General features: G+C 50.8%; 1 protein-coding gene across 3 annotated transcripts; it reads left to right on the top strand.

Annotated features, from left to right (window-relative positions):
* Positions 1-10,716: 10,716 nt before the first annotated feature.
* On the top strand, positions 10,717-56,670 carry LMO1 (LIM domain only 1). Of its 3 annotated transcripts, none has more exons than XM_012456393.3 (4): positions 10,717-10,804; positions 50,802-51,015; positions 54,201-54,326; positions 56,251-56,543. In XM_012456393.3, exons 1-4 carry the CDS (start codon positions 10,783-10,785, stop codon positions 56,354-56,356), a joined length of 468 nt encoding a protein of 155 aa, XP_012311816.1. In that variant the 5' UTR covers positions 10,717-10,782; the 3' UTR covers positions 56,357-56,543. The 3 variants fall into 3 exon arrangements, with proteins under 3 accessions (XP_012311816.1, XP_012311814.1, XP_012311815.1); XM_012456391.2 differs by lacking the exon at positions 10,717-10,804 and adding an exon at positions 15,288-15,834 and having other exon boundaries at positions 56,251-56,670; XM_012456392.2 differs by lacking the exon at positions 10,717-10,804 and adding an exon at positions 15,478-15,494.
* The last annotated feature ends 11,582 nt before the right edge of the window (positions 56,671-68,252 follow it).

The following is a 68,252-nucleotide window of genomic DNA, read 5'->3' on the forward strand; positions in this document are numbered from 1 at the left end:
TCTCTCCCAGGATCAGGCCCTTCCGTGAGCATCAGGGAACTTCTTGAAACAAGGAGAAAGCAGCGAGCACATCAAGGCTCAGCCTTGGCTCCAGGCGAAGGAACAGAGATTTCCATCCTGGGAAGCTCTTTGGAAATGAGGGGCCTGGCAAAGCAGAGTCTAGAATTGGAAACTGGGACTTGGAGAACACATTCAGACTATTTTACTGATGAGGAATCAGAGGATCAGTGTATTTGTTAGGAAAAGGGCAAAGCTGCTGTAACAAAGAGGTCCTAAGCTACAATGGCCTAAAGAAGATGGGATATTATCATTTATCTGTCATACCAGGAGATAAAATCTAGGTTGGTAGGGCTACTCCACAAGGTCATTTAGAAACCCAGCTTCCTTCTATCTTATTTCTCTGCATACCTTACGGTATTGCTCTCATCTGACTAATCAAATCTGGGTGCTATTCCAGCTTATGGAAATGGGGGAAGATAGCAAGCTGTGGATGAGCAACTTGTTTCTTCACGTCGGTGTAGTCTCCACAGAACAGATTTATCTACGTGGCAGACAATATGAGTTTTAACTTTTACACCTGATAGCTTCAGCCGCCAAAGAGAAACCAACCCAGCTCTCTTGGTTCCAATGTCAAAACTCCCACTGGGGACACCCATTGGCCTAGCTTGGGTCTCTCCCCTTGTAAGCAGGAGAGGTGAAAATAGCTTATATCTCTCTTCTGCCTACAAATGAGAACGAGTAACTTGTCTACACCCATTGCAATGGAAGCTGGAAATACAGTTTCAGTGCCATGTGCCTCAGAGGAAGGGAAAGACAGATGTTGGATCTGCCACCAGCAGTCTGCCACACTTGGGAAGGGGAAGTTACATGGCATGAGAACTGCAGGAAGTGGAGAGAGAATCACAGGCCTAGCGTCACCAGCAAGTCTGCAGCTCCAGTTCTACCTGCAGGCTCTGAGGGTTTTAATTAGCATCCTGTCCCCAGGTGTGGTCCCCCAGGCTTTAGAGGGCTCAAGCTGCCTGGGTTGAGCACATCTAGTACAAGCCCCAGGTGGTAGCTGTGACCTCCAGCCCTGATAGGACTCAAATATTTCTGACTCACCACAAAAGGTGGTTGAGCACACGGGCTTGGAGAAGCCCAGGCAAGTCCTGGGTAGCAGCAGCTATGGAGGAATATGTGCTTCCAGGGTTTCATTTTGTTTTGTTTTTACCTCCAAACATGTATCATTTGGGAGTTGGCAGGGCCTCTCAGACAGGTTGAATGCTGGGTGAGAAGGAATCCCTTTGGCTTCTTCCATCATGGGGTAGGGGTGGGGCAGGAAGACCCCACTAGAGACTGAGGGAGAAGAACCAGGAGGGGAACTAGGAGTACCTTCCCATCAGTTCCAAATCCCTGGGCCCCTGCCTGCAGCATAGAAAAGGACCGTTTCTGAGATGCATGTGCTGTTGGGACATGCGGTTGTAGCTCCAAGGGGACCACCTGCATGTGGGTGTGTTCACTCTGGTGAGCTTGTTGGGAAACAGTCTGTTCTCTGGGAGTGAGTCACGGTGCTCAGCCCCATGGCCCAGTCGGTTGGCGTCCACGAAGCTCACGGACCAGCACCAGCCTCCAGAGCACGTGGCACAGCTGGCCCCTTAGACCCAGCCCAGGATCGCTCCAGGTCTCCAGTCATCAGTGGACAGGTGATTAGGAGGGTGGGAGAGGGAGCAGATGACCCCTAGTCATGTAAAATCAGGGTTCAGATTGAGATTCTGACATTGTAGGTCAGGCCTGGTAGGGTTTGGTTGCTGGGGGTATTTGTAGCCTCAGACGGGCTGTAGGCATCCAGGAGCCCCCTTGGTAAGGGTCTCTGAAATGTGGGAGGGGCAGAAATGAAGCCATTTGGAGGTGGGGGGAGGTCCCTGCAACAGCTGGCTGGAGAAGCCTGAAAGCTCATCAGCACCTTGGAGGGTTTTGCCATAATCAAGTCTCAGAGCAAGCTAGTTGGCTACATAAATGAAAGAGTGGAGAGAAATATTTGTGCCAGGCAAATTCTCCCAACTGGGGCTGGAGTGGCAGGTGCATGGAGCAAGTTCAGAATCTCTGAGTTGGGTTGAATCCCTGAAACCTTCTTCTCTGACCTGTTTTTCTCCCAAGGTAGGAGGCTGGAAAAGAAGATGCAAACACTCATAGCTTAATAGTTTTTCTTTTATCGCTGTCACACAAATAATTACACAAATAACTATGTAATTAACTAGATCATTGTGATAAGCACTGCAGAGGAAAAGCATGGAGGGCCCATGCCAGACTATAACAGGGAGATCTAAGCTAGTCTTGAAGGGAGAGGCCACACTGACATTTAATCCTGGACCCAAGGGGTGAACACGAGGTAGTACAAATAAAGGGGGGCAGGAATATTCCAGGCAGAAAAAACGGTGCATCTGCAGGCCTGGATGCAGGCGGCAGTTCAGGCAATGACAGGGGCAATATGCTGCATCGTAGGAGCAACGGTGGGTGTCAGTGATGGGAGATGCTTCAGGAGAGCCTGCTTATGCAGAGCCTAGTGGGACATGCAGAGAGAGGACGAGGGGCTTGCTATGGAGAGCAATAGAAAGCCATTACAGCTTTGAGGATTGGTTGGCAAGATCTGATTTGCATTTTTTTAAGTATCTCCTAGTTGCACATGGAGAACAGGGGCTGTATCATTGAGGCTGAGGGTGGACTTTGGGTGGGGGCCAGTAAGGAGCTCTTGCAGCAGTGTGTAAGAGATCACGGTGACTTGACTAGGGCAATAGCAGTGACTGATTGGAGGGGTGTCAAAAACAACTCCCACTTAATTTCTAAATTCTAAAAATTATAAATTACCTATACATTATAAATAATGAAAAGATAAGTGTACACTTTGTTTGAGTCAGAGTCTTACTCTGTTGCCCAGGCTGGGGTGCAGTGGTATGATCATGGGATAATGGCTTACTACAGCCTCGAACTCCTGGGCTTAAGTGATCCTCCCTCCTCAGCCTCTTGAGTCACCAGGATTACAGGTGTGAGCCACCATGCCTGGCTCCGTGTATACTTTCTCCTACTCTCTTACCTTCCATTCTTACCGGCTAAGGTCACCAATGTTGACAGCCTGAACAAGTGCTGCCTTTTACATCTTTTCTTCATGTGCATCTTAATAGAAAGAGGTTTTCTTTTGAATGGGATAACGTTACTTGATACTCTGCAATCTATTTTTCCCACTAAACAGAACATCACAGATGTCTTTTGCAAGTCAGTAGCTCTAACTTATTTTTTAACAGTTGCATAATATTCTACAGCAGAGTCGTAGGACAATTAATTCAATCACTGATTGAATTCAATCATTGATATTCATACAGTTTCCAGTTTTCTGCCACCACAAACAATGCTGAAATTAGAATTATCTTTATATATAGGTGATTTTCCCTTATAGGGTGAAGACTCAGAAGGAGGATTTATAGCTCAAAAGGCACATACATGTTTAATAGATAGTACCAGGTTATCTGCCCCAAAAGTAATAGATCCTGCCAGATTACTTGCTCAGTAGCAAAGGAGTACACATTTTCTCAAAATTTTAGTAGACCTGGACATTTTACTCTTCTAAAATTGCTTGCCAATCTGATGAAGTTAAATAATGAAAACTTATTTTGTTTTAATTTGCATTTTGCCAGTGAATAATGAGGGCAATCATTTTGTCGACCATTTAGATTTCCTCTCTGAATGGCCTGTTCATTCTCTTTTTCCAGCTTTCTTTTAGGCTTTGTCTTTTCTTTACAATTTATAGAAACTCTTCTTATATACAGCATATTTTGCAAATATTTTCTTAATAAATCATTTGTATTTTTTTGTTTATGCTATTTTTTACGATAGAAATTTTGAAAATCAAATTTAGTATGTTTACCTTTTCCTTTGTTAGTCCCAACAAATTTATTCATGTTGTTAGTATCCAAATTTATTAAATGTTTCTTTTAAAATATCTTCTAATACTTTCAATGTTTTATTCTTATTTTAAAAGATTGAAACCACTTGGAACATAATTTTTATATTTTGGGGAGGTAAGATCTCATTTGTTTCTTCCAGGTGAATAACGAGTTATGGCAGCACCATTTATTGAAACAACTTTATTGAGATGTAATTCACATACCATACAATTCACCATTTAAAGTGTATAAGTCAATGCATTTTAATATATTCATAGATATGCCAATCCCCACAATTTTAGAACATTTTTATCACCTCAAAAGGAAACTCTGCACCCTTTAGCTATCACACCCCTACTATCCCCAGTTCCTAGCAATGACTCATCTACTTTCTCTCTACAGACTTGCCCATTCTGACATTCAATACAAGTGAAATCATTTAATACACGGTCTTTTGTGACTGGCTTCTTTCACTTAGCATTATGTTTTCAAGGTTTATCCATCTTGTGACACGTATCAGTACTTTATTCCTTCTTATAGCTGAATAATATCCATTTGTCAGTTCACGAACGTTTGGGTTTTTTCCCGTCGTTTGGCTGTGATGACTAATGCTGATATAAACATCACTGTACAAATTTTTGCGTGGACCTATGTTTTCAATTCTCTTGGGTGTACACCTAGGAGTGGAATTGCTGGTTATACAGTGACTCTGTGTTCAACTTTTTGAGGAGGTGCCAGGCTGTTTTCCAAAGTGGCGGCACCATTTTACATTTCCATCATCAGTGTATGAGGGTTCCAATTTCTTCACGTTCTTGCCAACAGTCATTATCTAAAGTCTTTAATTCCAGCTTCCTAGTGGGGGTGAATTGGTATTGCACTGTGGTTTTGACGTGTGTTTTCCAGATGACCAACGATGTTGAGCATCTTTTCAGGTTCTACTTATTTATTTGTATATCTCCTGTGGAGAAAGGTCTATTCAGATGGCAGTATCATTTATTAATTTTTTTCTGATGAATTAAAATGCAACTTTTATCATATATTAAATTCCGTTCTGTGCTTGAACCTATTTATTGTCTCTTTGTTCCTGTGATCTATTTCTTTCTTCCTGACTTACACCACACTATTTAATTATAGTAGCTTTGTAGTATGTTTTATTATCTATAATGCAAGTTGTCTCCAACTAGTCTTTTTTTACGTTTTCTTTACTAGCTACATACATTTAATTTTTAATTGTACTTCAAATTAAATTTTTTCAGTTCTAAACATTTTTAATGTGGGATTCTAATAGAAATTGCACTAAATTGATATATTAATTTTGAAAGGATTTGCTTTTTTGATAATGTCTTCTCTTTTAGAAATATGGTTGTCTTTCTATATATCCATATCTTGTAATATGTCCTTCAATATGCTTTCATGAGTTCCTTTAAAGAAGACCTTTATCTTTGTGATGATTTTTGTTTTAAAATTATTCCTAAATATTTTATAGCTTTGTCATTATTGCAAATGCTCTATTTCATTGCCATTTCTAATACATCCTTGCATTTAGAAAAAAACTACAGCTTTCTATCTATTTATCTTGTATTTAGCTATCTTCTCAATTATCTAATAATTCTAGTAACTTTCAAACTAAATTTTATTGGATTTCAGGTTACATATCACATAATTTGTAAATAAACATATTTTTATCCCTTTTAAAAACAGCTGTTTATTTTAAGCAGTTCCTTTTCTTGCCTTATTGAGTTAAAGTCTCAAAAAATATTGAATAATAATGATGATAATGGACATTCTTATTTCCCATTTATGGAAATAGTTTCAGAATGTCACATTTATTTATTTTCTATTGGGTTTTGGTAAATAGTCTTAACAAATCGAAGTAGTTTTCTTCTACTTCTATTTTTCTTAACATTTTTTAGTAATATGTGCTAAATTTTATCAAATAATTTTGGACATATATTACTATAATCATATTTTGTTCCTTTATTTGTTGATGTATACTAATAGAGTTCCTGATGCTGAATCATGTTTGTGGTGTTAAAATAAATCCTCCTTTGTCATGGTGTATTATTCTTTTGATACTTTTTTTCATGTCAAGATAACTAATATCTTATTTCAGAGTTTGCACTCATATGCAAGCTGTTCTGTGAATTTTTTTTTTCTTTTCTTTCTTCTAAAATTCAATCTTTATAAGGTTTGGGAATAAGAAAATACTGGCTCATAAAACAAACTAGGAAGCTTTCCAAATTTTTCTCTTGTCTGGAATAGTTTAAAAAACGTTAAAATCATCTGGTTTTCAGGTTATATAAAACTCATTTTAATGTAATCTGTGCCTTGTGGGGTTTTATTTTAATTGTGATAAAATACACATAACATAAAATGCACCATTCTAACCGTTTTTAAGTGTACAGTTTAGCAGTGTTAAGCACATTCACATTGTTGGGTAACCAATCTCCAGAACGCTTCATCTTGTGAATCTGAAAATGCTATACCCGTTATATTCCCCTGAACCTCTGCCAACCACCATTCTACTTTTTGTCTCTACAAATTTGACTACTCTAGGCACCTCATGTAAATGAAGTCAAACAATATTTGTCTTTTTGTGACTGGCTTATTTCACTTGGTATAATGTCCTCAAGGTTCATTCATGTTGTAGCATGTGTAGAAGTTCCTTCCTTTGAAAGGCCGAATACTATTCTTCTGTATGTATATATCACATTTTGTTTATCTGTCTATTGGTGGACGTGGGTTGCTTCCATCTTTTGGTTACTGTGAATAACGCTGCTATGGACATGGATGTATGAATATCTCTTTGAGAACCTGCTTTCAACTCTTTTGGGTGTATTTCCAGAAGTAGAATTGTTGGAGCATATGGTGCCTTGTGATATTTTAATGGCATAGTTTTAATAGCTTTTTAAATGTCTTCTGTTTATTGGCCTATTCGGGATTTCAATGCCTTCTATGCTCAGTTTTGATAATTTTCTACTTTGCTTGAAGTCATCCATTTCCTCCAGGTTTTCACATTTATTTTCATAGGCTTACTCATATTATTATTATTATAATTCTTTAACCTTTTCTGTACATGTGATATATCTCTTTTTTATATGTAATATATATTTGTGCTTCCTTTATTTTCTTAACTAGGTCTTTCTGGAAGTTTTTCTCCCTCCATTTTGTTGGTCTTTTCAAAAAAAAAATGTTGGTTCTAATTTTTCCTTTTATTTACCTTTTCTATTACTTGTTTATTTTCCATTTCATTATTTTCTGACTTCGTTAATTTTCTTCTACTTTTTTGGTTCAGTATGTTCTTTTCTAATTTCTTAGATTGAATACCTAGTTCATTTGCTTCCAGTCTTTTTTTTTTTTTTTTTAATATTTCCAGCATCTAAGGCTATATTTTGAGGACAGCATGTTCCATAAGTTCTGTATGATATGCTATGTTCTCCATTTTCATTACCAGATTGGTAATTTCAGTTTTGATCTTATTTTGATCCAGCGCTAATTTAATAGGGTGTTTCTTGATTTTCAAGCAGTTTATGCTTTTAGCTTCGAAGTTGGCTTTGCTTGACATTAATATTGCTGTTTCTACTCCCTCTCTGCTTGCATTTTCTTGGTATATCTTTGCCCATTGCTTTATTTTCAGTCTCTTTGTCACCTTGTTTTGGGAGTATTTCTTGTAAACAGCATTTGGCTGTATTTTATTTTTAACTTACTCAGACAATCTGTTTTTTGATAGGGAAATTCATTCTCTTCATGTTTAGTGTAACATACTGATATACTGACCTCCACTGCCATTAGGAAAAGCTGGTGGTTGCACCAGAGACTGCTCCCCTATTATTGTTCTGGTCCATTCTTGCTCACACAGCCTTTCCCTTTACGCCAGCCATGCAGCTAAGACAGGTTGGAACATAAAGGCATAAAAATGCCAAATACTAGATCCCATAATTTTACAATAAACGAGCCCCAAATTCTGTTGCTCCAATTCTCCTCTCCAAGATCCTCCTCTCCAAATAGTTGTGAGACCTTCTAGGAATGCTTACCCCTGTGACCCATGTGCCCTCTGGACACCACTAGATTTGGAGTTCTAGATAGTCATTTTCCCCCTAGCAATCCCAGAGTTGGGAGATGGGGGTTGATGGATTATGAGAAGGGACACTGTCTGTATAATTAGAGCTGCTGCCTGATGCTCTTGCCATCTTGCCCGAGCTGCTGTTAATGCCACCAAGTTGCTGTCCCAGCTGCTCTTTTCCTCTTGGCCCAGCAAGGTGACACCTCAGCTTCTAATGACCAGCTGTTTCAGAGGGGGCTCCCAGAGCCAAGCTGCAGGGCTCCTGGTGACCCTGTTCCTCACTTGTACCACTGCCCTCTTCTTCTCAGAGTGCTGGTCAGAGGCGGGTGAGGCCTCACCTTGCACCATACTTGAAATTGTTGTTTCTCTAAACTCCTGGCCTTGCTGCTCAGTCTAGTCCACCCATGAGGATCTCTTCTCATTGTCTCTCCCCCAAATGGCCCCCACTGAAGACATCAGTCCTCATGATAGATCTGTCCCTGTCTCAATCCCAGCTGTGGACTGAGTTCAGTGTCTTTCACCAGGAGTTGGGGCCCCATATAAATGCAGAGATATGGCAGGGCAACTGCTTCATTATCCCTGATTACCCCATGATGTTTACACTCTCTGAACTTTCTCTCTATGAAAACCAGGAGGCTGATCTTTTAAGAGCTCACACAGGCCCTTTAAGAGTTCCCACACAGGTGGGAACAGGGAATCTGGGTGCCTACACCTCAGGCTGACTTCTCTGAGTGTGAACTCTGGCCAAGCAGAGATACCCAATTGCAAGGCCCTGCTAGTCTGTATGGCGCCTTTGTGTGAAGTAGCAAAAGGTGCCCTCTCTGGGTGGGTGCAGTCTGTGCTGGCTACATGGCTTGGAGGGTGGAGGGGGACAGAATTTCAGGCCCTACTTGCCCTTTGACCTTAGTACATGGAATAGCCAGCACCCATCTAGGCAGTCACTCCTGGGGAATTGAGAGCAGCTGATTTGGGAGATCATTCTCAAGAGTGTCTCTGAGCACTCCTCCTTTTCTTCACCAAATTGAATATAATTCATGCAATCATCTCAGAAACTTTCCCAGACACTATGTGGATCTGTTTGGGAGGATGAAAGAGGGTGGGAGGAATCAGGATGAGCCCCCTCCCTTCTCTCCACCCCTCAATCAGAATATGTTTTGATAAGTGGGGGCCTGGGGACAGTATAAGGGTGACTAACTGCGCCTCCCTTACCAATTAAATTTTTTAAAAAGCTGCTATGGAAGGAGCGAATATTAGTTTCCTGATTTATAAAGCCAAATGGATTAAGCTCATTCATTGCCGGAGGAAACAAAAAGGAAATCTTCAATACCTCTGTGCACATTGAGAATAGGAACAATGCCGGTCTTTAGAAAGCAGAAACCTAATTTGGGGGAATCAATTACCCTCTGTGTCCCTGCCTCTGTGGGCTCTCTCACCAGCTCTCTCAATAGAGATTTCCTGGGAGGTAAAATGTGGAGAAATTGGTCAACCATAGGCACACCCTCGGTACAGCCTTGAGACGGGAGGTGAAGAACTAGGTCTATGGGGAGTGGAGTTGGGGGTTCGTGGACTGTCAGGCGAATGTGAAGGGTGGGGTGGGGGAGGGCTGTGGGATAAAAGTTGAGAGTGGGGGCGGTATTGAGAGGGGCAGAAAGAGGGCAAAGTGCGGGGGTGGGGGCCGGGGGAGGGGAAGATGGGAACCTGGGGTTTATAACTGGGGGCGGAGCTGAGGGAGAGCAAAGCCCAGCCAAGGCCCAAACAGGTGACGGGGATGAGGACAATGTGGCCCGGCCTGGCTCCAGAGTCCCCCACCGCCTCTTGATCCTTTCGGATTCTTCCTCTGTGATCTGCCCTTTCCCCCGGGGGATGAACATGCCGCGGGCAATAGCTGGGCAATAATGAAAAAAGAAAGGAGATGGGGCGCCTGCCACGGTAGCCACAGAGTCACATTCACACAGTCACACACAGAAGCACTCTCGCGATCTCATACACATTCCTGTGCCGGGTCCCAGTCCCGGCCCACAGTCCCCAGACCCAGAGTCACGCCTAGCCCGACGCACTCATTCAGAATCACAGGCACGGAGCCCACCGCCCCCCCACCCGCACACACCCACCCGCAATCGCACGCGTCCCACCCCCACCCCAGTCTGGTCTTTAGCTCACACAGTGGCTCACCACCCCACACAGCCCTCACTCTGGCATGCGGACACACACACACACACACACAGCCCCTCACACGCACACAGCCCCTCACACGCACACACTCTGGCTGTGCTTTTGTGTTTAGTCAGAATTAATGAGAAAAGTTCCCGTGCCCTGCGGGTAATTAGTGTCCTTGGAGTTAAATAAGCTAATGGCGGGCACCTCTGGCCCAAGCAATTATGTTTGTGTATTGAATAATTGATTCAAAGGGGGGGAAGGGCCGCTAATCAGATCTGAGCATAATGAATTGATTTAATTAACAGGGGAATCTGAGGGGCCCTGGGAAATGCAGCCTTCACTCTGCTGAGGCGAGCGCGGCAGGCACGGAGGGAGGAAAAGCGCACGGCTCCGGCTCCGGCTCCGGCCCGGCCCGGCCCGGGCAGCGGCTGCTCGCGCTGCTCCCGCGACCCTGGCCCGACCGTCTCGCCCCGGCGCCCGCCCCCAGTCCCTCCTTCTTCCTGCGCTCCCTGCCCGCGGGGCTGCGCTCTGGACGCCGTTCTGTCTGCCCCGGTTGGCAGCCGCGGCTCTGCGGCCGGCGGCGGGAGTCCGAGCCGCGCGCCGCTCCGTGTCCTAGACGCGTGTCCGGCAGGAGCCGCAAGGACCATGGTGTTGGACCAGGAGGACGGTAGGTGACCGGGGGCGCGCAGGGCGCGGGGCGGGGACGGCGGCGTGGGCCCTGCGGAGGCCACCCCGCTAGCGGCGGCAGCGCCCCCAGCACCCGCGGGCAGCCTCGGGCTGGTTGGCGGCTTCCCGGAAGAGCCGCGGCTGGGTGTGCGCGCCGGTGCCGGGGTCTGCGGTGCCAGGCTCAGCGCCCGGGCTTCGTCGGCGGGATTAGGAAGTCTCCCGGCCTCCCACGAGCCCGCCAGCCCCGCGCGCTCCAGCCGGGAACTTTCTCACAGACTCCTGCCGCCTGGCGGGCTTCGGGAGCGCCTCTGAGACCCCCCGCCGCGGGCTTCCCGACAGTGCCCACTGCCAGCCAGTCTCCCGGGCCCTCTGGGTGTCCGCACGTTCCCCTTCCGCACCCTACTGCGGAATGGATCCCCGCCCGGGGGCGTGGGTGCCCACAGGTCCTGCAGGTGCAGGGGTGAGCGTGAGGCCAAACCAGCACGGTCCTGGGTCCCTGAGGTCTGGCACTCCGTAACTGCAGGATGGGTGACATTGCCTCCGCCCCTGGCAGGGCTGGGGAGGGAGTTGCCATCAGTTCACCCAGCCTGGCATGTTGGGAGGTTCCACGCTGGCTGGGGTAGATGGGTGGGCCATCTAGTCCAAAACATCAGGTCCAACTAGAGGCGGTTTTACCTTGAAGCTAATGAAGTTTGGGGTCCTTCAGGTTCCTTCAGCTGCCAGGTCTTTGGTGGTAATTTGGTATTAGTCCTTTTCTTGAGGAGCCCCACCTCCAAATTGCAGTAAGCTTTGGACCTCACAGAATTTCCATCCATTCCAACTCCTACTCTTTCCACTGCCAGTCTCTTGGAAGAACTCACAGCCCTGGCTGACCCGGAGACCATCCATGGAGGCTGGGACAATCCCTTAGTGCCTGAAGGATGAAGTGTTGGGGCAGGAGGCTGGGAAGTTTGGGGTTGAGAGGCAACTGCTGGGCTGCAGGGAAAGGGTGTGGCTGCCTGGCCTTTCTTTCTGGCCCCAGATAGCCCCTTGATCCACCCTACCACCACTCGCTATAGTGTTCAACTGTCCTGGTTTGCCCAGAACTATCTCGATTTTAGTACTGAACATCCTGCATCCTGGGATGCATTCAGTCACAGGGCAAACTTGGACAGTTGGTCAGCGCACACCCACAACCTTCTCAGGGCTGTGGTGCAGGGGTGGTTGGTCTTCATCACGGGGTAGGGGAGATTTCTTTGCTAGGGTGTAGATTTGGTTTAGGCCTCCACAAGGCCTAAGAATATAGAACTGCAGCTTACAAGAAGGCCTGTCCAGGCTCTCCAGAAACCAAAAGGGGAAAAGTTTGCCGACTGTGCACTTCTTCACTCCAGCTGGTTGCAAATTCCTGTGCACTGGCTGCTTTTGTATAAGTAGGGGGAAGGGCAGGGCATCTGCACTTGGCCAGCAGGCATCCTGATTGCACTGCAAAGTCTGCAGGTTTACTCTGTCCTGTCAACTGTGGTGGCCACAGAGAAGGGGCCCTCATCACCGAAGTACCTCTCTGAGCATCACCTGTGTGGCTAGCTTGTAACTCCATCTTGGAGGCAGCTGCACTGTGTTGGAAACAGGCCCTCAGGCTGAGGCACATCTGACAGTCTCCACCGAAGAGTTCTGGAATATCTAGTCTGCCTGGGCCCTGAGGCCCTGAGTCCCACTATCTCCCACCCCCACTCCTAATGCAGGAACTCTTCCTCAGGACTTTCCTGCCAGGTGCAGGGGCAAGTTGCTGGGACCTGCCCAGATATTTGTAAGACAGCCAGTAGCACCCGCTTTCTCCTCAAAGTAACCTTGGGGGTTGATAGCTGTCCTCTCCCTGCTGTCCCCAGAGGCGTTTCAAGGGCATTTTGGAGCAGTCTTGGCCCGTGGAAGTGAGAGCACATGCTCCTCACCTGTGGAATGTGTTGGATGAAAACTACCTCCCCCAGCCCCAGGGGATCTGAGAATTCCACTCTGGTGCTGTGGGCCTGGACCTAGAAGCAGCTTGGTTGGGGGTGAGCATGAGCGTGGGTGTGGGGTGAGTATGGGGGTGAGAGTTGCTTGCCCAGTGATTACCTGTGAGGGGAGAGAGGCCACAGGATGGGATGAGTGAGGTTCCTATCTGCCTCTGTCAACCCAGCAGGGCCCTTCCTGGCTGGAAGCTCAAGCCACCCAAACCCTCCAGGACTTGCTGCGAAGGTTCCTCTCTAGGTCAGTTTGGGAGCACCATGCTCACAGCCAGGGGTGCAGAAAGAAAGAGTCACCTGCTGGCATGCCCTCCCTGCCTCTGCAGCCCATTGCTCAGCACCCCAGGCCTGCCTCAGTCCCTGGGCTTGGGGCACAGGGCCCTGACTCCTCAAAGGGATGCCAGCCATGTGGCTGCCAATTGGGTATCTTGGAGGCTGGGGCGAGTTGGTATTCAGACAAACTTATGGACAAGAGAGTGGAAGAGTGGCCACAGCTAGCCCAGTCCTGGTTTGTGGGTCAGGGCCAGCCCCTGAAAGTGAGGAGAAGCTGCCCCTGGAGGTCAGGAGTAAGGCTGCATGCAGCCCTGATGGAGTGAATGCCCCCAGTAGCACAGAGGTTTCTACAGCAAGAAGCTGTCCCTTGCCAGCCTGTCAGGCCCTGTGCTTGCTATACTTTCTAGCCCCCAATTCTGGCGGGTGTGAGGGGCTGGCACCAAATATGCCAGTGGCAGTGGTACCAAAGCCTCCCTCAGACCCTGAGGGCATGGGTCTGGCAGCAGTGTCGGGTAGAGATCAAGCTCACAGTCCTGAGGCATGGTGAGTCTGAGCAAAATGATATATTTAACATCAAATATACTCAAGGACTATTAGGATTAAGTATTCAAGATGAAGGGGAAAGTGAAACCCTCTGAGCTGCAGATGAGGCATCTCATTAGAAGCAGTGCTTTTCTGTTTTCTCAAAGCCTGACTTCCCTGCCTAGCAGAGAGGAAGATGGCTGCAGCCCCCTACTCTCCACCCCTGTTAAGCACTGGGGCCTCCTAGGGTTTAAGGGGTAAGACCTAGCCTCCAGGTCTCCTTTGAACAAGATAATCTCCCCACCCCCACCCCCCTGCATTATCTGGAGTGCCACAGTTTACAAAGCACATTAACATGTGTTAGTTCATCTGATCCCCCAGCAACCACAGATCCAGGAAGAACAGGTCTCCCACTTCACAACCAGGGAAACTGAGGCCCAAATAGAGAAAGGGACTTGCTAAGGTCCACTGTTGGTTGTTGGCAGAGATGAGATAGAATCCCAACTGGTGGCCCTTCAGCCCCTTTCTCTTTGCCTAGGTCTAGTCCTCAGAAGTGACGGCAGGACCAAGCCTCCAACACATCTGTCTGGAACCCTCCTTGGGCTGCAGAAAGATCATTATTTCTATTTTATTTTATTTTTTGAGACGGAGTCTTGCTCTGTCGCCCAAGCTGGAGTGTAGTGGCAGGATCTCAGCTCACTGCAGCCCCCACTTCCCAGGTTCCATCGATTCTCCTGCCTAAGCCTCCCCAGTAGCTGGGATTACAGGCGCAAGCCACCACACCTGGCTAATTTTTGTATTTTCAGTAGAGATGGGGTTTCACCATGTTGGCCAGGCTGATCTCGAACTCCTGACCTCAGGTGATCCGCCTCGGCCTCCCAAAGTGCTGGGATTACAGGTGTGAGCCACCGCACCCGGCTGAAAGATCATTATTTCTATCCCACCCTGGAACTCTGTACTTGTCTAGGGAAAGAAAAAAGGCTTAGGATTGAAAAGTAGGTGGCCTTCCTAGGGTAGGCATCCAGGGCATCAGCCCCAGGGTTCTAGAGAGAAGCACGGTCCAGGAGAAGAGATGGATACTGTCTCTTTTCCTGCCTCATGAGTTACAGAGCAAGAATGGCCAACTCCATAAGTGCAGCAGAAATCTTTGTTTTGTTCAGTGTTGTATTCCCAGTGTCTTAGAACTGTGCTTGGCACATAATATATGCTCAGTAAATATTTGTAGAATGAGAAAAGCTTTGAAGGCCATGCCTGGGCCTGCTTAGAGAGAAACTGAGATAACTCCCACTCCATGGAGTCAGGATGCTCTTAAAGGGGCGGCTGGGGTCAGGAGAAGTGCTGCAAGACTCAGGGTAGGAGCGTTTGTGCCCTGAAGAGGGTTAATTTTGCCCAACAATTCGGGAAGTAGCCAGAAACCCCAGACAGAGCTGGTAGGAAGGGAAAGGATGCGATCAGAGAAATATTGCTCTGAAGAGGAGACAGAAATCAAGGCTGAGGGCCTGGGAGTAACAGACGGGGTTCGTCCTCCAGACACGTTGAAGACCACAACCCTGGGATCGGATTAGAGGCCCTCTCCGAGCTGGGACCCAGAGGCCTCCAGGTGGCGCTGCGGAGCCGGCATCCTTGCGTCTCCACTCCCCATTAACCCGGGAGGGAGGGGGCCTCGGGAAATGTGTGCATTTATTCAGTAGCAGGAGTGCAAACCTCATACATTGAGGGAGAAAGGCAGCGGGAGACGGCCGCGAGATTCCCCCATCTCTTTGAATATAATTTTAGATTGAGATTCAGATTAAATTCGAGAGGAAAACACTTTATGAGGCTGAAAGCTGTGTCGTTGCCAGAGCCAGGGTTATGAGCTATCAAATGCAATTACATTAAGACAGATTATACTGGGCAAATTGAGCCATTTAGAAGGTGAGAATCAAAGAAACGGCTCTGATCCTCTTTTCCCCCTTCTCTCTCCCTCGCCTCTCCTCTCTCTCTCTAAATTGCAGTTCGTAGTTCCTTGCAATTCTGAGGCACAAAAGTAGGTGAGACTGCTTTTGTATCTGCGAAGTGCTTCACTCCTGAATGTAATTCTAGCTGAGTGCAATCTAGGTTAAGAGCCGGACAAGCGGGTAATTAGAGCCCGCTCGCTGCCCGAGGACCGGCCGCCCCGCGGAAGCGCGCCCGGAATCGGCGCCCTTCTCCCAGCCGAGCCGAGCTGCGGCTGGACACGGAGTGCCCGAGATGATGGTGCTGGACAAGGAGGACGGTAGGTGGCGGGCCGGGGTCTCGTCGCCCCCCAACCCTAGCCCCCCGCCGCGGCGCGCAGGCACACACACGCGGGGACACGGGCGCACACATGCCGGGCTATGCGGGGATTGCGGGGCGGGCGGAGCGTGTGGGGCCGGGGCTGAGGCAGGGGGAAGCACCGGGGACGACCAGGCAGGACTTGCGGGGGGAGGCGATGGGCGAGCCCAGGGCTGCACGCGCCCCGGGCCTCCACTCACCCCCCGGCCCGGACCCCGGCCGCGAGCCGAGGAGCTGTACGCGGGCCGTGTGCTGCGCCGCGGGGCCGCGTGGAGGCTCCGGCTCCCCTGTGATCTCCGCGCCGCGGAGATTTGCTGTGAACCTTTCGTCTCTGCGGCTGCTGCTCTCACCGCAGCCATCACCCTTGCTCCTGCCGCCGCGTAACCCGAGAGGCGCTAAGCTCCCAGCAAATCAGCGGCTTCGAGGAGAACTGGACTCCAGAGCTCGGGGCAAGCGGGAGCGCGGGAGGACGGCGCGAGCGCCGGGGTGCCCGGCAGGCGAGGGGAAGGCGGGTTGGACCCTCCGGAGGACAGCTGCCCAGGAGCGTGACTCGGTGAGAAAGAGAGCCGCCTCTTGTGCTGGCCCGCTATCTCCGCCTCTGTGAGCGCGGAGGCTGGAGTTTGGCCCAGAGGAAGAAAGTGTCCCGCCGCCGGCCAGTAGTATTCGTGCGGGAGCGGCCTGCGAGAGTGGCATGGACCTTCCATGGTCGAATCTCAACGCGCACTAGCAAACTTCAGGGCACGGGAAAGGTCAGAACAGAGGGGCCCATGGCTGCTGGAAGCCACTAGCAGGTGTCCCCATAGACCTCAAAACCTTCCCGGCAGGGAGTGCCCTGCAGTTAAGTGTCCTAGAAGGTTGGGGATCCAAGCCCCCTTGGGGGAAAAGCCACGAGGGTGCCCTAAGATGAGTCCCCAGGGTCAGGAGAGAGGCAGTTCCCTGGCTGTCCCAAGAGGACCTCCTGCCCTGTAGGTGAGGCCTGTGTATTGGTGGTGTAGGGGCATTTGTATGGGATTGTTGGCACCCACGCTGCCGCCTGCGTTCTGCCATTGGTGGGGTACTGAAAGGGTAGGTTTGCTTTGAGTCGGGAATCCTCTTAAAGTGACTGTAGTGGCCATCCTCTGACCTTCCACTCAGGAGTCTCTGCTGGGCCCGTGCCCTCTGCCCCCGGGGGCAGCGTTGTTATTGACGTGGCCAGTTGGTGAAAATGCAAAGTTAAGTGACTTGCTCAGGGTCACACAGGATGTTCACATTGCTGCTGCCTTGTGCTGATGTCTCCAGCCTGCCTACCGCCTTCTGAGACATCCAGCAGTGAGGGGGAATTTGAAGTATTTGGCCTGGGGATGGCATCTAGGAGGCCCTGTGGCTCACAGTATGCATAGGAAGAGAGAGGATGGGGAAACCTCTTTGCTTCTGGTCTAGCTGCAGTGGGACATCCATCTTCAGTATGTCTTCTCTATTCACGGACCCCTCCCCTGGAGCCCCATGTCGGCCATCAGAGAACTTCATATACAATGAAAAGGAGAAGAAGGAGTCTGGGGTCAGGCCAGACAGGGAGGGAGGAGGCCTTGATTTAGTGCCTTTCATCACTAACTCCTCATGTTACTTTGGAACAGTCATGCTTCACTTTCCTTCTTAGTAAAAATGAAGGGCTTGGAGAAGCCAGTGGAGAGGGTCCTTCCTTGGTACCTGGGGATACTATCACTATGGGGAGCATGCAGGGTTCATCTTTAGCAGAGGTTATTTGGCATGCTTTAGCAGGAATCCAGAAGACTTGGCTCTGTACATGGGATGCCTCAGGCCAGGGAGATTAGTATCATCCCAACAAGATGACACCCCCCACCTGCACCCAGGATCTTGCTCTGTCCAGGCACCTCATAATGCCTCTGGCTCTGAGATAATACAAAGGGTTTCAGATGAGCCTTGAGTGGGAGGTCATTTTAGCCAGCTCCCTGCCTCCAAATTGCAATGCACCTCAAGCACCCTGGGCATATGTTTCTTCTGTTTCTGCTAGAGCTGTGGAAGAGAGCTCCAGATGCCCCTCCGTCCCCACCCTGTCCAGTCTAAACAATATGGTGCCCACTACCATGGAGCTTCTGGGTTCTGGGGTCCATTACAGCACAAGCACAGCCACTGGCATCCCGAGCAGCCACCTATTCTTGTCCTGCCCAGCCTATAGCTGTTCTTCAAAAGTAACCTTTCTGCTCATGCATCTACACTCCACTTCCCATTAAGAGGAGTCTGGCCTCCACTAGTTCCAGGAAACCTTGAAGATGGCACCTTCAATTGGGGGAGGGAGAAAGGTTCTGGATCCACTCATCTGCTTCTCCAAACCAAGCACCCAACTTCTTCCTGAACACTTCTGCCCTCACAGCGGGTGGTTATCTGAACTGGGTGGCAGCATTCCCCCCACCCCCAGGTCCCCAAAGTGTGCGTTCCCTGCATTCGGCACCTTTTGTCTGGCTGCAGTGGGGACTCGGGCTGCTATTAACCACCCCCAATGCCTTTTCTCCACCTGACAGCATCTTGTCGGGAGAGGCTGGGGCTCCTCTGGTTGAAGTCGGGTCTGCCAGCTGCCGAGGACCAAAGCTCCCGCTCTGCTGGGCTGCAGGGCTTTCATGTTGCACTTCTGAAAGATAATAAAATATCAATCGTTTTGCCGTAGCAACGGGTTTAAGAGACTTTCTGAAGTATTGAATCGTCAGAAAAAAATGGTTTTTTTTTTTTTGCTTTTAAGCACAGTGCATTATTAATAAAGTAATCCATTAGGTCGAGCAGTGAAGGGTCACCACAGAGACTGAAAGATCTGTTTTGCAAACGGTTAAACTTCGGGTTTTAAGATTAATTGCTTTCATTTGGATGCTTGCTCTTGGCCTAGCCATCTCCACTTTACTGGAACTCAGGGTCCGGGCTTTCTAAATACTGCTGGGTCTGCCTGTCAGAGAAAGGCAGCTGAGCTCCAACTTTCCCGGAGAAACAGCCCTTCTTCCCCTGGCACCTGCGGCTTGGGCTGGCACCAGGCAGTGGGCTCTTTGGGAGGGTTAAAGTCCCAGGGGAGCAAAGAGACTACAGCTCTGAACCCTGCCCAAGTCAAATGAGCCCCTGGGCTGTTGTAAAAGAGGCCTTTGAGTAGGAGCAGCCAGCAGAGAATCTGACAGGGCCCAAGAACAGTGAGAGCTCTGGTCTGTGGGGGCCTGGGCAGGAGAAGATGCTCTCAGGTGCACACTGGAGAAGGGCAGGGCTGGGTATAAATGGCCTTTGCAAAGGCCCAGAAGGAAGGCGGGGGTGACCACAGGAAGCAGCAGGCGGCTTGTGAAACTAAACACCAGACATGATTCCTAGAGCATTTTTAATAAGTAAAAATGCCCAAGAGAGTGAAGCTGGACTAAGGAGGACCAGACAGTGGAGTCTTCAATTGTTAATGACTGCCAGGAGCACAGCCTCCACAGCTAACTCAGTTGATCCACAAGAGCAGGCGCATGGCTATGCTTGGGTACCAACCAGCCCTTGCTGGGCCACCAGTAGGACTTCCTAGGATAGACCCTCATGTTCTAGACTGCAGAGAGTCCTGGGGGCCTCTCCTGGCAGAGTGTGGCCACATTCCAACCCTGGAGAGGGAGGCAGGCCCTGATGCTGTTCCATGCCAGAGACCCCAGCCCATCAGCAGGAAGGCAGAGCCAAGTGGACACTGCTGCCTGCTGACGCCTGGTAAAGGCCTGTGAGGCTGGCAGAGTGGGGACCAAATCGTGCACTTGTCCAGTGCCTAGAAGCAGGGGAGCAGGAGGACTACCATCTGCATCTACCATAACCAGCTCCAGTGGCAGCCCTCCTTTCTGCTGGGAATGAGGCATCACATCTTGAGCGGCACATACAGCTGCTTCCCCTTCCTGCCCAAACTCAGCCAGGCAGAGCATCTGTAAAGATGGTAACCACCCCTCCACCCACACACACACACTCGAGCCTTGGGTGAAGAAGCAGGTGCTTCTCTCTGCGCCCTGCTCTTCCATTCATTTGCTCACACAGAGCAGCGCTACGGGGGGACAGGGAAACAACATAAATTGGTCTGTCGTCCAGAATCCTTGTCTCGCTAATGTACCCAGATTAACTCAACTGTAAATTGTCTCCTTGGATGGCGGTGTCTTGCTAAAAGTTTCCCATATGATTCATGATTTGGATTGCTTTTAACGGCTATTGGCTAAGCAAGCTGGTGACTGTACAAGGTGATGCAATTGGCATTAGTGAGGGGAGGCACGGGAGCGTGTAATGCAGTCAATACTGCATTAACTACTGATGCCCAATTACAGGGAGCAGGAGAGAGCCTTTCAGGAGCATTAGGACTGGGGGAAGCTGAGATCACTGGCCACTGCTCGCCTAAAAGCTTCACCCTTTTAATGCCGGGGCTCAGTGCTGGCACGGCCACTCACTTGGCCTCTGTGGCTGTGGGAACTGCCTTTTTCTCTTGTTGTCTGTCTCTGAACATGTCTCACAAAGATGCTTTTAGCACATAGAAATGTATGTTTCCCTAGAGCTGGGACCCTCCTCTCATCCCTCCTGAGAATTGATTCCTTACCCCACCCTGTGCCACCCTGTGTCCCAGAGTTAGACCAGGCGGTTGCCCCATGAGCTTCCATTTGAGGAACTTCGCAGTAGGCCCTATTTGTGGGCAGGACCAAGAGGAGGTCTATTTTCGTCTCTCACCCTTGGAACAGATGGATGATTGCCAGTGAGCACCGACAGTTGACTCCCTGTGGTCATGGGCAAAGGAGGCACGAGGTTCAGCCATGGCCCAGGTCGAGGCTGCCAGAGTTGGGAAGTGGCTGTGGCTAGACGGGCTGGGCTGTCTGAGCAGAAGACAGAGCTGTGATGGTGCAGCTAGGGGAAGCTGGGGGCAAGTGACTTGAGCCATGTTGGGGTCTTGCGCAGATGCAGGCCCAGGGCATCAGGAGCTCCCTCCAGAGCTGTGCCCCCATGTAGCAGGGATGCCAAGGCTGTTGCTGGATTCATCTCCAGGGGCCAGAGGACTTCCCAGAAAGCCCTGATCAGGGACAGTGAGAAGATTGGAAGACGTTAGGGCAGGAGGTAGAGAAAAGAACATGGGTGTCCCAGTGTACCAGGTACTATTGGACTTGCTGCCCCCTCTATCATTGTACTAAGTTATGCAGGTCCACTATATCCACTGTGGTTTTGTGTTCCAAACCCACCCATTGAAGAGGTTGCTTTGCCTCTACCTTCTCATCTCTACAGTGAGAACAACCACCCCTCATTGGCAGGATTGTAATCGGGATTAAGTGAGATATGGTCCATGTACACACTTGCTAAGCCAGAAAGCCTCATTGTGGTGTGGAGCTCAGTTACAGTATGATCTGAAATAACCCTGTGTCCAGTCCAGTGCTTTGTTCACTGGTAAGCACTGGGCATGCACCCTCACTCTGCCAATTTATTTATCATGGCCCTCAATTACTGCTGCCTGAGAGGCAGGCTGACCTCACTACTCACCCACATCCAGATCCCCAAAGCAGGTGGCATCTTGGGAAGAGGTCTCTAAGACCACTCTTAGCAAGTTCCTCCATTTATAGGGGGAAGGTTGAGGCTCAAACAGGCAAAAGGTTTGCCTAGGATTCCATGGGGAATTGGAGCCTAGAGCGTCAGCATCTTTTTGCCATGCCCTCTGCCCTTGCCCCAAGGCGTGATGAGGCTGTGTGGTAGAAAACTCTGATTAGAGCAAACATCAGCTGGACTGGGACCATGGACCACATGCTTGGTTGTCCCAGTTACGCTCCTTGCCAGCCTACTGACAGCCCAGAAGATGCGGGTCTATCCTCAGATGTAAGGTGGAAGGTTCTGATAGACACTCACCTGTCCTGGGCCTTTTGAGCTGGAGAAGCCCGAGAGGTTCCTATGGCATGTAGCCCATCTTGCTTGTGTATCCTGCCTGGAGTGGAAGGAGACTGAGACATGCAAGATGTCCTCCCACTCCCAGGGTTAGCTCTTTGTGGTGCTGCTAGAGTGAGTTTTCCCGGCAGGCCCATATTTGGGATTGGACTACCCCAGTGCAGAGACACTGCATTGGTAACTTGAAATCAGCCACTTTGGGAGTATTTGTACCATGGTCATTGGCAAACACTACAAATCAGTGCGTTTTCCCAAAGACTTGGTGGTTAAGCATGCATCAGCACACCACCGAATTGCATTCATCTGGGGCTCTGGACCTACCCTTTTCTCCTCTGCCACCACCATTCTCATCTCATCTGTCTTTCTCCTGGTGCTCATTGCAACCAGACTGGCCCGACCCCTGCTACCCTGGTGTCCTGCCTGAGGCTTCCTGCTGCTTTGACCATCACACTGAGCTATGAGGGTTTAGTATGTCTACTCTGGTTTTGTGTTCCATGCAAACCCAGCATTTGCCTCTGTTCCCTTGCTCCTGTCATCCTCCTTGTCTGGCATGCCCATTCCCTTTTAGCTGGCTTCTCACAGACCAGTCCAGGCCATGCTCAGAGATGCCTCCACCAAACCTAGCAACAAGCTTGTTCACCACTGGTGGGACTGTGTTCATTTTGTCTTTTGTCTAAGGCAGGAGTCCATAGTAGCTGATCCAACTGGAGGCAAATTAAAAGCAGGTGGTGTGAGAAGAGTGAGCAGGTTGGCCCAGGCTCAGGTCACCAGCTCCTGCCTCCTGTCCCTTCCCTTGGAGGTCGACTGGGCTTTCTTGAGCGGTCTCGTGTCTTCAGGTGTAGTCTGCTAGCATGATTCAGAAAAACTGGGTTTTGTCCTAGCTGACTGCTATGTGACTTCAGGCGATGTACTGGGCCTTGGTTTTCTTATCCCTACAAAGGATGAAACACCTAACTGGCACCTAATGTCCAGGCACACACTGGATAAACCAGAAAGGTTCATGCTCATGTGAATTGACATTGCTCCCTGCACAGTTACAGTATGATCTTTTGACTTCGGCCTCTCAGTCTTTAGGAGTCACAACAAAACACAATAGCTATCATTTTACTGAACTCTTACTTAAAAGTGAGGTACTGTGCTATGCATATGTGTCAATTAGTTATTGCTGCATAATCAGTTATCCTAAAATGTAGAGCCTTAAAACAATAAACATTTATTTAACTCGAACATCTGTGGGTCAGTGGTTTAGGCAGGGCTTGGCTGAGCAGTGTCTCTGGTCTCAGCTGGGCTCACTCACACCTGGAAGATAGAGGATGACTGATCAGCTGGATGCTGGGCGTGACAAGACTGCATGGCCCTCATTAGCCAGTAGGCTTGTCCGACTTGTTCTTATGGCAGAGACTGGTGCGGAAGGTGTGGAAGCACACAAGGCTTCTCTCTCTCTCTCTCTCTCTTTTTGAGATGGAGTCTTCCTCTGTTACCCAGGCTGGAGTGCAGTGGTGTAATCTTGGCTCATTGCAACCTTGGCCTCCCAGGTTCAAATGATTCTCCTGTCTCAGCCTCCTGAGTAGCTGGGATTGCACCACTACGCCTGGCTAATTTTTGTATTTTTAGTAGAGACAGGGTTTCACCATGTTGGTCAGGCTAGTCTAAAACTCCTGACCTCATGATCTGCACAACTTGGCCTCCCAAAGTGCTGGGATTACAAGCGTGAGCCACCGCACCCAGCCAAGGCTTCTCTTTTTTTGAGACACAGTCTCGCTCTGTTGCCCAGGCTGGAGTGTAGTGGCACAATCACAGCTCACTGCAGCCTTGATCTCCTGGGCTCAAGTGATCCTCCCTCTTCAGCCTCCCAAGTAGCTGAGACTACAGGTGTATATCACCATACCCGGCTAATTTTTGTATTTTTTGTAGAGACGAGATTTCACTATGTTGCTTTGGCTGGTCTTGAACTCCTGGAATCAAGCAATCCACCTGCCTCAGCCTCCCAAAGTGCTGGGATTACAAGCGTGTGCCACCGCACACCACTGCGCCCAGCCTATGAAAGGCTTCTTGAGGCCAAGGTTTGGCACTGCAATGTTGTCACTTCTGCTGCATTCTATTGGCCAAAATAAATCACAAGGCCAGCCCAAGTTCAGAGGGTGGAGAAGCAAATTCCACTCTTGAAGTAGGAGGCGAAAAGTCATATAACAAGGGGTGTGGCTGTGGGGAAGGGTAGAGAATTGGGGCCATTTTTGTAATCAGTCCACCAAGCATCTTCCATGTATAATCTCACTTAATACCCATAAGAACCTTAGGAAGAAGCTACTATTTTACCCTCATTTTCCAGATGAGAAAATTATTGTACAAAGAGAGTGAATAATTGGTTCCAGCTTCTATAGCTCAAGAGTGCCAGAGCTGAGCTGTGAGCCCAGGCGGGCTGACTGCAGTCAGTGCGCTCACTCTCTGTGCCCTGTCTGCTCCCTTCTCCAACTGTCAGACTTGAGGACGGAGGTAAAGACACTCAAAAGTTCAAGGAAGGGTGCGGAGCCTGCGAGAAGATGACTTGAGGTGGGAGGAAGCATACTGTGGGTAGTTTGTGGGGGGCTGCTGTGGGAGCCCAGCTCTATTCCTCCCAGGGCCAGCCTGGCAGGGGAGGGACTATAATGAGGTCAGCCCCCATTACTTCTTTCAGGTTTTCCTCTCTGTCCTGCAAAGCCACTAGACAGCTTGAAAGCGTGTTCTAAGTCAGCTCTGTGTTCCCAGAGCTGACTTAGACCTGGGCATATATGCAGATGCAGCCAGGTGAGAATCAATTCATTGGTTGGCCCCCAGCCTCAAAATGAGGTGGTAAGTGGGCTGGTGAGAGGCCTGTGTACATTCATAAACCAGCTGATTGAAAAGCAATATTTCAGATAAATACAAGCCAGCGATCTATCAGTGGTTGTAATAAAACCCAGGCTTCAGGCTGTGATTTTATTTTGAAATAATAAGAATTGCTTGATTCTTTTTACTTGAGTTACCATGGTAATTCCAGCGTGGAGCAGTGTTATATTGATTTAGAAAGTGGACAGTAATATTTCTTTTGTGTTATTCTGTTTCTAGGCCTTGATTTCTAATTTCCACTTGGAGATTACTTTTATAAATTTCTTAAGTCCTTCCACTTTTTTTCCTCTCACAGTATAATTTTCCTCTCATACGCTGCTGTGTTCTGAGCTTATTGGTTTGCTCTTATTTTAAATTAAACTTGCTGGTTTCAAATATTGAAATGACATCTTTGTCTGTGTCTGTACTTTGGTTTAGCAAAATATTACAGTCTGACGCTTTCTGCTTAATAATTTAAGGGAGGCATTCTGTCGGCCCTCACTGGGTGCTGATAACTTATGACTCAACCAACGCAGGCCTTAAACTCCTGACATTTTAATATTGTGTGGCGGGAGTGGCTGCCCCTCTTCTCTGAGTCTCGGTGGAGAAGAATTCGTGTGGTACCCCAGAAGGGAGTTTTAATAATTCAGCTTTGCTGGTTGGCATGATGACTTGATAGAGAATGGGAGGGAGACCCACTCTTGCCAGATAAGTGGGAGCAGCGCTGGCCTGGCCTCCTACAGCCCTGCTTCGCCTTGCCTGTCCTCTCCTCTGGATCTTTAAACACCCAATCCCTGATGACAGTATCCAGGAAGGACTGTGTGGGGCTGCCTGTGGGCCATCAGAATGTTCAAACTCTCTGGTTCTCACTTTTCCTATTCGTAAAACAAATGGAATTAACATGGGCTTTGAGTCACATGGGTTCAAATCCTGCCTCTGCTGCTAAGTCATTCTGATGAGTAAATTCTAATAATTCCAAGTAGTAAAATGGGTATGATCATACTACCTTTTAGGTCTGTTGAGACTTGAGCAGGCAAAGCTTCTGACAGTCTTGTAGATAATTGGTGCCATCTTCCCGTCTTCCCCGGAGTTTTGGTGAGAGCAGGAGAGACAGGGGAAGCAGATGTGCTTTGGAAAGCTTGCCCTGCTCCAGACAGGCCTGGAGTTCCCAGCCCTGGAAGGATTGCTCTTTGGAAAGGATCCAGGGTGGTGGCTCCTTGAGGACATGAGGCAGCTTCCCTTGCTTTCCTAGTCTGCCCAGCTGAGAGCGGGGGTCTGGGGAGGGCAGCTGGAGACAGGGCTCTGTCCACTGGGCTCCTCACCTCGAAACACTCCACATCAAGGCCTGTGCTCTAGGAGGAAGTTCACAGCCACACGGGTTGTTGGGCAGAGAGCTGTCTGCAGGGCCCCTTCTCAATGGCCTGAGGAGAGGGCCCTTCTCTACAGAGTACATGTGCCAGTGTGGCCGTGTATTAAAAAATATCTATGGCTGCTTAACGAATTACTTCCAAAATTAGCAGCTAGAAACAATACCAACTTATTCTCTCATTGCTGTGGGACAGGAATCTGGGTATAGCTTCATGGGGTCCTCTGCTCCAGGGTCTCTCTCAGCCTGTGATCAAGGTGTCACCTGGGGCTGTGGGTGCATCTCAAGATTCATGTGGGGAAGGAGCCATTTTGAAGCTCGTTCATTTGGTGGTGGGCAGAATGCAGTTCCTCATGGGCTACTGGACTGAGGGCCTCCATGCCTTGCTGGCTGTGGTGGACCTGCCATATTGGCCTCTCCAACATGGCTGCCTGCTTCCTGAAAGCCACTGAAAGAGAGTGTCTGCTCACAAGAAGGAAGTCTGTCTACCAATCACAGATGTGACACTCCATCACCTTTGCTGTGTTTCCTTCCTTGGGAGCAAGTCACTAGGTCCAGCCCCCACTCCAGGAAATGGGGCAGATGGCCAGGAGGCAGGATCACTGGGGACTATCTTAGAAGGTGGCCTGCCTTCAGAGGCCAACCTCTGGAATAGCAGCTGCCTCCAGAGAGAATGCCTCACCAGCTCCATCCCCAGGGTCACCTCATGTCAGGGAAGGGCACATATGTCTCAGAGTCTTTCATTTCATCTTCACAGCACCCTTAGGAGGCTAAGAGGACAAATACTAGCCCCATTTTGCAGAGGACTAGGTTGTGTCTAGATAAGAGAAGACACTTGCCTGGGATGCCCCAGCAAGTTGGCATGTGGAAGGGTTCCAGTGAGAAGCAGGCCCCTGCCTGCCATGAGCCTGGGGAGGTGGTGAGAAGACACTCACAGCCCTCCCTGCCCTCGCTGTGGGAGGGATGGTGCTGGATGTGTGCAGACACACACACATGCTCTCACATACACACTCACATTCACATACACACACATTCACATATTCACACCCACCCATACACCACACACCACATACCACACACACATCATATACACACCCATACACACACACCACACACTCACCATACACACACATTCACATACACACACCACACAGACACACACTCACCACACACACTCACATTCACATACACACACATTCACACATATTCACATCCACCCATACACCACACACCACATACCATACATACATTCAAATACACACACACCCATACACACACACCACACACTCACCATACACATTCATGTACACACACCCATACACAGACACCACACACTCACCATACACACACATTCACATACACACACACCAACCCATACACACACAACACACACTCACCAACACACACACTCACCATACACACATTCACATACACACCACACAGACACACGTATTCTCACATACACACCACACACTCACTACACATACACTCACATTCACATACACATTCACACAAACGCACACCCGCCCATACATACCACACACTCACCATACACACACATTCACATACACACCACACAGACACACACACATGCTCTCACACGCACACACACCACACACGTGCCACACATACCACACATACCCACATAATACACACACATACTCTCACACATACCACACACACTCACATTCACACACATGCACACCCATCACCCACAGACACACACACCACACACGTACTCTCACATACCACACACATACTCACATTCACATACACACACATTCACACACATGCACGCACACCCCCCACACAAACACACACGTGCACACACCATATACCTGCCATACACACTACACACTCACCCCCACACCACACATACCACACACACTCACACACATTCTCACACACCTACACATGCACTCACATACATGCACACCCACACACAGACACACTCTCACACATACACTCACTCCTCACACACACACCCCCACACACACACCCGGGTCAGGACTGGGGGCTACTGGATTTTGCTCTCACAGATGGTAAGTCTTCCAAGGCTGGGAGGGGTCTCTACAAAGCCGCCCCAGTGGGGTCTATCACTGCAGGGACTCCCTTCTCTGTCCTTGGGGACGATACCCCCAGAGGACGTGAGGGTGGTTCTTTCCTGAGCCAACCTCCCTGCTGCTGTTAGATTGAGGGCACCACTTCTTCCCTGGATGCTACAGGGGCAGTGGAGGCAGCATCTTTGAGGCAGCCTGGGCAGAGGTCGCGTCGTCGGTTCCTCACTTGGGAGCACCTTACGGGAGTGCTCCAGCCCACAGGAGAGCCCCGTGGTCAGCACAGGGCTAGGAGCCAGAACTGCATCCAGGTCCTGGCTCTGCCATCACCTCACCGTGTGTCCCTGGGCTGGTCCCTTCCCCTGTCTGGGTCTTGATTTCCCCATTTGCACTCCCAGGGTGACTGCCAGCTTCATACCTTGTGGTACCATATATGGAGACATGACTGTTGGGGAATGGGTGTGGCAGGGCTGGGCCAGCAGAAAGAAACTCCCAATGAGGTCTCTTTCTCTTTCATTGGACTCCTGGGTTCAGGACACACAGTTTCCCAAGTGAGAGCATTTGTAGCCCTCAACCCTCCACACTTGGTCTCATCACACTCGAATCGAGGTGGAAGGCCCTGTCCCCTGCTGTTTCCAGGTAGAGTCTCAATTAGGAGGCAGAGGGGACCCCCTGGAGTAGGTTCAAAGCCTGGAGCCTAGTGAGTGGAAGTCATAGCCTCGGGCTGAGAGTACCCCAGTCAATTACATCCTTTTATGGCTGGGGAAACTAAGGCACCCAGAAGCATCTGCTTCCCTCCTTTCTCAGCTGAGTGTCTCTGAGATACTTTCTGAGTAGAAATGCCTGTGCCCAACAGAGGCTGCATCCAGACTGGCATGGGGCCTTGGGGCTGCACCCCAGCTCTTCGCCTGTCAGTCAGAGGCTGTCTCTTCCAGGCAGCTGCTCTCCCCTGAGCCAGAGGCCGTTTCCCATCTGTGAGGCATCTTCTTGGCAGGGGTCAGGGCTCTGGGGAGCAGTGGGCAGGGCTCCCTCAGGTACCTGGTTCCAAGCTGGTACTCCACCCAAATGCAGAGTTCAGTGCTTTGACCCGCCTTTGTTCCCCGAGGATGTTTTCATGCTACTCTTTGATCCTCAGAATGCTTTATCAGATCACTACTAAAATATGCCTTCTACATGAGCATAAGATATCATTAGTATTATTGAGATATTATCCTCAAAAAAGAGATCCAGGAAAAAATTAAAATTAGTTGAAATAATTAACAAAGTAAAACTGGCAGCAACTAAGACTGCACCTGGTAAAGTATGTTATTGACTTAAAATTGACAGAAGAATCAAATCTTCCTGACAAAGTTTAGATCTGCAGAAGTTGGCTCAGGAAACATTTTCTGGTAGAAATAATTGCCAGAAAAGAAATCTCAATGGTGGCAAAAACTCTAATTTGTGAAATTTGATGTGAGCCAAAAGCTGATCATAAGCCAATAGTCACCTTTAAACATTTAAAAATAATTGATCATAATGAAAATAATTGCAACAAAATTTTTAAAAGGGGGATGGGTGAAGAAATGGTTTAACATGAATGAATAGAAAAGTGATCAAGGAATTAAATTGACTTAATGAAGCTCATTAAGAGTTACTTTCTTGATGAAAAATCATCAGTGTTGGTATAAATTCTTATCAAAATGTAGATGGTAAGGGCTAGCCCCTAATAGTAGATGCCTCGTAAATATTCGTTGAGTGGATAAGGAATGAATGAGTTCACAGGTGAAGGAGGCCAGGAGAGGATCAGAGAGAATCGTAAGTATTCCTTTGTCCCATAGAGAGGTCAAGGAACTCCAAGTTCAAGATTGGAGAGGCCACTGTAACTAAGCTTGGGGCATCATCAGTGGGGCTGCAGGGGTGGTCAGGGTTGGCAGTGCTGCATTGTGCAGAATCTTGCAGGCCATAGGTAGGAGGTCTAGTTCCTCTACATCCTCAGGGGGCGCCCGCGCAGGTTTGTTACATGTTACGTGGATATATTGCATGATGCTGAGGTTCGGGGTATGACGGATCCTGTCATCCATCAGTGTCTGTTGTTCCCATTTTTATGTCCATGTGTGCAACAGGACATAAAGTACAACAATGCTTTGAATGGGCTTAGGTAGAAGCAAGACTCAGGCTCAAATTTATATTTTATTAAGGCCATTTGGATTACTCTGTGAAAAGCAAATGGGGGTGGGGGATAAAACTAGAGGCAGAGAAAGCAGCACATTACGGGGAGGGAGGGGTTCTTTTTCAGCGTTACAGAGGGACCCCTGCCTATCCCTCCAGCTTCAGACGGCCCCACACTCCTGCCTGCCTCCCTTCAGTTTCCTACGGAGCTTGCAGTCTGGGTCTGTGTGGGGTGGGGCAGATGGGAGTCTAGGTTGGTCAGAGGAGGTAGTTGAGTTCTGGGAGAGAAACTGTGCTGAAGCTCTGGCCTTGGGAATAGGAGCTCATCTGAGGTCTCCTGGTGGTCAAGATCCTGGCTGGAGCTGCTCAGCTCCCCGTAGCGGGGCTTGAACTTGTGGCCAGAGCTGGAGTTGAGCTCCAGGGAAGGTGGACCAGAGTCCCTGGCTGCAAGCCTGTCCCTGCCCAGCTTTGTCTCTGAGGCCCTTGCTTGCCCAGCCCAGCTTTGGCCTGAAAGCTTCCCTGACGCTACACTTCCCCCTCTGCTGCTTCATGATCCTGGCTTTCTAGGCTCTGAGGGAGGGAGCCAAAGCCCGTGGGCCCGAGGCAGGTGGGAGGTCACCAGGACAGGGAGGCAGCAAGTCCAGACCTATCCAGCCACCTGTGGGTCAGTCCCTGACTCCTCTGGCCTCCTATGATCTGTCTGTCAAGTGTTTCTTGGCCCTCCCACTCTGGACCAATGTTCTTTCTCCGACTGGCTTTCATGAAAGCTGCTGATTCTGGGAAAGAGGCGTGGCTCAGGGTCTCCCTACTCTTACCTGTTTCTTTTTCTCTTCTCTTCTCCTCTCTTCTCTTCTCTTCTCTTCTCTTCTCTTCTCTTCTCTTCTCTTCTCTTCTCTTCTCTTCTCTTCTCTTTTCTCTTCTCTTCTTTCTTTTTCTCTCTCTTTCTCTCTCTCTCTTTCTTTTCTCTTTCTCTTCTTTCTGATAGAGTCTCACTCTGTCACCAGGCTGGAGTGCAGTGGCACGATCTTGGCTCACTGCAACCTCCGCCTTCCAGGTTCAAGTGATTCTCCTGCCTCAGCCTCCCTCCCAAGTAGCTGGGACTACAGGCACGTGCCACCATGCCTGGCTAATTTTTTGTATTTTTAGTAGAGATGGGATTTCACTGTGTTAGCTGGGATGGTCTCAATCTCCTGACCTTGTGATCCTCCTGCCTCAGCCTCCCAAAGTGCTGGGATTACAAGCGTGAGCCACCGCGCCTGTCCCCCTTACCTGTTTCTAATCCAGTCCATCCCCAATTACATTCAACTAAGATCAGTCCAGAGAGGAGCAGAATTGTCTGAGGCTGCAGAGCACCTCCGTGTGTTCTGGGAACTATGCCTAAGGGCTTGCGTCTACAATTAGCTGCCCCTCAGGGGAGACGTCTGTATAGTGGTCTGTTTAGTGGTCTGTATAGTGGTCTGTTTGTATAGTGGTGTCTGCATAATGGTGCGTGGGCACCATGCCCACCTGCCTCCCCAGGGCCTGGAGACCCACCAGCCCACTCCATGCTGTCTCAAGAGCACACACTCTTCTCCCTGTAGTCCATCCTACTAAGAATCCTGCCCCCCCTTCCAAGGTAAAGGTTTTGGACTCCCTCTCCCAAGGAGAGAGAACGCCCAAGAGCACCAGCTCAGACACATGCCAACGAGAAATCTTTAGAATTCTTTGAAAGCGACAGCAGCGGCATGAGGACCTGACCACTTGCTGTAGGGGTAGCTGTCTTTTGGCTTGGGAGGTAACAAGCATGGACTGTGGATTTCAGTCCTGCTCTGCGGTCCTCTGATTGTGAGATCTCCGGCAAGTCTTGCTCTACCACCCACTGCTGTGTGGTATTGGGCAAACCACTCAACTTTTCCAAGCCGTAGTCACATAAGTTAAGACCCAGAACATCCTTCCTGTCCCCTGCACAGAACTCAAATGAGAGAAAATGTTTCCATGCATTTTGCCAGCCAGGCAGCACTGTGCCCACTCAAGGAACTGTGGGTGAGAACACAGTGGCTGCATAAAGGGAAGGGCACTTGCAGCATGCACTCCTGCCACCCCTTACCTTGAGAGGTCCTCTCAGCCCTAGGCCTCAGAGAACTTTGGAAGAGAAATTTAGAGAAATTCAAGGGTAGTTTCCCTAAGGGGCAGCTTCCCAAGACAACATTTCACATTGCATCCATGTAGACTCAGGGAACCAGCCACATGACTAGAAAATGAGCGTGTGTCCACTTGCTTCAAGGCCCAGATATTATTATTATTATTATTATTATTATTATTATTCTCCTCCTCCTCCTCCTCCTCCTCCTCCTCCTCCTCCTCCTCCTCCTCCTCCTCCTCCTCTTCATTCTCAGATAGAGTCTTGCTCTGTCACCAGGCTGGAGTGCAATGACATGATCTCGGCTCACTGCAACCTCTACCTCCTGGGTTCAAACGATTCTTCTCCCTCAGCCTCCTGAATAGTTGGGACTACAGGCGAGTGCCACCACGCCAGCCTATTTTTTTGTATTTTAGTAGAGATGGGGTTTCACCATGGTGGCCAGGATGGTCTTCATCTCCTGACCTCGTGATCCGTCTGTCTCAGCCTCTCGAAGTGTTGGGATTACAGGTGTGAGCCACTGCATCTGGCACCCCAGATATTCCTTTCAAGTGACCAGAGCTGTCCTGTCCCCTCCATAGGGTTCTGTCCACATGTGGGAGTATTGGAGGCTGTTCTGCCTCTGCAGAGATGAGGCCTGAGCGGCTGTGACTACTCTCAGTATATTCCTGCTCATTCCCAACTCTGGGACAGGCGAGTGCCCCTGCCCCAGTGTGGCCCCAGCTTCCCCTGCTGGCCAGAATGCTTCATCTTTTTGAGTCACCCTCTCAGATTAGCTGCAAAGGGTGCTGTCCCTAGTCTGGGCATGGTGCTCTCCCCCTTCAAAGGCAACTTCATTGCTTTCCTTCCTAGCCTCATGGCCTGGATCTGAGCTGGCACATCCCTGTGCTGGGTGCTACTCACAGACCCTGGAGAGGGCAGCACTCCTTACCCAACCCTACCTGGGGGCCTGGAAGTCCTCGATATGATGTCGTTATGCATGTATCATTATGCATATAATATTATGTACTTGTGATGTCCAAGGTAGGACAAGCTCAAGGTCCTGAAAGAGGGAGGGACCCCTCCACCATGGGCATGCTCAGTTTGTAGATAGGGCATAGTCCTTGAAGGATGCAGAAATTTCAACAAAGAGAGACCTGGGAAGACAAAACGATAATGCAGTGGTGGAAGCAGATGGGCTGAGGAGAGTGATGGATCCAGTAGGGTTTGAGTTTCCTGGGGAACAGGGCTGGAAAAGTGAATGGAGTCAGATTTCTGGATGTGGGGTCTGGGAAAGAAGGCAAGGGGGTGCTCTAGAGCCCTTCTGTCCCTTTCATCCCAGCAGAGGGATGGGGTAACCAGGGCCTACCTGCTGTGAGGCTGGCCATGGGGTCTCCCAGGTCCCCCCACCTGGAAGCGTCTAGCTGCCACTGCTTATTGCCCCCCTATCCTGACCCCAGGATGGAATATTTTATAAACGAGTTTCTCCTGTTTTCAAAGGAATATTTATTTTGTTTTTGTTTGTTTTGTTCTATAATAGCTTTATTGATTTATCATTTGCATACCACAAAATTAACCTTTTAAAAATATATACATTAGTGGTTTTTAGTATATTCACAGAGTTGTACAATCATCATCATTATCTACTTCAAGAACATTTTTATCACCCCCAAAATAACCTTCAGCCCATTAGCACTCACTCCCCGTTCCTCCCTCCCTGGCAGCCACTAAACTACTTTCTGTCTGTATAGATTTGCCTATTCTGGACATTTCATGGAAATGGAATCATGCAATATGTGGTTATTGTATCTGCTTCTTTCCTGGCATCATATTTGCAAGGTTCCTCCATGTTGCAGCCTATGTCAGTACTTCATTTCTTTTTGTGGCCAAATCACATTCCATTGTGTGTGTGTGTGTGTGTGTGTGTGTGTGTGTATGCATACCATGTTTCATTTATTCACTTGTCAATTGATGGACATTGGACATTTGAGTTGTTTGTGTTTTTTGGCTGCTGTGAGTAACGCTGCTAGGAATGCTCATGTACAAGTTTTTGTTAAGACCTATATTTTCATTTTTCCTGGGGCTATACTTAGGAGGGGAATTGCTGGGTGATATGGTTTGGATGTTTGCCCACACCAAATCTCATGTTGAACTGTGATTCCCAGTGTTGCAGGTGGGGCCTGGTGGGAGGTGTCTGGATCATGGGGGTGGATCCCTCATGAATGGCTTAGCACTACCCACCTGGTGATGAGTAAGTTCTTGCTCAGTTTACTCAAAATCTGGTTGCTTAAAAGAGTGCAGCACCTCCCCCATCTCCCTTGCTCCCGGTCTCACCATGTGACTTGCTCGCTCCCCTTCCCCTTCTGTGATATCGGAAGCTTCCTGAGGCCTCACCAGGAGCAGATGCTGGAGCCATGCTTGTACAGCCTAGAGAACTGTAAGCCAATTAAACCTCTTTCCTTTACAAATTACCCAGCCTCAGGCAGACTAACGCACTGGGTCATAGGATAACTACACATTTAGGGATATTTGTTTTTAAATTCAAATGAATAGCACATGAGTGCTTAGGAGAGAAGCCATCCTTGGTTGTCTGAGCTTCTGGAAGGGAGGCTGCCCTTAGCCTAGTACTTCCCCCATGAAGAATGAAAGCTCCTGGGGTTGATTGGCACCTTGGATAAGTCTTTTGCCTGCTGCCTTCAGTTTCTGATCTATGAAGTGGAGTTAGTACTGATCTCTGCTCACCTTAAGGGCTTCTGTAAATAATTGCTACTTGCATAGCATGTCAAGGATAGCAAGGGACTTCTGCTTGCTTTAGGTACTTTCATTCTTCAGCCCTGTAAGTTGAATGTTATTGCTCTAGTTTTGCTGATGAGGAAGCTGAAGCTCAGAGAGGCTAAATGACTTGACTGAGTTCACAATGTGGGTCGATGGCGGAGCCTGAATTGGAACCCAGACTCACCAGAGTCCAAGTCCCTGGCCGGAACCCCTGCCTCAGAGGTGTCTCTAAGCAAGGCAGGGCCCAGACATGGCCAGTTGTAGGCTCTGAAACAGAGCATGTTATCGGAGGGAAAAGGATGTTACAAAAGTCCATTTTTAGCTGTGTGATTTTAAATAAGTTGTTCCACCTCTCTGAGCCTTAGTTTCTCCATCCACAAAATAGAGGCAATAATTACAACCTATAGCACCGCAACAAGGACTTGGTAAGATGCTGTGCATGAAGTGCCACGCATGAGGCCAGGCACATGCAAAGGAGTCGGTAGAAGGTTATAGGGCACATGAGGAGGGGTGAAGAGGGTGCAGGGTACTGTGAGGGCACATGAGGAGGGGTGAAGAGGGTGCAGGGTACTGTGGGACCATCAGGGAGAAATGGCTGGCTTCTGGGCTGGTCAGAGCAGCTTTAAGGAGGAGACCTCACTTGGGCTGGCCAGGAAGGTGAGCAGAAGGTGGAGAGTCCCCTGGGAAGTCCCAGTGTTTTCTGACCTGGGGCTGCTGAAAACCACAAGGGGTTTCCAGGGTGCTCAAGAGATCTGCCATGCTGGGAGTTTGTGGACAGGCTCCGCTGGTACCCCCAGCCCTTACCCCCAGGCCAGGCTGCAGATGCCTGAGAGGGGGGCTTGCATGACTGCCTCAGTTAGCCCGAGTGGTAATAAAACACTTTAAATTTATTGTGACATTTGGATTTAATTAAAAAGTACACACTTAGGGAAGTAGAACATAATGGGGAGAGAGGCAGGGTGGCTTTTCCCCTCCTTTCTTCCCCAAACTAATTAGCGTTGTATTTTAAATTGTTTATGTGCCGCTAATCATCATAATAAATCATTTATACTGAAAAAGACACACTCGGCTGTGCCCGCCGTGCAGGTTCCGCTCACAGGGCTCTATCGTGAACAAATTGATCTGGAAGTGAATTTATTAACCACTAGGGAAGAAATCATTAGTGCTTTCTCTAAACATTCCCCAGGTACGCTTTATTGCCGCAGTTTATGCTGTAACTAAGAGGAGCATTACCCAGGCCCATGTTGTAATTTCCTTGCAAAGCCAGCAGCCCACTCCCAAGCTGGGGGCTGGGAGGGGCTGGGGAGTCCCTGCCTCCTCTCCCATATGTGGTCTGGTGAGCCCAGCCTCTTTTCCCAGTGCTCCTTGTTCCAGAAAGGGCTCTCCGTGAAGCTCCTGCAGGTTTAAGGCCTCAGTGACTGCATTCTGTTGTCTCTTGTCCACAGGGTGGTTCACAGTCGTTCATGTTTATGTGTCAGGAGTATGGCTTAAAGTTGGGAGCTAGCCAGGGGTTTGGAAAACTCTGGGGCTGGGGTCAGTGATCTAAAGGAGTCTTGTCACAGACCAGCTTCCTCACCCAGAGATGGGGAACGCATGCACTGTGAGCTGATGGCAGGCTGGGAGTCACAAATGGGGCTCAACAGGGACCCAGGCAGGAGTGGGGGCGGCAGCTGTGGCTGCCAGGGACACGCTCTGTGGGCCTTCCTACTGCAGGCCCGGGGCTCTCTCCAGGGTTTGGCTAGATCAGTCTGTTCTGGTTTGGTGAGGCCCACTGCCCTGTGCCTCCTTGTCCACCTTACCTGGGTGCAGGGCCCAGATGATTCTTGTACTCCAGACATGGTCTGACAGCTGACAGACAGCGTGGCTGTCAACTCCCTGGCTGCAGACTCTGCTCTGGATAATTAAGCCTGCGGCCACACCAGCTTACCCAGCAGCCAGCCCACCCTGTGACTCTCACACAGGATGACACTTTCCCTTTGCACTTGGGGGCTTCGGACCACTCTCACTTCACATGAACCATACTGCAGACACTCACAGCAGGCGTTCTCCCACCAGGTTTCCAGAAGAGACATTCACTTCAGAACAAGGATGTTCTCCCTGTGAGCCCATGGCTGGTCTAGGATACAGATCCTCGTCTGACTCCAAAGCTCGTATTCTAAACGGCTTCATCCACAGATGCTCCCTGAGCCTCCTCAGCCGTGCGGGGGGCTGAAGAGAGATCTGGCTCATGTGGGCCTTGCTTTCAGCATCTCTCTCTTATCCAGGTCTGCAAAAAAGGGCTGAAGCAACCCCCAGGGCCTCAACAGGAAGCCCCGGGGCAACGCCTCAGGCAGGCATCCCAGAGACAGTGCTGTCTCAGCCAGAGCCGAAGGGGCCCCCATCCTTGCCTCTCCTGGGGGTGAGGCCTGGAGTCTCCCTCCTAACCCCCAGCCCTTCCTCCCCTCACCCAGTGGCTAGCAGATGGGCTCTGGGGGCTTCAAGAAGGAAGCAGGACCCGGCAGCTGGCTAGACCCAGCTCGCTGGGAGGGTCCTCTCTTTGCGCCTGGAGAACATATTTAAAAGTTTGAATTCAAAATTGATTTTGAAGGGCCCTAATCTCCCATCCCCTGGTGCTCACGGTGTGTCTGCAGCTCCTGCCAGACTCTCGTTTTCTGGTTCAGCGCGCTGGTGCTCACGTCCCTGATGCTGTGAAATTGAGACTCGTCTTGAGAGTCCATGTCCTCCTCCTCTGTGGAGATTGCAGGCCTCTTGGGAGCCCCGTTTCATTATATGGGTGGCGTAGGCTTTGCCGGTGCCCAGGGAGCAGCTGAGTTGCTGTCAGGGGACCACAGCTTCCAGATGCTTCTTTCCCGATCCCCACAGCTGTGCAGCTTCAAGCTGTTAAGGAACCTAGGGGCTGGCTCCAGCAGCCCAGGATGGGATGGGGGTTGGTGGAGGCTACAGATCGAGAAAGGCTTGGGCCTAGGGCTTTTCTGTAGCAAACTTCAGGGGCCACTTCCTCCCACTGGCCCCCAGAGACTCAGACTATGCTGACAGGGAAGAGTAGTTATTTTTGTAAGCCAAAAAGACCCTCAGGTAGGGAGTAAGGAGGCTAGGTCTGTGCCATGGGTGACGGCCAGAGCTGCTGGAATTACAGAGATACCTGCTACTCCCTGAGGGCTGAGATGGGTATTAATGTGTAAAGGGAGGCAGTGGAGGCAGGGGCTGGAGGATGGGTTTTTGCTGCTCTTTTATCTAAGGGATAAAGGGCTTATATTTGCATAGAGCTGTGGTTCCTCAGCTGGAGCTGTGAGATGGCCTCTCAAAAGCCTGGACTGTGGCAGGCAGGACCCAGGAGCTGCTGCGGTTGAATCTGCTTTGTTTGTTAGGGCCACATAGTTATAGGTACCTAGGGGGCGTGGCACAAAGGCAGCAACAAGCCTGATTAAGGTTCCATCTCTGGGGGCCCTGCTTATGTGAATTGGCCCACTCTGGCCAGCGGACTCATGCCAGTAATATCTGGATAGATTCCATTCAGTCTCTTCATGCATGACTTGAACTGACGGCTAAACAGTGACTGCTGTGGGGCTCAACTCTGGGAACACAATAGCAGACAAGACACGTAGGGCCCGAGAGCAGTTCATGGGGCTTTTGTTCTTATGAGTACCCAATCAATCATACTTTGTTTGTTTTTTTGTTTGTTTGTTTGTTTTTGGAAGCTCACAGAAAAGTAAAACAATTACAAATTGTGATTAAAAAAACTCAGAAGGAAATTACTGAAGTGGGGGAGCTCATTTAAATAAGGAAAGAAGGAGGTCAAGAAAGGCTTCTCTGAGGAGATGACATTTAAGCTGAAGCTTGAAGATGAGAAGGAGCTGAGTATATGCAGAGGCAGAGGCAGGGAAGGATGTTCTGGGAAGGTAATAGCATGTGCAAAGGCCCTGAGGCAGGAAGGAGTTTGGAGTGTGGCTGGAGCACAGTGTGGGAAGGAGGCAGACCCCCAGACCACATGAGGATGTTACAGGCTGGGTGGAGAGTCCGGTTGTTATTCTCAGGCCATCGGATGTTATGGAAGGGTTTTGAGTTGAGCAGTAACCTGCCCTGGTTTATCTGGGTGGTCTCTCCAGCTGCTGTGTGAAGAATGGGCTGTGGGTACCAGACACAACACTATGCTGATGATAGTGCGGCAAGAGACGGTGATGGCTGTGGAAATGGAGGAGGAAGGTGGGACGGGGGGCAAGAGTTGGCAGGGAAAGGGGTGAGGAGGATGGAAGTCTGAGGATGACACTGAGTTTCTGGCTGGAGCGCTGGGTGGATGATGTGTGGGAGGGAGGAAGTCTGGGGTGAGGGTACTGGGGCCAGGTTTGGGGAAGAAATCAGGAATCCTGTTTTGAACCTGTTGCTTTTGAGCTGTGTCTGAGACTTTCTAGAGACAACCAAAGAATGGAAAGAAAATGCCTATACCCATCCTGGAGAAGGAGGGCACGTTAAAGATAACATAAGCCTCGTTCCAAGTGACAAACTCCAGTGAGCACACGCAGCTTCTGATGTTTCTAGATTTCCCCCACTAAAGAACTGCAGAAAATTATGTGAGGCTGTGAGAGCAGACAGCATCTACACCTGCTCCAGGATCACTGTGCTCCAGAATCACCGTGCTCCAGAATCACCATGTTTCAGAATCACTGTGCTCCAGAATCACTGTGCATCATCCAGGCCTTCCTGCAAGCTCTCTATGATCTGAGTATTTGTGACTCCCCAGAATTCTGATGCTGAAATCCCAACACCCAATGCGATGGTGTTAGGAGGTGGGGCCTTTGGGGGTAATTAGGTCATGAGAGCAGAACCTGCATAAATGACATTAGTGCCCTTTTAAAAGGGACCCCAGAAAACTCCCTTGCCCCTTCTGCCATGTGAGGATTCAGCATGAAGATGGCCATCTAATGATCCAAGAAGCGATTCTCACCAGACACAGAATCTGTGGATGCCTTGCTCTCAGACTTCCCAGCCTCCAGAACTGTGAGAAATAAATTTCAATTGATTATATGCCACCCAGTCTGGGGTATTGTGTTCTGGCAGCCTGAACAGACTAAGACAGTCCCCTAAGGCTACTGCCCCAAACCAAGCTGTGCTGGGTTCAGCTTCCCTCAACAAGGAGGATCTGTGAGGGATATATGGAAACACCTCAGTCCCTTTATGTCATGGTGGGTTCAGGCTTCAGATGCAGCATTCCTAAGGATAGGAGATTCTTCACCAAAACACACTGCAAAAACGTAGCATATGAGGCATCCCACTTCATACTCCTGCACAGGAAATGGCCCCTCTGCAGGGGGCTCTGGGGATGAGCAGCCCAACCTTGCCCTGACAAGAGGTGTTTTGTATTCCTGCAAGGGGAGTTTCAGAGCCTTCTTCTTTTGGCAGGGTCCAGATTGGGTCCAAGTGCACTCTGGAAAAGATGATGTGATGCTGCCTGTGGCCAGGGACATGGCAGGCAGGGCGTGGATGCCTCCTGGTCAGCAGCCTGGATCTGCAGCCTCGCTCGGCCACTGGTGGCTTTACCCTTGGGCAAGTTGCATGATTTCTCTGCACTCAGGATCATGACAAGCATACATTCCTGGTACAGAGCAGGCACTCAGAAAGGGGTAACACCATTTACTATCACCTGGATGAACATGACTACAGTGGCTGCAGATGTTGGGGGCGTGACTGGACAGTGCTTCCCTTAGGCCTTCTCTCCTGTGGTGGGCTCTAGAGTGCAGGAGGGGCTTGGCACTTAGAGCAGTCAAGCATTGCTGGACTTGCACCCTGAACTGGGCTCCTCTCCAGGACCTCTTCTGCTCCAAATGTCTCACTTTGAGCTGAGCCTGTCACCAGGACCTCTCTGCTCCCCCCGCCCCTTGGCTGTTGGTTGAGGCTCCCACCACGATTATAGCCCTGGGTCTGGAGCCCCCAGCCCAGCCTCCTGCTGAGGACATGTGCCATCTCAAGGCTTCTTTGTCCCTCTCAAAGCTGCAATGCAGATATCTTGGCTGTGCTTCTTCATGGCCCTCTGCTCCCTTCCCAGTCCTGTGCCCTCTTTTTACTTAGTTTCTGGTCTATGTCCCCTTGCTGGCTTTGCCCAGAAGCCCTTTCAAGACCCCACAGTAGTCATAGCTTTTGAAGGACCAACAGATGTGTGGGAAAGTCCTATGGTCCACCCATGGACAGTCATTCCTCTTGATCTTAACCCAGGCCCTGATCTAAGCATGGCCCCTATCCCTCACCCCAGCACCATCTGGCATCCAGGCTGCACAGGAGAATCCAGGCTGTTCAGGGAAGATCTGGGCGTGTGCTGGGTGGGAACTTGAGCTCTGGAGTCTGACAGGCCAGGAGTCCAATCACTGCCCTGCAGCCTTCTAGATGCATTGCATGACCTGAAACTTCCCAGGCCACTGTCTTCTCATCTGTGAGATGGGGGTCATCATTTAGTACATCAGAGTTAATGTGAAGATTCACTGAAATAACAATGTAAGATGGTTAGCCCAGCACCTGGCACGGTGACTGCTGAGTAAAAGGTAGGGTTTGCAAAGAGGCATACAGCGCTCTGATGGAGGGCATCTCCATCTTAGTTCCTTTTTTAAATTGGGTATCCAATATATGCAGTTAAATATATTTAACTACAAGTTAGAGGCCTGAAGATGGAAAATCTCCAAAGTCTCAAATATTCAGCTCAGTGAATTTTTATACATGGATGCACCAATATGAACACTCAGATCAAGACAGAGGACATTTTCAGTACCTCAGGCTCCTCGTCCTCCTCTCAGTTGGTAATATGTCCTCCTCTTACCCCAAGTAACCATTATTCTGACATCAGACCAGGTTTGCCTGTTTGGGAACTACATATAAATGGAATTATACAGTATGTACCTTTTTGTGTCTGGCTCCTTTCATTCAATATTATATTGTCGGATTCCTCCAGGTAGTGTGTATTAGTAATTCATTCTTTTTCATTGCTACATACTATTCCGTTGTACAAATATACCATAATTTATCTTGTTTTACTGTTGATGAACACTTGTGTTGTTTTTACTGGGCTATTTTGAAGAAAACGTCTATGAACATTTTTGTGCACCCGTTTTGATGGCCATAAGCTCTCATTTCTATTGGTCATATACTTAGGAATATAATTGCTGGGTCATAAGGTACACCTAAATTTTCTCAGCTAATTGCTTCACTCTACTATGCCAAACATTGTTATAAGTACTTCATGTTCATTACCCAATTTAATCCTCAATCCTTTAAAGTAGGTTGTCCTCATTTAGCAGGTGAGTACATTGAGGCAGAGCTGGGAAGTGCCAAAGCCAGAATTCAAGCCAAGGCTGTGTGTCTGTGGTGCCCAGAGTCTCAGGGCCTCCACTACCCTGCCTCTTCTCACAGGCTCCCTTGAGAGGTGAGCAGCACCAGAGTCAAAGGCGCCAGTTCCTCCACTGAGCTGACCACCACCCCATGGGCTGAGCTCAGCCTCTCAGCCTTCCTCTCCCTGCCCCAACGGGGAGCTGGAGGCCTCAGGAGCCCCTGATTCTCTCCCTCATCCCCACAGTGAACACGCTGCCTACGAGTGGGTGTGCAGAGGGGCGGTAATGAGCGTGCTCTGGGTGGCTGTAGCCACGCATTTCAACAGTTGTTCTCGTTGGCTTTTGATTCCAAATGAGTAGGAAATGCTATTAGTTCAGGCCTCGCCTGCTGCATGGCAAGGCCCTGGAATAGGAGTGCAGTGAGACGAGAAATTGTGGAGATAAAACTGGTGTGAAATGGAGGCCTTCTCACAAGGCTGGATGTGTCCGTGCGAAATGAAGTTACTTCTGAGAAAACGAGATTTAAAGAGATTCTGCAGAATTAGATTACACTTTCAAATTTCCTTATTAAAGAGGATTGACACTGAGGAGGGGCTGCTGGCAGGCTCGGTTTGGGATCCTACTCTGCAATTCCCAGACCTGGGTGTGGGTCCTGGTGGGCAAGGCACCTTGCGGGTGGCAGGGACACAGACCCCTGGGACCCAGAAAGTGAGTCTCCCCACCTCCGGCAGCTGCAGTAGGCATGAGGACTGTGGGACTGACCTTCTGGGTAATTTCTGATGTTCCGTGTGGGTCCATGTGGGTAACACTAGAGGTTCATGCTCTTCCATTTCCTTCCATCTTCAGCCTCTAACTTGTAGGTTTTGTTGAAAGCAGAGCTTGATTCTAAGCTCCTATCCACTTTTTGACAGTGGTCTTTTAAGAGACTAAACGTGCATGTGGCTGCTTTGTGCATATGTGTGCGTTTATGCCTAAGTGTATATTTACATAAGCGCACCCAAACGCATGCACACACACACGCATGCATGCGTGTGCTTAGATGCATGGGTGTGTATTTTCATGCAACTTACTGAACACCTACTTTATGCCAGCACTGTGCCGGGTACTGAAATAAAACTGTTGTGGGGAGAATAAAACAGACACAGTCCCTCCTCACGTGGACCTAGTGTAGGTGTGTGATCACATGGACACGAGGAAGTATTTGTGTGCTGCTGTGCATGTGTCCTGCAGCTGTGTGGTGACAGTCTGCATCCTCTCCACGTGTCTCCTAATCTCTGTGAAGTCTGCTTGAGTCTCAGCACCCTCAGCATGCAGCCCTGCAGCACAGCACTGGAGCCAAGTGCTTGGGCCCTAGATATAGACCACCATGGTTCACATGACAGCTCTGTCTCCTACTAACTGTGACCACTTAGCAAGCTTTCTTGTGAACCCCAGTTTTCCCATTGTGAGATGAGGATCATAATGGTACCTACCTCGTAAGCGGCTGTGGGTACGGTTCTTGGAGGCAGACCACTGGGAGGCGTTCTGTTGCTGCCATCTCCCTGCAGGTTGCCCACTGCAGGCTCCCTGCTGGCCCCAGAGGAGGGCTGGGGCACCCATGGTGAGAAAGGGAAGCTCCAAAGCTGCTCTAGGAGCTGTGTTGCGCTGTGTGGGCTCTGGGCAGGGCCTGCGACTCAGTCTTCCCAGCCCAGGCCAGAGAATGCCTGGGTGCTGGTTTGGAACCAGTATTGAGGCATGATGAGAGATTATGAGAAATACCAAGGGCCACGCATGGTGACTCACGCCTGTAATCCCAGCACTTTGGGAAGTTGAGGTGGGAGGATTGCTTGAGCCCAGGAGTTAGAGACCAGGCTGGGCAACATAGCTGAGACCTTGTCTCTACAAAAAAAAAAAAAATCCTCCCCCAAAAAATTAGCCTGGTGTGGTGGTCCATGCCTGTGGTCCCACCGACTCAGGAGGCTGAGGTAGGAGGATCGCTTGAGCCAGGAGGTTGAGGCTGCAGTGAACTGTGACCACAGCACTACACTCCAGCATGGGAGACAGAGGAAGACCCTGTCTCAAAAAAAAAAAAAAAATATATATATATATATATACATATATGTACATATATATCTCAAGGCTACACCTGCCTCCAGGGCTCTCCCCAGAGCAGCCAGAGGGTCCTGCCCTGGAGCTGTCACCCTCTGAGCTGCCACAACAGCGGCTTCCCACGTGGCTGGTCACTGGAACAGCCTGTTGGACAGATGGGGTGGCTTCCTTCTATACACACTTTCAATGACCACTAGACTGGCCGTTGGGAGGGGCTGGACTATGGCCAGTGCCAGGGTGACTTTAATCATGGTAGAACCATCAAATCAGTTGGTTGCTCCTCAAAATAAGTGTGTCTCACTATTTCAGGAACCCAAGGTGGAGCTGTGACTGGGGTCGTCCTGTCCATGTGTGGAGGAGGTGACACTAATCAGAGCTAACTTTTTCCTGTGTTCTTAGGCCTGAGTGCATCACGTAGGTTGACTCCATTCTTCCTCATCATAACCAAAATGAGTGCTGTTTTCATACCCATTTTACAAAAAGGAAAACCGAGAAAGCGTTAACTAAGGTCACACAGTCCAAAAGCGTCAGACAAACACATTGAGAGAGATTCCATGAAATGACTGGCCTGTACTCTTCAAAAATGCCATCACCTTGAAACACAAGGAAGGGTTTAGGAATTCTTCCAGGTGTAAGTGGACTAAACTCGACAACTGAATGCGATGCATGGCCCAGGATTTTTCCATAAAAGATATTTTTGAAGGAATGGTAAAATCTGAATGAGGTCCGTAGATTCGATAATAATAATATGTCAATGACAATTTTCTGGTTTTGATTATTATACTGTGGTTATGTAAGAGAATGTCCTTGCTTTCAGCAAAGCATCTGCAAATCAAAAGTATTTGGGGGTCTAGAGGCTTCCTGTTTGAAACCAACTCTCAAATGATTTAGGAAAAAAATAGGAAAGGTAGGTAGTGTGGTAAAATGGTATATGTAATGAATCTGGGTGAAGGGCTTACAGGAATTTTTTCTACTATTCTTACAAGTGTTCTGAAAGTTTGAAGTTATGTCAAGAGACAAAAAGTTAAAAGAAAAAGATTAGGGCCAGGCATGGTGGCTCACACCTGTAATCCCAGCACTTTGGGAGGCCAAGGCGGGCAGATAACGAGGTCAAGAGATAGAGACCATCCTGGCCAACATGGTGAAACCCCGTCTCTACTAAAAATACAAAAATTAGCCGGGTGTGGTGGCATGTGCCTGTAGTCCCAGCTACTTGGGAGGCTGAGGCAGAAGGATCACTTGAGCCTGGGAGGTGGAGGTTGCAGTGAGCTGAGACTGTGCCACTGCGCTCCAGCCTGGAAACAGAGCAAGACTCCGTCTCAGAAAAAAAAAAAAAAAGAAAAAGATTAGGAGAAATACCTATTTCTCCTAGGTAGATGATGGGGGGATGGAGGCAGCAAACCACCATGGCATGTGTATACCTATCTAACAATCCTGCACAATCTGCACATAGAATTTAAAGTATAATAAAAAGAAAAAACAAGTGTCCGAGCAGGGATGGGATCCTGGGGTGAGTGCTAATACTACAACCAGCTCCTGTTCACTGCGCCCTGGGCCTGATGAGCATAACCTCATTCTATCCTTAGCACACTCTGAGTGGAAAGAGACCGCTGTGGCCCCCAGTACACACCCCCAGTACACATATTAAAGCCGGAAGGTGGGAGCTTTCATCCAGGCCCCCAGTGCCATGGAGCAGTTCCCAGACTTGAAACTAGGCTCTGTGATTTCAAGGTCTGAACTCAGCCTCAGCCCTGCTCTCGACTCTGACCTTTTGGGGAGAGTGGGGATGGGCAGGACAAAGGCGTTTCTTCCTGGAGCAGTAGCAGAGTGAAGGCCCCAGACAGAAGCAAACAAGATCCATTTGTGGGAGGGAGAGGAGCCATGTTCCAGGATCCTGCGGGGAGCAGGGCCAGCAGTGCCCAGCAGGACACACTGGCGTGCTGCAGGGGCCAAAGATGCCCAGTGGAGTTGCCGGGGATGGCCACAGTAGCTCCCAGCAGGGGATCTGCAGGGCAGAGCCTGGAGTGACCTGGGGCTGGGTGAGGTCGACATTCTGGGCTGGAAGACTGGCCTTGGAGGAGCTCACTGGGGTAGGCATCCCCCAGGCTGCCATCCAAGCCGGAGTAGGAGCCTGTGGGCTTGGCAGTTTGGGAAAGTCCACATGCTGGAGCTGAGGGGCAGCTGGGCTGGGACAGGTGGGCAAGAGTCACTGGGGACTTGGGTCTGGCCCAGGGGACTACTCTGGGGTCCATGTGAAGACCAGGACGTTTCTCCTCCTGGCTGGAGGGAGAGAGTGGGAGGGGTGGGATGACCTCTAGCATTCCCTCCCTGTCACCTGGACTGTCTGGCTCTTCCCCAGATTAAAGAGCTGAGGGTGAGTGTCTGGCAGCCAGATGAGTCAGACTGAGAGGCTTCTCTCTGAGCCTGACTGCCTCCTTCCTCCAGCAGCCCTGCCTCCTGCTAGAGGTAGGGGTTGGAGTTCGGCCTGTCTCCCCTCGAATGTCGTTCCCCCCACATCCTGAGACTTACGGGTGACCCCTAGTTGAGTGGGCCGGTTTATTCTGCTGGGTGCAGCACATGCATCTGAGTGTGTGCCCAGGCGTGCGCGTCGGTGCAAACATCAGCCATTGTAAAATATCAGTGTTTTCATGGGTGAGTAGTAATTACTGGGTAATGCTTTAAAACCTTTCCTGAAGGAGCGCAAAGCGGTTTTTTTCTAAAGTCGGGAGTACATTAAAAGGATTACCATGTAGATTTGATTTTTAGATAACACTAAAATGGATCCCAAATGGACTTCAGCAAAGGGATGCTATCTCCTTAATGGAAAGTGCATGGCCCGAGGCTCAGGTCCCAGAGCCAGGCTGGGGAAGGAGGGAGGGAAGAGGTGTCCACAGGGGGCAGGCTGGTAGACTGGCTGGGGGGCTAGGTGGGAACCAGGGGAGGCAGGGCAGGAAGGAGGGCCCAGACCCTGTGGGGAGCTTATCCCTCCATCTGGGGAGCAGACTGCAGAGCCCCTCCTGAAAGCCCCTTCCCCTTTTCAGGAGTGTTTTAAGTCTCCATGGCCAGCTGGTGAGAGCAGACACAGCATGGGTGTCCCATGAGGAAGTGTGTCTCCACTGTTTTGTTTGACCTCCAGACCTCCTGTGAGAAGCAAGGGATTGTTTCAATGTTTCTTATGGGCAGATGAAGGAACTTAGGCCCAGAGAAACTAGGGGGTTATGCTCTGGACCCATAGCCCCAGGACTGCAAACCTGCAGTCGGGTCCCAGCCCCATCCCACGGGGCCGCCATGGCTCAGGCTTCCCCCAGGACACCAGCCTTTCTCACTGGGAGGTCTCTAGATGCTCTGGGGCCTCCTCCACCAGGCTGACCCTGGTGTTCCATGTCTCGGTGGACATGGAACACTTTGGTGGAAGCTGTGTGGCTTCTTTTATTTTTTTTTTTTTTGAGATGGAGTTTTGCTCTTGTTGCCTGGATTAGAATGCAATGGCACTATCTCGGCTCACTGCGAGCTCTGCCTCCCGGGTTCAAGCAATTCTCCTGCCTCAGCATCCCTAGAAATAGCCAGGATTACAGGCACATGCCACCACACCCGGCTAATTTTTTGTATTTTTAGTAGAGATGGGGTTTCTCCATGTTGTTCAGGCTGGTCTTGAACTCCTGACCTCGTGATCCACCTGCCTCGACCTCCCAAAGTGCTGGGATTATAGGCCTGAGCCACTGCACCCAGCCTGCTTGTGTGGCTTCTTTAAGAGTTCTCCAGAGCCCAGCAATCAGTTCGACAACCCAGAAGAGGAGTGTCCAGGTCTTAAGGTAACCTGCCTGTGCAGGGCCAGCCTGGGCACGGGCAGCAGGGAGGGGCGTGAGGCAGCTGGCAGCTTCGTCCCTCATGGCTCCGCAGGGTCCTCTAGATGCCACATCTCTCCAGTGGAGAGACTGTGGGCTGGTGCCGTAGTTCACAGCCCTGCGGGAGCCAGGAAAACATACTAGGGCCCAGCTTGGAAGACCAGCTTGTCCAAGAGCCAGGGCAGATGGAAGAGAGGGTGGGACTGGTGCTTCAAGTGCTGGGGTCTCTCATGGTCTCCCTTCATTTTGGGCTGTAATTTAGAGAGCTAGGGTATCTCAAGTAGGGATGGTCCAGCCATTCACCCACCCTCTGGTAACAGCCCAAGTGTAGGGCCCTGGGAGTGGCTCAGGGCCACCGGGAAGGGAGCCAGGCCTGCAGCGAGCCTGGCTGAGCAAAGGAACATCAGCCTTCTAGGGGCTGTATCAGCGGCCTGGTCCGGCATTTTCCAAGTTGGTTTTTGAATGTGTATCTCTGCTGGCGGCACGATCCCTGCACAGGGCCTAGGGATGAGGTCCTGCCCTTGGAGCCCTACCCTGGTCCAGGTCCTATCCTGGGAGCCCCCTCATGTCCCCATCAGCTATTTTAACCCCTCCCCCATTTCCCCACGCCTCCCTGTAGGCCAGGACTTGTTCAGCTCTCAGGGGTACCTGCTTCCCAGCTGCCCTCCTTGGGCTCTCTCAGAGCTCTGTGCCGGGCTGGGCCCTGCCGGAGGAGACACAGGCAAGCCTGAGAACAGTCATCCTGTGCCCCATCCCGCTCTCAGACCAATTAACCTTTAGAGCTGCATTAAGGAAATTAGGCAGCAAACTTCCCAGCTAACAGACAGGCCCTGCGGGGACTGGAGGGAGGGGGAGGAGGGGCCTACTGGCCCTGCGCCCTGCAGCCTGTGGGTGGGTGCCTGCTCCCCAGCCTCACCTGTCCAGGAGAAGACTGAGGAGGCAGCTGGGCTGAGAGCGAGCACAGGAGAGGGGAAGGAGCCCTGGGGCTGCTTGACCAGTGCTGACTCAAGCCCCTGTAACTGTCTGAGCCTCAGTTTCCCCATCTGTAGAATGAGAGCATTTGACTGGAAGAACTCTGAGGGCTCTTCTGACCTTACATCTGTGGATTCTGATACCAAGGCGTCTTGTGGTTGGTTCTCCCCTGATGCCCCAGGAGGAAGGAAGCAAAAGGAAGAGAAGCGGCCCAACTGCTCAGACTGTAGGCTGGGGGCAGCGAGGACGGCGGGGACTGGGAGGGATACCAGGGGATGGGAGGAAGGCCAGAGCCCTGGAGAGAGCGGGGGTCCTTTGGAGAGGATGGGGCCAGCGGGAGGACAGACTCCGGGGGAGTGTTGGAAAGCCGGAGGGGCTGGCCCAGAGCCCACTCCCCCATCCAGTGCACCTGAGTCAGGGACAGAGCATGCACACCCTCCCTGTCTTGACAAGGGTTCTCAGGCAACTCCCGCAGGCTCCCGCCCTGCAAAGTCACAAAGCAGGGCTTCCGAGGTTCTCTGCACCTCCCTCCAAGCCTCACGGGGCCACATGGATGTCCAGGCTACTGTACATCTGTCCCCAACTTCTCAACTGTCACTGTGGTCCCAGGAGGAGGGACTGGGAGCCTGTGCCTCTGTCGCTTCGTGCCCACACCTGCATATCATGCCTGCATGTGAGGGGTGTGTGTGAGCACACGTGCTTGCCTGCGAGACAGGAGGCTCTGCCCCTTGGTAAACCTCATGCTGGGCTCCTGCCCTTTGTGCTTGGGGCTTGCGTGTATGTTGGGAAGCCGGTATGGGCCCTGGGAGGGGCTGATGCCTTGAGAGATCCTAATCCCGGTAGAATGAGGAAGGATCCAGAGGCTCAGAGCCTGCCCTCCCCCAGGCCAGAACGGGTGAGGTGTGACACCGCCTGAAGCACCCCCAAGGGGAGCCCCGGCCAGGCCCGCCAGCTGCCTCCTCTTACCTGCCAGGATCCCCAGAGCCGCTGTCCCCTCCTGGGAGTGTTCCAGGGGCATCTCACTTCCTTCGTGACACCACCACAGTTCTACATGGTTAGAACAAGAGGCTGTAGCCTATCAGTTTGAGAAAGGCAAGTTGGCAAAAAGATCTGGGGGTTCTAATGGACCTTATGGGCCTGAGAAGACCACATTTCTTAGGCTCATTGCTGGAAGAGCTGATATGATGGTGGCCTTGCAAGGGGAGGCTTACTCCGGATCAGACCGAACAGGGGATTGAGGCCCGGGCGGGGAGGAACAGCTCAGGGAGGCCAGGCCTGGGGTCTGTGTGTGCCTTGGAGCAGAGCGGCCTCCGGAGGGACCTTCACAGGGCCAGGGGAACAGGCTGTGCCATGCAGCCCAAAGGGCAGGACCCAGAGCCAGGGGAGGAGGTTATTGGGGAGAAAGTAAGGGCTCCTGGGAGCCCCAAACCTAGAGGAGGCAGCAGAAAGCAGTGAGCTCCCCATTCTTGGGGAATATTGCTTGAGGCCCAGAGCTACGGGGCCCGTCCGGCAGTGCTGTCTGTCTATCCATCTGCAGGTGTGCCGATGCTCTCCGTCCAGCCCAAAGGGAAGCAGAAGGGCTGCGCGGGCTGTAACCGCAAGATCAAGGACCGCTACCTGCTGAAGGCGTTGGACAAGTACTGGCACGAAGACTGCCTCAAGTGTGCCTGCTGCGACTGCCGCCTGGGCGAGGTGGGCTCCACCCTCTACACCAAGGCCAACCTCATCCTGTGCCGACGCGACTACCTGAGGTGGGCCCCCCTCCCAAGCCCTTATCCTGCTCACAAAGCCCCCATCCTCAGCCCCAGTGTGACTGTGCCCCTGGCCCTCGACCCAGTACCCTGTGTGTGCCTCATTCTTGAATGTCCTGCCCCTGCGCCGCTTGCCCCAGCTGTCTGAGAAGTCGCCTGAGGGCAGGCCAGGTCTCTACATTCTTGGACTCAGTGCTCAACACAGGTCCGGGGCAGGGCCCCTGAGTTAAGATTCCTGAGGCCCAGCCTGCCTCTGCCTCTGCCTTGGCCAGGTGCTTCTGACCCACCTGTTTTGGAATCTGGGAGGGGATACCTCAGAGGGGCTTTGAGAAGCAGGTTGGAAGCTCTGACTTCCCTGGGCCCCTCCTCCCTGATGGAGTCTCCTTCTGACCCATCTCCCAGTGCCCAACCTTCCTTTCCAGGTGGTCCTTGGGAGCAGGCATCCATTTGCCCAGAGATCCTGGCAGGTAGCCATATCCTAGGAGCAAGGCCACTGCTGCTGGAGCTTGAAGACCTGGGTTGGAACTGGCTCTGAGCCTTTGGCTCCTAACCTTCTCCCAGCCTCAGTTGACTACTCCCCACCCCCATGAAGGGTGAAAGAACGAGACTTCCCTGCCTTGCATTCCTCTGAGCTCTCACTCACCCTCCCCGCAACCTGGATCCTATTCCCTGGGGCCACCTCCCCCAATTAACCCTCCCTGAGGCCATTTATGACATCAGCAAGGCTGGAAGGAGGCCACAAAGCAGGGCCTTGGCTGAGACCCAGCACCTGCATTTGGCTCTGTCGCAGGCTGCTGGATGGTGGCTGGGCTTGTGGGGAAGGAGGGCCATTGCATTAATTAACAGGTCGGGGCAAGGGCTTCACGGGGCTCTCCCTGCCCATGTCTGGGCATGTTGCGAAAGGGAGGCTATCAGTGGAAGCTCCTCCACTTCCCCAAAGATCCTTTGACTGACCTGCCTGCACCTTCTCTTTAACATCCGCATTTAAAAGTGATGCAGTAAAACAGGATCTGTGACTTGGTGCTCCTGGCCAGGGCTGGAGGGGAGAGGCTGAAGCCAGGAGCAGGGGTTAAGGAAGAATGTTCAGGCGAGGCGTGGTGACTCATGCCTATAATTCCAGCACTTTGAGAGGCCGAGGCGGGCGGATCACTTGAGCTCAGGGGTTTGAGACCAACCCTGGGCAACATGGTGAAACCCCATTTCTACAAAAAAAATTTTTAAAAAGCCAGGTGTGATAGCTGCACACCTGTAATCCCAGCTACTCAGGAGGCTGAGGTGGGAGGATTGCTTGAGCCCAGGAGTTTGAGGCTGCAGTAAGCTGTGATCGTGCCACTGCACTCCAGTTTGGGTGACAGAGTGAGACCCTGTCTCAGAAAAAAAGAAAAGAAAAGAATGTTCCTGGGAATTCACCCCTTGAGAACCTAGAAGGGGCCTCCATGTCTGGAGGTTTAGGGCATCACCTGGGAACAACCCTTCCAGGGTAGGATGACGCGGCAGACCATCGGATGGTTCCACAGGACTTGGAGGGGGAGGTCCACAGTGCAGCAGGCACTTGTCAGGAAAACGCACCCACAAGCATCCAGGGCCCAAGCAGCTACTAGGGACAGAAGGTAATTTTTTCTGCTCTGGCAGAGGCAAGGAATGACTGTAGGGCCAGCGAGGCCAGTGGGCTGGGATGGGAGCGTGGCTTCCTTGAGCTGCTCAGCCCTGGAGAATGGCTGTCCAGAGCCTAGGCCCTCTGCAGCCCTATTCATTGAGTTGATGGCAAGAAAAGCCCCTCTTGGCAGGCAGATGCTGTGGCCCAGCCTTTGTCTGCCTTAATCTCAGCCACCAGGCGGCTCAAGCTGATGAATAATAGAGCCAAGTTCATCTGCAGGTGCCTGAGCTTGAGCAGGACGAATCGGGGATTAGAGGGGCCTCCCACCCACTTCTCAGCCTCCTTGCCTCACTTGGGGCTTGCACCATCCCTGTGCAGGAAAGAAACAAGGAGGGGCCGAGGTGGCTCAGACCACTGGGACATCCAGCCAAGGGCTGGCCTGCATGGGGACAGAGTAAACTCCCTGTCCCTAGAGCTTTAGAGCCAGCAGCTAAGAGGAGGGATGCCTGCCTCAAAGAGGCGTTTGTGCCAGATGTCCTCGGAGCTTCCTCTGGGCATCAGTTCTGTTTTACAGCATCTTTGAATACGATCATCCATCCCTATTATACAGAAGGATAAACTGAGGTTCAGAGAAAGGAAAAAAAGGGACTTAGGCAAGTGACACAGTGAGTTTGTCGTGGAAAAAGGATCTAATAAAACACTTTAATTTTGGCAGGGCACAGTGGCTCACACTTGTAGTCCCAGCACTTTGGGAGGTCGAGGCAAGAGGATCACTTGAGGCCAGGTGTTCGAGAACAGCCTGGCCAACATAGTGAGACCCCATCTCTATTTTTAAAAAATAAAATAAAAAACACTGTAATGTTAACGGTAGGAAAAACATCACACAGTGGTTTAGAGCACGCCTTCTGGAGCAAGGCCTTGTGCAAGCTGTTCTCTCTGTGACTCGTTTTTTAAACCTTTAAAATGGGGAATAATAATAGTATCACCTCCTAGGTTTGTTGTGAGGATGAAGAGTTAATCTTTGTAACGATCTTAGAACAGTGGCTGACACATAGTGAACACTACCTAGGTGGTTGCTTAGTGAGCTGTGACTGAGAATTTACAAGGGGTTTCACAAGCACCCCATGAAGGGTGTGTTTCGGACTTTGACAGGTGAGGTAAATGAGGCTCAGAGAGACTCACTGACTTGCCTGAGGACACACAGCCCAAGATCCACCATCTGCCCCTGAAATTCAGGCTTGTGTGGGTCTGGAGCCCTTGTTCAAGGCCCAGCCTAGGATTCTCTTGGTGGCTCTAGGGCTTGAGGATCCTTGTGGGAGCCTGGGAGGGGGCCTTGGGATGGGCAGTGACAGCCAACTCCTGACCACCTACACACCCTCCCTGGAGGGGGATATGCAGATTTCTTGGAAGCCAGGTCTCTGGGCAGAATATAGATGCTGCCCTCAGTGCTCTTACCCCCTTTCGTGAGCCCACCTGCCGAGCCCAGAAGTTGGAGGATGGGAAGGACCCTGGATGGAGGCAACTCCTTTCCCCTGCCCACTCAATTCCCCAGAATGCTGCTGAGACCTTTGCGCCCTTCCCTTGGCAGGCTCTTTGGCACCACAGGGAACTGTGCTGCTTGCAGCAAGCTGATCCCAGCCTTCGAGATGGTGATGCGGGCCCGGGACAACGTGTATCACCTCGACTGCTTCGCCTGCCAGCTCTGCAACCAGAGGTCAGTGCTGGACTGGCAGACCCAACACACTCCTGAGACGCCAGCCCGAGGCCTGCTGGGATGGGCCAGGAGCACAGTGGGGACGTGCATGCACAGGCAGCTTGCGTGTGTGTATGCGGCGCTGTGCGCAGGTTATGAGCGTGCCTGTGCTTTATGTGTTTTATGTGTGTGTAAGCTCGGTAGCCAAATGTGTGCACTTGAATACTGGATGTGCACATCTGTGTGGCACATTTTTGTGTGAATGTAATGGAGGTGTGCCTGAGTTTACTGTGTATGCATAGTGAGCGTGCATGTGCGTGCATGTGTATTTATAAATGTTACGTGCAAGTGGGCACATATGCATGATGGAATTAATAGGCAGTTGTACACATGTTTTCAAATGTCTGTGATATGCAGATATACATGTGTTTTTAAATGTCTGGGGGGTATGTGTGTTTGTGCAATGTGTGTGCATGATGAGGTGAGTATACATGTGTATACATGTTTTATTTTATTTTCTAAGATAGTCTCACTCTGTCGCCCAGGCTGGAGTGCAGTGGCATGATCTCAGAATCTCGGCCCAGGGCAGCCTCCGCTACCCGGGTTCAAGTGATTTTCCTGCCTCAGCCTCCTGAGTAGCTTGGACAACAGGCGCGTGCCACCACACCCAGCAAATTTTTTTTTGCATTTTTAGTAGAGATAGGGTTTCACCATGTTGGCCAGGCTGGTCTCAAACTCCTGACCTCAGGCGATCCGCTCATCTCAGCCTCCCAAAGGTCTGGGATTCCAGGTGTGAGCCACTGCCCCTGGCCTGTGTACATGTTTTAAATGTGCATGTGCATGGGATAATGTATCCTTATGCCCCTGTATCCAGAGTGTAGTATGTGTATATGTGTGCATGTATGTTCCAGTGAGAAGGGGTTCCCAAATCTGGAGGGCAAAGTCCCCTCAGGGAGTAGCCACTCTCTCCTGACCCCACCCTTGCAATTCTGGTTCCAGCCCAGCCTCTTTTCTGATCTGTTGGCCCCAACTCTGTGCCCTAGCCCTGTGGGAGGCCCTGGGGAGCCTAGCACCAGAAGGCAGGTGCTTTTCTCAGGAGCCCTCAGGTCAGGTAGGAAGTGAGGTTCAGAGGCACCTACAGGGAACGCTGGTCTGGCTGGGGGCCCTGGCCAGACCTGCCGCTAGGAGGGCTCAGTGAACTTATAGCGCCACCTGGTGGTTGGACTGGGATCTGCTGGAACTAGGCCAGCGATCTTGGGGTCTCACTAAAGGCTTCACCCACCCTGGGGACATCTTTGAGGAAAGGATTGGAATCTTCCAGTACTTGAGGAGGACTAGGAGACCAAAGAAGGGCCTTCCTTGGGTAGGAGAGGAGATAGTGGAACAGGGTCACCTCCTAGAAGGATGCTCCAGGTAACCACCGATTTTGTTTAGAGGAAGAATGTCCTGTACTGAGCCATCCTCTTAAACTGGGGAGAGGGATAGAGGGATGGAAAAGCAACCATCTTATCCCTCCCTCCTTACCCATCTCTGCCTTTCTCCATCTCTCTCCCCTCTTGCTCTTTTTCTGTTTGTCTATCTTTCCCTTTCTCCCTCTCTGGGATTGGGGTAGGCTGTTCCTGTACCTCTCCGCCAACCCCCCCAACCCCACACTCACTTCCACAGGAGACCTGCCTGTGGAAGGCCTGTGGCCCAGGCTCAACCATCTGTCTGTCCTATTACCCCAGGCTGCAGGGCCTGGTCAAGGGTGGCACTGGCCCAGGGGAATTGCCCACGTGTGCTATGGGGACTTTTATCTGTCCCCTCTGGAAGGTTCAAGGAACAAACTCCCCCACCACCTCCCACATAGCCCACCTCCTGGTCCATGCTGGCTTCCGTCTGCAGCCCCTCTTACCCACTGGGACCCCCAACCCCATGGCTTCTCTCTCTTGCTTGGATTTTCCAGATTTTGTGTGGGAGACAAATTCTTCCTGAAGAACAACATGATCTTGTGTCAGATGGACTATGAGGAGGGGCAGCTCAATGGCACCTTTGAATCCCAAGTTCAGTAACGCCTGGCGCCTGGCCTCCAGGCCCGTCTGTCCGTCAGCCCATCTGCCCGCCTGCCCACCTGCCTGGCCGGCCGGCCAGTTACTCTACCAGTGCAGGCTGGCCAGCCGCTCTCCTGCTGCGTTAGAACTTCTCCGTCCTTGATGGGAGGGACGGCCCTTCCTCCTCCACCGCCGCCCGTCTGTGTGTGACCCCTCCTGGGGCCAGGCTGGGCTTGTACAGTCTGTCTTCTGTATATAAATGGGAACATTTATTTTATGAGAAATGTAATGCAATTTTATTACTGGCGTGGATTAAACTTATGAATGTTTCCGGGGAGGTTACTCTGCATTGTTCACATGACTGACACAGACCTGGAGCCTCCTCCCCTCTGCCTCTCAAGGGCAGGGCACAGAGCAGGGTGGGGCCTCCAGCATACGCTGTTGCTGGGCAGGGGAGCAACAGGTTGGCTTTAGGGGAAGAAGCTGGGAGGAAGGGGACAACTCAGAGCCCCCAGCCCCAGCCAGAGGAGAGATCTGGGGTATCGTCCCTCTTGGAGAGCACACACCCTGGTCCTGAGTAGGTCCCCAAGAAGAGGGCAAAGATGAAGCCTTTCATACCCTGTGTTCCATCCCCTCTGTTGAGACCTCAGACTGACTACACAGATGGGGACCCAGCTCTGGCCTTTTCCCCAGTAGGACCGCAAATCTTGTGTCCCCTGCCACGGGAGCACCATGCTGAAACCTCTCTTCCCTTTCAGGGTGACAGACAGCAACCTGTTGTCTCTGCCCAGCAGCTGGGGCCCAGCTTTCTGCTCTTCTGAGCAGGCAAGAAAAGTCCTGTTTCCTTTCAACTCAGCCCATAGAGTCTGGAGGCATCCGTTTATTCAGTCAGCAAACTTCAACAGACACCGTGTCTCAATCCCATGCTGCAAGCAGGGGTGACCTGCAGCAAATCAGATGTGAGGATGAATCATAGATCAGACACTGTTCCTGCCCTTGGGGAGCTTGCTGTGGGGGTGGAAAGCAGAAGCCAGGTTGCGGGGAAAGCCAGGAAAACAAAGCACGTCGTGGTGAGGACAGAATGCTATGCGGAGACCTGGAACAGGCCAGTTCCCTCTGGGGGACACAAGGCCACTTATGACGACTTAAGAGAGTCGGAGATGGACAAGTGAGTGGACATATGGTCAGACAGACATGGGCTGCAGGCAGGAAGGACAGACACACAAGTAGACAAGTGTGTAGGCAGAGACAGGTGGGCGAGGTGGAGGCGGGCAAGCCCCATCATCACTCAGCTGCAGCCAGAAGACAGCCAGAGCTGCAGCAGACAGGCAGACACCCGGGCGTTTTCCACCTCCCCAGCTGAGTTAGATTCACTTAAGGCAGCAGGGATGCTGTCTTGGTCTTGGCTGCAGCCACAGTGCCAAGCACAAAGCCTGGAACTGTAAAGGTACCATCTCACTGGGCAATATGAAAAAAAGAGAGGCTGCTTGAGTCCCCAGCCTGGACAGAAAAAGTCCCATGGATAGGCTCCCCCACCACCAGACCACTCACTCCTCCTTCCCGGCTGCATTTTCACCCTAGCCACAGCCCAGCCAGGCTATGGCCTGAAGCCCTGCCTGCTCCTGAGCAGGGAACGGGCTGGGCTGGGCTGGATCCCCACCTCACCCTCCCCAGGCCTGCTCCTCCACTTGAAAGTGGAGGGATGGCTGGGCCCTCCTCGGTGCTTGCAGGAGGCTTCCTCTCCAAGTTGTGGCTTTGTGGTCATTGGCCCAGTCTGTGGAAAGGGATTGCTAGGGCCAAGGATCGTGGGGCAGGAGTTCTCAACTGTACGTGAGAGAAGAGAGGCAACAGCCAGTGGATCTGGCCGCAGCGGGTGTTTGTGGGAGACAGGGTCTGAGGGGACGGTGAACCGGGAGCTGTCCGTACGTGAGCACATGGGATTGTGGAGGAGCTTGCGTGAGGAGAGACACAGAGGGCTGGAGTTGATAAGGAGGAATTTTCTTGTTCAACATGAAAAAGCAAATGATTTTCCTGCATTGTAGGAGAGTCCCCAGTGCTAGACTCTCCCTGGGCCCTTCCGTCTAGGCTGGCTGTGCCCAACCCAAGGGCCCCACTTTTAACTTCAGGGTTTGCTGCAGATAAAGTTATAACACAAGTTAATTACATGGTTATCGAGAGATAACGGAGCCACTCGAATGCAGTTTCTGGGCAATTACAATTGTTTCCAACAGAGTTACCATATTGCAGCCATGAAATAACATGTCATTTTGCAGTAATTATGTAATTAACTTGTCTCACCACTCTAGGTTGCACAACAATTAATTCACTCACAATGAGAGAGTCAAACTCAGGCAGGCGGGGTTTGCAAGCCTCCAAGAACACAGCTGGCCTTCCAAGAAGACCCCAGCCCCACCCTGCTCACCTCAGACCTTGTCAAGGGGCTTCCCCAGCTCAACATGGCATGGAATTTGCCAAGTTCGGTGTCATGGACCCAAGTGTTGCTCTCTCACCATCCTCATCTGGGAAATGGGGATGATCTGATTCCCAGGTCAGCCACGGGCCCCAGATCTACACTGTGAAGTGCTGTGCTTACATGAGCTACAGTCAGCATCGTGGACATTATGAGATCCTGAGTAGGAGACCCTCACCCAGAAAGTCCAGTATCAGTCCACAGATACCCCCAAGAAGAGGCCATGTGGGCCTCATCTCAGCAAGTGTGAGATAGGAATGTAGGGGGCCAGCAGAGAGAGACCAAGCTCACTCTATAACAGAGCGACTGGGGTGGGGCAGGAATGGCTACCAAGGTCTGGGGACTATGCACCTGGAAAGGACTCGCAACAACCAGAGGTGACACAGGAGAAGCCTGAATTCCTCCCCAGTCACTGCATAGGAGAAGCTTGGTTAAATGTAGGGCATGAATTGTCTGGGCGTGGCTCTCCTTGGAGGCTGCAGCCCACCACAGATGATTGGTGCAGGGAGGGAGAGCTGAGTGTGAACTGTTAGAAGCTGCAGCAGCTCACACCTCAGCCTGGGGCATGTGGGCGGCGGGGAATGTGAGCCAGCATTGAACATAGTGTGCACAAATCTCCCCTTCCCCCAGCCAGATCTTGGGACCTCATCCCCTCTCCCTGCCTTCCTTGGTGGTATGGGGTCAGAGATACCCTAATAGGGGAGCCTGGGGCCCATGAAATATGGCACCTGCTTATGCTCCCACTCCTTGACCTGAAGCTGGACTGCACAGCCCGTGTTTGGAAAGAAGTTTGATTCCAATCTTAACACTGCTGCAGAGCCCATCATGAAATCTCCTGTGAATCCTGTCTCCTCCTGAGCCTTGAACTTCCTGTCTCCTGTCTCCTCCTGTCTCCTCCCAGAACCCTTGCCCCACGTCATAAGACATGTGAGGCCACAGGCAGGATCCACATGACATTCCCGCCTGGGAGATTTCATCTCTACAAGGAGGCAATTGCTCTTTCCCTTAAAGCTGTCAGAGGCCAATCATGGCCAGGATTTTTATTCTAGGGCAGTGTCCTTCTCCTTCATGAGAGTTGATGGGAAGTCTCCTGAGTGCCAGGGTTCCCCAAAACACCCATTTCTCCCTCTATTCAGATGCCCAGGCTACACAACACTCAAGACTTCCAGTGGGTGCTGCCTAGACCCCATCTCTCTGAGCTCATGTGCTCTGAGCCCGGGACAAACAGCCAGGTCCTTGGACTGTCCCCCTGGTGCTGGGTTTTGCAGAGTTTATTGCCTTTGCCAAGAAAGTCTGGGCCCCTCAGAGGTCCCAGAGCCCATTGGCTGCCTGTGGCACCTGGGCTGAGGTCTGCGCTTCCGTGGTCCCCAGGCCTTCTCTAGGACACCACATTCCAGAGAAGAGCTGGTTCAGGGGCTCCCGCCTGGGGCTTTCCTTGCAGACTCTTACCGCCTGGATCTGCTCTGGGAGCACAGTGAAGCCTGTTGGGGTGGGGGTGAGGTGGGGGACAGCTCTAGGGTTTCCTGAAGTTCCAGCAAGTCCAGTTTTGTCTTCCAGAGCTCAAAGGTGTATGGAATCTGAGGCAGTTCCTGGGCCACATTTGTTGTTCTCATGGGTCTGCCTGCTGCACTTGGGGAATTGAAGGGCTCTCCTGACACGGGGCCAGAGGGCTCATTACCCAGGCTCCCTTTCTTTAGCTGCCGTTCTAATTCCCGAGCCCCCAGCCCATCAGTACTGGGTGGGATCAGGGAAAGGAAGAGATGAGAATGAATAGGATGTGGTGTGGTGGAGGGAGAGAGAGATGGTAATAGAGGGGGGAGATGGAAAGAATTGAGGCAGAGGGCAGGAGAGGAGAGAGGGTGGGAGGGAATGGGAAAAGCGTCCCAGAAGAAGCGTCTAACTTCAAGAAAGGCACGGGGTGAGGGCACTGCAGTGGAAAGGGCAGCATGGCATGATGGTTACGTGCACAGGTCCAGGAACCAGATGACGTGAGTTCAGATCCTAGCTCCACCACTTGGCAGCTGCACAGCCTGGGGCAGCCTACTTAGCTTTCATCTTACAGATAAGGACTTTCCTCAATATATATATATATTTTTTTTCCTTTTTTGAGACAGAGCCTTGCTCTGTCGCCAGGTTGGAGTGCAGTGGCACAACCTTGGCTCACTGCAACCTCCGCCTCCCAGGTTGAAGCAATTCTCCTGTCTCAGCCTCCCGAGTAGCTGGGCTTATAGGCACGCACCACCATGCCCAGCTAATTTTTGTATTTTTAGTAGAGACAGGGTTTTACCATGTTGGACAGGATGGTCTCAATCTCTTGACCTTGTGATCCTTCCGCCTCGGCCTCCCAAAGTGCTGGGATTATAGGCGTGAGCCACCGCGCCCGGCCGACTTTCCTCATCTTTAAAGGGGGCTGATGATAGTGCCTGCATCTCAGGCTGCCCCCAGCGGTAGATGAGCCACCACATGGAAGATGATCACAGCTGCAGCAGCTCCTGGCGAACACCAGAACATGTAACCGCTGCTGGGAACCTTCACTTTATACAACCAGCACTAGGCTTGCTGGCTTGAGGCCTGGGCTCAATTCGTGGGCAGGAGTCCTGGCCCACCACAGCAGCGTCCTGCGTCACCACCACGGGCTGCTCCTGGGCATCTGCCAGCTCTCGGGAGGGGGCGCTGTGTGCTGGCACCAACAGGGGAAATCCAGCCCACACAAACAAGGCAGGCTTTCATAAACACATGCCCAACCCATTTAAGCCTCTCAGCAACTCTATCTCCATTTTACAGTTGAATCATCCCCATTTTACAGTTGAAACATTCCCATTTTACAGTTGAAGACACTGAGGTTCAAAGAACCATTCTAGTTAAGTCATATTCAACAGCATCTGGACTGGAATTCAGGCCTGATCTGACTCGAGTCCCATGCAGGTAACTCCCATGTGAAACTGCCACCTAGAGGCCGCTCCGGGCAGTGGCAGGATCAGTCCCGAAGTGGATTTTATCTGTCACCAAATAAACCCCCAGATCCTCTTCTCCTTTGCACTCCCGTTTCTCTCTACAACTCATGCCCTAGCGAGGGCTTGATCCACAGAAGGGAAGGGTCCTTGGACACTTAGTTCCTCACTGCACATCCTGCATGAGCCTGTCACCGGGCCTGGCTGTGCGATGTGCAGTTCCAGATGCTGAGCAGACGCGGTGCGGGCAGCCTGTCCCGTGCCTCAGCCGGAGGTTTATCGGTGGGACAGGCCCCAGTGCATCATTACTCCACCAGTCTGTCACAGACATGAGTCGGGTGCCTGCTACACGCCAGGCACAGTGCTGGAGGCTACGGGATGGAAACACCAGTGAACAAGGCGGGCAGCATCATTCTCTGTGTGGTTTACAGTCTAATGGGGGAGACAGACAATAAACAAATAAAAAGATCAGTCACAGTATAAAGGCAGTGCCCAGTGGCAGGGAGAAGCTGGAGGAAGCCTATTCAGAGAGAGTGGGCAGGGATGACAGTTTCTTGCCCACCCTTGGAGATCATCTTATCCGATGGGCTCACTGTGGGGAAACTGGGGCCTAGAGAGGAAGTGATGGCCAGGGGCACACTGTAACCAGCCTGGGTTGGGAGCCTGGGCGTCTGGCCCTCAGCCTGGCCCAGAGCTCCGTCTCCTACATCCCGCGCATTCCAGCCAAGGCTCCTCCTCGGGCACACGGTGGGTAGAGGAAAGGAAACTCCATTCAGCCCTGACACCTGCTCAGTGCTTCTCTTCCTTTGTTTTCCAGTTAATAAAAAACATTACTCCCTAAAATGCCAAGAAATTGGGTTTGGGTGCCTGGCTTCCCCCACCAGTCTTCCTGCCCCATAATGCCACCAACTTGGGACACATTGACTGAATCCATGGCTTCTGGGGATTCTCCTGGGGATTCTAGTGGGATTGTTCCGGATGCTTGGAGTGACTGCCCTGTATAGAGCATGCATTAAGAAAGCAGGTTTCTCTGCAGACTCAGCACAGCAGGGTTCTGGGGAAAAACAATTCACTGTAAAAGCAGGAATGTGCAATGCCCAAAGAGCCTTAGGACATCGGGAACTGGCAGGACCAGCTCGCCTTTTCCTTTTCTCCGGCCCTTGCCTCTTTCAGCCCGGCTGGTTGGTTCTAATAGGGGAGGAGCTCTGAGCTGAGGCTCAGCTTCGGGGCCCCTATTGGACCTTCCTGGCTCCTAGGGTCCAGAGGTAGGCCGAGGCAGGTGGGTTTCTCTTAGCTGTGCGTCATAGGCCGAGGTGTGGTGGCTCCTGTCTGCTGCCAATGACATGCCCATTAGGCACCCGCTGAGGGAAGGGTTGTTTTGTCTGGGTCCTGCAGACGCCCCTCCTTGCCTCACCTGGGCTCTCAGGGCTATGGGTTCCTGAAATCAGTCCAAGTGGCGGCACAGCCCCTTGTTCCTGGTTCAGGGACATCGGGCCACCATCCATTCCTAGCCTCTCTCACAGTGAAGGAGTAAGGATGACTGCACAAAGTAGGGTTAGGGTGAGCACTAGTTCCATGGGACCCCATTCTCTGAGCTCTCATGGCTGCTTCCTCTCAGCTGGCGGCTCTGCTGACCCAAGCCTATCCTTCATTCTCCCCAGCACCTGCCTTCTTATTTAGGGCCTATCTGGAAACTAATCCCACCTGCTTATTAGGTGGCCCCTCCTCCTGCCCCTCTGCTTTTATTAGAGACAAGAGAGCTAATTAGCATCCCCTCTGAGGCCCCACTACAGGCCATTTTAGAGCTGACGCAGCCCTTAAAATGATTTAAAAATCCCATTTCCCTGCAATGAAATAGACTACCCTTCCCTCTTCATTAAGGCTAATCACAAAACACTTCCCACCTGAGAGGGGCCTGCTCTTGTCCTCCCACCCAGCCCCACCTCCGGCTGTGGCTCCCTACGGAAGCCTCCCCAGGCTGGGAAGGGAGGCAAGGGAAGCATCAGAGGCTCTTCTCCCTCCAGGCAGACATCCCAGTGAGTTCTGGGCGGCTGAGCCTGAAGCAGCCTGAGGCAGGATGGGTGCAGGTTGTGGAGGTTGGATGGAGAAATGTTGAGAAGGGGAAAGAGAAAAGCAGGTTTGAATGGTGGGCACCACCCCTTCTGGGGCTGTCATGCTGCAAAACTGCAAAACTTCCCCCACCACGTCCAAAACGTGAGCACGTCCTACAGGAAGGAGAACCAGGTCAGGGTCTCGACTCACTGGAGCTCTCCGTGGTCCCGGAGTTTCCAAGATGGAGCACCTTGGGCTCATCAGCAGATACAAAGAATGGAAGAGGTGCTGGAAAGCACCCCCGGCAAATACGGCATGGCCTTTCCCCAGAAAACCAGCACTCACTACCTCCAGACTCAGCTCAGCTCTTCAAAGGTAGGCCCCCGCCCAGGTGCCTCTGACTCCAGAAAATGATGCTGACATTGTCCTTCATTGTGACATTTGTCTTCTTCCCCTCTGCCCCTTGTCTGGGACCAGTAAAGCACAAAAACCAAATTAAAAACTCAGGCTATCAAAACTGGAGCACTTTTAAAATTTCAGGATATATATATATATATGTTTGTTATATATATGTTATATATAAAAGTTTGTTTCATTTCAAAAATATAATTTTATTTTGCAGTTTAGATATTTTACTTTAAATCCCATAGGGGGATGGATGCCATCATCTTTTTACTTTAACTTACAGCCTCTAACCTAATCTCTGGACTTCAGCTAGCTCTGCTATCTCTGTATGCAGTGCAGGGGCTGTGCAACGTAATCCGTGAGGTCCATCCCTCTCCCACATTCTGGGAAACTGTGAGTCCCATTCTAAGGGACATTTGGTGTGGACTGTTTTTGCATGCTTTCTTCCCAGCCCCACCATTGGTAGGGACTGTAGATTGGTGGTGTGCAGTAGATGGACCTCAGTGTTTAGCTCATAACTAAGCCTTGTTGAAGGGGGAATATAAAGCAAAGAAGTGGCATGATCTATTCTGTTGGGGATCCCAAGGCCTTCCAATGCAAGCCCTGGGCCAAGCAGGAATCAACTCTGCCTTCCACCACTGAGTTTGTCTCTGGTGACCCTCAACACCAGCAGTGCTTTGAAGAATGGGACACCATATTCCTCACTCCACTTCAGACAATCTTCTCGTCTTGTACACCTTCAAGCTTTGCTTTCTGATCTTTGCAGAGAAACATTTAGGCCAGGATAAAGACTTCACACAAAGGAAGGGGCACAGGTTCCAGAGTCCCAAGAAAGACGCAGATTCTGGGCTCCTGATCCCATCTCGGTGAGGGCCAGATCCCCATTATACTTCTGGTTGTCTTTATTCCCTGTTAGCATGCCCACTTCCACCTTTCCCCACCACTGACCAGTAGCCCTTTGTCCAGCAAAATAATGCCCTTGGGCCTGAAGAGACCTCAGAGGCAGAATGTCAAGGGCCCCTTGCTTTTAGTGGGCCATCTACATTGTTACATTAGTGGTCACAGGTTTCTGCACTCTAAGAACTTACCCACCCAGTGGGGCTAAAGACAACACCCATTATAGAAATGTTTCTGCTTATTAAAGCCCTATAACCCCCATTGCTATATTTTGTCTCCCAGCCTCCCTAGGAGTACATAAGTTAATAGCCCTAGTTTATGAAGAAGGACATAAAATACATTGTCATGTAGCTAGATCATGCAGAGGACAGAAGAGAAATCAGCTCTGCTTCTTCTTGGGACAGGGTGTCTGCTCTGTACCTTAGGTGTAGACCACTAATAGAATCCATACATAGTGAAAGTGGATGGATGGATATTGTGTCATGAGAATTCTGAAGAGGAGAATTTTCTGGCCCATGTGGCAGGAAATGTCTGAGAAGAGGCAAGCACTGAGCTGCTTCTTACAGAAAGACTAGCTAGAAATATGAGGGAAGGCCTTATAGGTACAGAGGGAAGTCTGTAATCTTGACTTGTCAGAACAGAAGAAGGGACACTGGGAAGTGGAATGTGTCTAGAATTGAAGAGGGGGACAGGAAATTAGAAGCTGAGCAGGAGAGTTTAAGCCTTTATGGACTAGGCAACAGAGAGCTCTCATTGTGAGCTGAGTATAACACACACGTCGTCCACTCTGTTTTCTAAGTTGTGAATCTTATGGACACTTGCAAAATGTTCTTTCCTGTAGGTACCACAGGTAACCTTATTGGGTATCACTTATCAAAGCCCTACCTCAGTAAGAGCACAGTGACCTGCAGTGAAGCAGGAGGATCAAGGAAGACTGCTTTTGGTGGCTGAGGTTGGGGCCCAGGAAGCAGAACTGGCTTATTTGAGCTGGGGCTAGGATTTTTCTGGATGGAGACAAGGAGAAAGGACACTTCAGGCTGAGACAAAAGCAAATGTAAGACCTAGCAGTGCTAGTGAGGCTCAGGGAGGAGCAGGCAGCCAGACGTGCTGGGAGGCGAGGGGGCTTGCTGGAAGTCATGAAGTGGACTACAGGTAAAGGGAGTACAGTTCATGGAGATATTGGGTGGTCTCTGTCCTGGGGCACAGGGTATAGAACTGGGGTTATGCAGCACTGTTTACTGGGGAGGACTTTGAGGCCCAATAGACCAGAAAGTTTCAGCAGGTGGCAGAGTCTAGCACAATGGTGTGATGTTTCAAAACGCACCTCTGCCAAGGGGGAGTAATGCTCATTGCAAGTAGAGGTGACCACTCTCTTGGCTAAAAATCGAGCATGATGTGGCCTGGGGTAAAGCCCTGTGGCTGGTCATGCAGTACTTCCTATCAGACTACCACTATTTGGTGCTCTTTGCGGGGTGATTCTTCAAACAGCTGAGTAGTATCATGTCAGGTGCAGTTTTCCATCACAGGCATGGATGAGGTTATGAAGGAATCACCAAGAATCCAGACACTGAAGAGCATCCCTGAGAGCAGTTTAGTGACCTAGGCAGAAAAAAAGTGATGTTGATTTAATTCATCCATCAACCTAACCATCCATCCATCCCTCTTGCCATCCCTCCTTCCATCCAGATTTCTACCTATCCAGGGTATGCCGAGTGTGTAATGTAGAATAAGGCAAGAAAGATGGAAAGACAAATGAAGCACAGCCCCTGCCCTCAGCCCCTGCCCTCACAGCAAGGAGGGGAGTTGGGAGCCAGCCTGTTAAAAAGTCAAAACTCAATGTGCTTGGCATCATGGCAGAACTCTGAACAGATGCTTCAGAAAGAAGGAAGAGAAGGTGACTAACTTTGCCTGGGAGAAGGGAAAGTTTCAGAGGAAAGGACACTTGAACTATCAAACATGGTAGGATGAGTATGTCCAGCGGCAGGTAAAGGCATAGAAGTGGGAGACAGCGGGGCTTAGTTGGAGGGTGAGCCAGCACTCAATGTGCCTGAAACCCAGAATGTAGCAGCCTTGGGGGAGAGCAGCAAGGCTGCTGGCAGGGGCTCTCGTGCCAGGCCAGGGAGATGGACCTTTACCCTTGAGGCAATCAGGAAATGTCAAAACTTTGTAAGTGGAACAAAGGCACAATCAGACCTGAACTTATTGGGAAATCACTCTGCAGTGATATGAAGAGTGAATCATAGCAGGGAGTAGTGGCTCACACCTGTAATCCCAACACTTTGAGAGTCAGTTATGGGAGGATTGCTTAAGTCCAGGAGTTCAAGCCTGGGCAACATAGCAAGACTCTGTCTCTACCAAAATAATTTTAAAAATTAGCCGGGCATGGTGGTGTGCACCTAGCTACTTGGGAGGCTAAGGTAGGAGGATCACTTGAGCCCAAGAGGTCAAGGCTGCAGTGAGACATGATCACACCACTGCACTCCAGCCTGGGAGCAGACACCAGGAATGGGGACAGAGGAGACAGCAGGGGGAGGACACCTGCAGTTTCTATTGCACAGATAAGTAATGAGTTTTTCATGACTTGCTCTTCATGAGCCTTTGCTGGACTTCTTTGTTTTTCCATCCATTCAGTAAGTACTAGAACTCTCTTAGGGATAGAGAAGGTAAATGCTCCCATCCAGTCTTTGCTTCCTAGGCCTGCTTTGAGTTTTATCCACTCTGCTCCAAAGGCATCTTCAAACACAGAGAATAAAATGTCCAAAGGAAAGGTGTTCAGATTGGGCAAATGATTTTTTATGAGATGAGGTGAACTGTGTTTACCTCCTCAGCCCCCCACTACCAGTGTATTTGGGGCTTATTGAGAAATGAATTGAGAATGATCCCAATATCCCAAATGGCTCATATGGGGCATTTTCTGTTAATAAAAGATCCCTCTGCAATAAAAACAGGTTCAGAAATGAGACAAACACTTACTTTAGCATAATAATTCCAGGCTATAATTACTGGAGAGAAATTAAAATCAGGTAACCAGGAGGAATATGCATTCCTCTGGTAAGAATCAGCTTTGCATTTTGTGAATTTTGTGAATTTCTGTTAGATAAATCCAGGAGGAAGCAATGCATCCGTGTCTGGTTTAGAGGCT

The sequence above is a fragment of the Aotus nancymaae genome, unplaced genomic scaffold (genome assembly GCF_030222135.1).
Source record: "Aotus nancymaae isolate 86718 unplaced genomic scaffold, 86718_ANA_hifiasm-v0.15.2.pri h1tg000059l, whole genome shotgun sequence".
NCBI lineage: Eukaryota > Metazoa > Chordata > Mammalia > Primates > Aotidae > Aotus > Aotus nancymaae.

Coding starts and splice junctions, on each gene's coding strand:
- LMO1 (XM_012456391.2), top strand. CDS start 15,810: ATGATGGTGCTGGACAAGGAGGACG. Junction 15,835..50,801: donor GGTGCTGGACAAGGAGGACG/GTAGGTGGCGGG, acceptor ATCCATCTGCAG/GTGTGCCGATGCTCTCCGTC. Junction 54,327..56,250: donor TGCCAGCTCTGCAACCAGAG/GTCAGTGCTGGA, acceptor TGGATTTTCCAG/ATTTTGTGTGGGAGACAAAT.